This window comes from Mytilus californianus, unplaced genomic scaffold, assembly GCF_021869535.1.
Source record: "Mytilus californianus isolate M0D057914Y unplaced genomic scaffold, xbMytCali1.0.p SCAF_2, whole genome shotgun sequence".
In the NCBI taxonomy this organism is placed as follows: Eukaryota; Metazoa; Mollusca; class Bivalvia; order Mytilida; family Mytilidae; genus Mytilus; species Mytilus californianus.
This window is the reverse complement of record NW_026262668.1, coordinates 47121526-47193614: the sequence shown is the minus strand read 5'-3', so window position 1 is coordinate 47193614 and position 72089 is coordinate 47121526. Positions and strand designations below refer to the sequence as shown.

General features: G+C 31.9%; 1 protein-coding gene across 1 annotated transcript; it reads left to right on the top strand.

Annotated features, from left to right (window-relative positions):
* Positions 1-23873: 23873 nt before the first annotated feature.
* On the top strand, positions 23874-64824 carry LOC127729900 (galanin receptor type 1-like). The gene is made up of 3 exons (XM_052237831.1): positions 23874-24699; positions 59257-59374; positions 63036-64824. Exons 1-3 carry the CDS (start codon positions 24366-24368, stop codon positions 63787-63789), a joined length of 1206 nt encoding a protein of 401 aa, XP_052093791.1. The 5' UTR covers positions 23874-24365; the 3' UTR covers positions 63790-64824.
* The last annotated feature ends 7265 nt before the right edge of the window (positions 64825-72089 follow it).

Here is a 72089-nt window from a genome sequence, read left to right as displayed (position 1 = left end):
TTTCATATGATGAAAACATAATCTTTTAATTAGTTTAATTGAGGTCTGGAGCTGGCATGTCAGTAACTGCTAGTAGTCCTTTGTTCATTTATGTATCATTGTCATTTTGCTTAGTTTCTTTTGTTACCTATTCTGACATCGGACTCGGACTTCTTTTAAACTGAGTTTTACTGTGCATATTGCTATGTGTTTCTTTATTCTACATTGCCTAGAGGTATATGGGGAGTTGAGATCTCGCAAAACATGTTTAACCCCGCCGCATTTTTGCGCCTGTCTCAAGTCAGGAGCCTCTAGCCTTTGAGAGTCTTGTATGTTTTTTAATTTTAGTTCGTTTATATGTTTTGGAGTTTAGTGTGACGTCCATTTTCACTGAACTAGTACACAATTTTATTTAGGGTCCAGCTGAGGATATCCTCCGGGTGTGGGATTTTCTCGCTGCGTTGCAGATCCATTGGTTGCCTTCGGCTGTTGTTGTCTCTTTGACATATTCCCTATTTCCATTCTTAATTTTATTTGATATTGGAAACTATTTTTTTTTTTCTTTTCATTTTTTGTTATTACTTGTGTTTTTTTTTTTTTTGTCTATTTTTACTTTATTTCAGGGTTCAGTGCTATTCGCATGCTAATTCATATTATATAGTCTTTTGATTCATTTCCCTAAGTGTTTATGGTCACTGGTTATTGAACCATAGAATATGGTCAATGACATACGGCAGATAGAAACATCAAATCATAAGGCATCTATATGCTGGATATGGATATTCCTTCCAAGATATGTACATTTATACAAAATTCTCACGCCGTTTGCGATAATGATAAGGATACGTGTGTGGTATGATTTCCAATTAGACAATAAACCCAATACCGTATCGTCAACTAAACGCGGCTCTGACATGAAAATAATGAGAAAAAATTCAAACGAGAAATCTAAGGCCTAATTTCTACAAAACAATTTACCAAAAATAATATGACAGAAATTTATCAACGACAACCACTGGATTTCAGGCTCCTGACTTCAGACAGGTACATAGATAATGACAATCTTGGTGTTAGGGTTCTTAGTCGGGCATGGTCGTGTAAAATAATTGCAACAATATTAAGAAAGCAATCTAACGAAATATAACTTAAAACTAAATAACATGGGCATGCATATAAGTTATGAACACCGTATTTCGAGATATTTCTGTTTATTCTCATCTAAGCGATTAACTGGTTGTATTTACATGAATTAAATTTAGAAAATGAAAAATACATCCAGAGTAATTTACAATCAGTCATTATAGTCTTTAATCACATACCAAAAGTGATTTTCTAGGTGGACACCTTCCAGACTGACATCAATGAGTTCATCTTCATCATTTGTTCATACTGTTCTGTCTATTCTGTTGAAGCTGTAACCGACAAGTCTGCATGTATTCAGATCTCCCGTTTGTATCTTAGTTTCTTCATATTCACCAGAAATGTTTCATGCATCTTCAGTGGAAGCAATCGGGGTTTTTACGTTCTGTTCCAGTGCAAAATCTCAAAATGTCACAATCAAATTTACTAGTAGATTCTCTCTCTTGAATAAAAAATCTCATTTTGGATCCTGAAAATTCGTCGTATTCCATGATTTGGCCCAATATCCCCTCATTTTTTGAAGATGTTTTGAAAGTCTGGATCGATGGAAGTACAATAGACATAAGAGCGTAGGTAAATAACTTTCTGTATATATTATGATAAATACGCATGAAGACTGTGGTATAATGTTTTGACCAGACTTAACATCCGCTTTGTTTTATATACCTAATTTGATATAAAAGTGATAATTATATTGACATTTTGTTTCTGTTTTTGTAATATTACATCAGTAGTAACATTTGCATAACTTCGATGTGTTTTCACCAAGGTTGAAGTATCCAATTGGAACTTTATCAGCGCGTGTGATGGCACCAATAAATCGTTCCAAATAAAGACTGATATTTTGTTTTATTGTCGAATTGCTGAATGGAAGTAACACTTTTATAAATATGGTGTGTCCGAAGCGGACTCAGCAATCTACAAAAATATTTTAAATGGCAATTACAGTCCTTGGATGGTGTAAACTTCCCATTAACACCATACACCATTACACAATTCACCATACACCATTACACCATACACCCTGTGCCATTACACCATACACGTAACAACATTGCACCATACACCTTACACATTACACCATAATGCAATTTAATTTCAAAGAAAGCGTGCGACTACAAAATTATTTATTTATTTAAAAAAACGAATTTTGATCACAATTTTGTAAATTAATGTATAAGATTAAAGATCAATTCTTATCAATATTTTGCATAGTTTTAAATGTCGTACACCATTCATCCACACCATTCCCGATCGCACTTTACACCATTACACCATTCCCCTTACACCATTCACCATAGCACCATACACATTCTACCATTGCACCATATGCCATACACCATTACACCATACATGTTTTTTTTGGAAGTTACACTATCCAAGGGCTGTATTAAAGAACTGAATAGTTGAGGAGCTATTCGTCCTAAAGAAACATAAAAAGTGGAGCTTACTTCATCTAAGGTCAATTTGGCAACTTATCAATTGAGATTGGTTCATATGAAAAAAAATATTCCAGCTAATCAAGGGCAATGGCATCATTTGAAAAAAATACCGATAAAGGTATTCTGCAAATTAAAAAACTTAATCCATATATATTATTGTGTTTAACAGTAAGAATCAAATCTTAATTAATCATCACCTAAAAGAGATAAATTTGTGTATATTTGATAGTAACCTGACTATGTTTGACGGAAAGAGCTTATTTGCATTACCTTAAAAACATATTTTAATTTTGTTTATTTGTTTACAAAAAAAGTATTATGTTTTGTTTGTTTTGATTAAATCATACGAAATATTAAATGCACATTTTGAATGCTTTATTTTGTCATTATAGTACACTTTTGAGCAGTACATGACAACATAAATAGTATTCTTTTTATTTTCCTTTTATAAATTTAAAAATTATTCTCAAAAAAGAGATGTTATTTGTCGAAATGTGCATATAGTGCCATAAAATTGGTACCGTTAATGCTATAAATATTACTTGGTCGATACCTCTACTGGTGTTCTGTTAGTCGCCGCAGATATCACCAGCCCAGTAACCAGTCCTTCAGTGTCATAAATCAGTACTTGCTTGAAAATACGGATATTGTCATATTTTAATTTGCTGTTGTAAGATTTAGAAATCACATTAAAGTTAGGGAATACATATCCCTCATGCATAGCTCTGATTCCATTGCGGGTTTGGCGTTCGTGAAGTACCTTTTGGTTATATCAGCTTTTCAACGTTTGTATTGTTTTTGTACAATATCTTGAGTATCACTGAAGAGTCATTCCTTGTCGGAATGCGCATCTGGTGCAACAAAATGTTACCATTAAAAGTTATTAATTCCACTGGATCGATACCTCCTCCGCTGGTGGACTGTTAGTCCCCGAGGGTATCATCGGTCCAGTAGCCAGGTCTTCAGTACCAGAATAAGTTATGGATATTGTAATACTATATTTGCTATTGAAAAACGTGGAAATGATTTTAATTTAAGAAATGTATTCTGCAGTCATAGTTCTCATTCCTTGTTCTTGTTCAATGTTAAGTTTGGTTTTATCTGGTTGTATCAGCTCTTAAACGTTCGTATTGTGTATTTACTTTGAAATATGTTGGCCTAGAGTATCACAGAAAAGACATTGATGCCAATTTGGTGCAATGAAATTTGTATCGTTAATGTTATAAGAATCTAAGGTTCAAACTCCCTCAGGCCATATATCGATTTATTAGCAACTCTGTTTGGGTTACTTTTTGGTACTACATCTCCTCAGGTATTCAAGCATTCATACTTAGTTCAGATCTATGATTGATTTGAAAAGTCACTAGTGATTGGTCCTATAGCTTCTCACATATTCAAGAACTCAAACACCCAAGGCTTTTAAATTGTTGGGTTTGAAAAGTTAAACCCAAATGGGGCGCTGAAGGCGCCAAATTAAAAACATATATATATAATCATTATTAACTATTGAAATGTTAATTTCGTATTGATATCATATTCTTTTCCCAAAACCAACAAATAGCAGTATTTGAAGTATAGCGATATAAAATTAATATATAGTTTGAACAGAATTTTCAAGGACACTATAAAAATAATCGTGTGTTCTCACGGTGCTAATGACGTCAAACAATACTTTCAATTATCGAACTTTAATAAATTGGATAATTTTTTCTATAATACTTTTTTCTGACGTAAAATTTACCTAGCATGCACTTCTGTCTGACTCCGAGAAATAATACCAATTTGACGGATGAAATTAAATGCTACGCCATGGATAGATATATAGATCTTTGGTGTTCGTTTTCACGTAACTATGTATAACCTTGAATGAATTATAAGCGTTAATAATGATAATAATAGTAATGATAATAATAATAATAAAGGTTATAAAATGAATATTAATAAAAAAGACAAAAAACTTCTGAAAGGCTGTCGTTCTTTATTATATGATAAAAGAATTTTACCGCTTACTTTGAATATACCATTAATATTGCTCTCAAAAGAGGAAGGGATTTAGTTTCAAGACTATATCTTATTGCATTTCAAGGACAGGTTATGATATTAACGTTAGTTTAAACAATATTTATTGCGATAAATCATCACAAAACAATATCATACTCTTGAAATGAATAATTAGGATTCGGAAACAAGCAACGTTGCTTTTATATATGTCTCCTAGTATATTAATAATGATATCGTGCTTTTTTCAGACTGTTTATGCCGTGTTTACGCCTAATCCATTAGATATGTACTGATTGATACTTAAGTCTGGCAAGTCATGATTTATCTATTTATTAATTATTTTCGAACTAGCTTCCATTAAATACGAGTACTCTTATCTTGGTACTTTGTGTGTATTGAATTAATGTTCGTTGGTTTGTTTGTGCTTCGTACCGATCTATTGAGTTAAGCCATATGCAACTAGTGTTTTATTTTTTGTTCTTATGTTTTGCTCTTAAACCAATGATCCAGGTTAGGGGAGGGTTGAGAGCTCGCAAACATGTCTAATCCTACCACATTTAAAATTTGGCTCATTAATTAAAAAATTTACAAGTTATAGAAAATCTCAAAGTGAATTTATTTTTTAATAAAGTTACAAATTTGTAAACTCATTTTTCTCATAGGTACCTATGGTTTATCTGATGATTTTGCACGGAACTTATACGATCTACAACATATTTGAAAATCACAATAATGACAATACAAGATGAAACTGTATCGGCTCCACTTCAGTACTAGTGTGGAATATGTTTACTTAGGTTAGTCTTGATGAATGCTTGAATTCATTTCGACATATTGATTTCTACGAAAGCCCAAAAGAATCATTCATATTTCAAAACTTAAAATTCTAAATACAAAATTCAGAAATCTTACATTAAGACACATATGATCTATGTTTCCCTACGCTTACGAAAGCCAAAATATAACGCTCTTTGCTAGCTATAAACCCAGGTTTAATCAACCATTTTCTACATAAGGAAATGCCTGTACCAAGTCGGGAATATGACAGTTGTTTTCCATTCGTTAGATGTGTTTGAGCTTTTGATTTTGCCATTTTTTAAAGGACTTCCCGTTTTGAATTTCCCTTGGAGTTCGGTATTTTTGTTATTTTACTTTTTTTATACACTCTTCCGAAAGCCATGTTATAAATATTGTTAAGAACACGGACCCCTTCAAAAGTTGCAGGCGAGGATCCTTAAAACTTTCGAATGAAGACTTCAATTTTTCCATTCGAAATCCTTGATACAGCAGCTTCCTTGCAAGCAGCAATCCTCTATAAGGAAATTGGATAGGCAATCCAAGACCAGGACTATCGTATCGTATCATATATATATTGAATATGTAGGAGCTTCACAGAAATAGAAAAGTTCACAATGGGAACATTGAAAGAATCACTTTTTTGTAAAGTCATTCAAAACATTGACAGACTTAAATGCACCTGTGGTATATTTATTACAATATAAAAATAAAGAGATGTGATATGATTGTCAATGAGACTACTATCCACCAACGTTCAAATGAAGTGGATGTAAGCAGTTATAGGCAACAGTACGACTTCCAAAAATGAAAAAAAAAAAAAACATACCGTATTGTCGGCAATAAAAGCCACCCCCCGACATAAAAAATATGACAATTTAAGAAAAACAAATATGACAGACATAAACCAACGACAACCACTGAACTACAGGCTCCTGACTTGGGACAGGCACATAAAGCATGTACATGTAGCGGGGTTAAACACATTTCTGAGTGCTCAACCCTCCCCCTAACCTGGGACAGTGGTGTTACAGCACAACATAAGAACAAACTATAAAAATCAGTTCATTGAGATAGATGTAAATAATATAAATCGACGAAAGTTGATTTATTCACCTATGTAGCGAATCACAAGTGAAGTTAAGATTAATAACAGCTAGTTTCATTTTACCTGAGATCGAAGCTTTTGTATGACGTCTGACTCATTATATTATAGTTCTACACCCCAAGGGTCGACATGTGTATAGACATATGGTCATCCCTTTGTCTTCTTCCGATCGGTAATCAAACGCTTGTGAAATGGGGCGTTCGTTTGGCTATGCGTGACGTAAAAATTCGCTGCTACATCCGGTCATCATGGAGCATTTAAATCGAGGCCCTAAAATAGAGAATGCCACGCTTGCTGCACGTTAAACATCCTTGCAACAACTTTTTTATGAGTCCCTAGGTGGCCTGTTGCAAGGTCAAATTTATGTTCCTATCAAATATATCTTCATTTGACAGCGTCCTAAACATAAATTACGTATATGCCACTGGACGTTAAACTAACAATAATTAATCTCTTTATTTTAGCCAGGTATTTCAAAAGAAGATAAGAGTTATCAAAATAGAGATCTACGGCAGACAAGTTTTGTTCATCCTTTTTGATATGTTTTATATATGTCGACAAAATTTGAGTGACGATTTTCAACTTTGTTGTTTATATATATATTTGGAAGTCACGATCTGTAACGGAACGAAAATGATACTTTTGTGATTTTCAATAATACATTCATTCGTGTTCAAGGCCGTGCTTTGACCTATAATGGTTTACTTTTACAAATTGTGACTTGGATGGAGAGTTGTCTCATTGGTACTCATACCACATCTTCTTATATCTATATAAAGTTTAATGATTTTAAAAGATAAAATGAAAACAAACAAAAAAATAACATTTTACAATATAGTCTTGGGGTATTCCAGAATCGAGGAATATTATAGAAAAGTCTAAACAAAGAACAAAATCCATATAAAGTAATTTCATAATACTAACACTAGAAAACGTCACAAAAAACAACACTGTTCCAAGATAGATGCAAACAATATACACTACTAATACGCGCAGATCAGTCGAAAATAATCAGTCGTCAATAAGATGGCTAGTGAGGTGTTTCTGTATGGTATACTAGTACTAGAAATCATAAATACATGTACATGATATATAAGAAAATTTGAACACAATTCACCAATAGCAATCAACAATAATAAAATGTTATAAAGTTTGTAAATTCTCCCTTATGGGCACTCTTATGACCGGCACACAGTCCGCAAACTCCTCAAGGGCTACTTACAAATGTATCATGATTACATTTTAAATAAATAGTATATATTTACTAGAATAACCAATTCATGCAAGTGCATTCCACATTTCTGAATTACGTATTTTATTTACAATAGTTTTCCTATATAAAGGTAATGTTGAACACACGACAGTTGTAAATCGTATTTCTCTTTTGTTTTTCAAACAATGACCTAAATTTAGTAAATTTAGTACCGCATTCATTACTGATGCTGAAAATGTTACCCTTAACATGTTAAAGATAATGTCGTTTTAATAAATGTTTTTAAATAACAAATGTGTTAAATGTTAAAAATAAACAGAACTTCTTGTAACATATGAGCTGCATCGGATAGAAATCGACCTTTTGCAAATAAATATCAATACATCTGTTAACCTATATCGGGTTGAAAACATCTCTACGGAAAGTCTGTAACTGTTTGAAAATTGAGATGTTTTAAGACCCCTACAAAACACACCAAAATTTATCTTTTATTTCGTATTTGAATGTTTTAAAATCAAACAAAGTCTTATACATGTACATGTATACGTGCACTTGCATAAGGTCGATTTCTATTCGACGTAGCTCATATATCAAATGTGTTAAAAGAAACTAATTAACGTTTTCAAATTTTAAAATAATAGAATTTAATCAAAATTTGCTTTCCTTTTTTTAGGTGCTTTTCTCATAATTCCGAAGATCTCCAATACGATAGGCGTGGGTCGCTAATGCGCTTTATACCTTATTTTCCATAAGTATACACAAATAGACTGTCGATTATTAAAATTTCATTATGCTTTCTGAGCATGTGTTTTTCTGTATATGCCCACTAAGTGTCATAATTTGGTATTATAAAGTAATTCGTTGTGAATTTTACACTGTTATACGAAGTATGGGGCAAGGAGCCACAGTAAATATAATGCATCAGTTCATGTGTACATAGGGGTATTACACGGGGTAATTGATACCCGATCAATGACTGATTTTGCATCTCTGGTTAACATTGCTATATGTCACATTATTCTAGATCTAAATGACACGTAAAATGTTGCATTTTATTTATATGACAGTCAAAGTCCGATGACTCTGGTATGACATATCTGAAATTTAAAAAAGAACGAACGGTGTCTTAATGTCACTAATTCCAACAACAGTTGAAGTTTCCGATAAATTAACATACTCAATTTATGTTACAACATGTGAAACATTTACTTCAGTCTGACGGGCATTTAATACAACATTTATTTTTATAAACACAAAGGAGATAAATAACCCCATCATCATACTTACAAAACCACATCTTACTTAAAATTATGATACTGCTAAACACTCCAAAACTTATTCACTTAAAGATTCACTGAGTGACTTAGTGTATTCTACGGAAAAAAAGATATAAACATAATGATCGAGTCTAAATTTACGAAATGAGGAAAATATGACACACTCGAAAAATATTTAAGTGACACCAAATCTCCGCCTCTCCTGCAGGTGATAACACGAAATAAAATTTAATTACTTGAAAAACTTGATGTTGCCTGACATAATATCAGCACATATCCATTCAATCTTTTCGTTATTTGTCTGTGCATGCACAATCATATTATTAATCGGCTGTATATTATACATGATAGATTAATGTTTACAATTAACAATTGAGATTCAGGAGTCAAGAGTTAAGATATTTAAAAAAGGGATGTCTCAAAAGTATGATTTTTATTAATGAATTATTCAGTACATCAATAGCTTTTATAATATTGCTATTAATAATGTAAAATATAACTGTTTTATCAAATAACTACGGTGGCCGGTTAAGGCCATTTCGCGTTTTCGCGTTTTCGCCCTTCATATTCTCTAGAGCGAAAACGTGAAGTCGAAAACGCGAAATCGGAAAGAAAAAATATTTCGCGTTTTCGACTTCGCGTTTTCGGGTTTCGATTTTGCGTTTTCGCCCTATAGATTATGAAGGGCGAAAACGCGAAATGGCCTTAACCGGCCACCATAAATAACTGTTAAGCAAACAATCGGAAATGAAATTATATTTCAGATTTTCTGATATAAACATATTTTTGGTTGATTGATTGGTTGATTGGTTGATAAACAGCTTGTATAATATCTATGGACAAATTCTTCATATCTATGGGTGGGTTGGTTGGTCGGTAGGTGTAATGATTGATTGTTTGGCCATCTTGATTGGCGGATGGATTAATGGAATGACTTAATGATAAAAAAAATGCATAACGTAAAGAGATGTATATTTCATATTGAGTAATTCATTGATTGATTGTTTGTTTGACGTCCAGTGATGATTGTTTAACGTACTTTATGTGTTTAATGCACCCTCCCTTTTACAAAAGAGAAAGAACGTGGACGACTTTCTCGACTTACTACACGGGGACGGGTAAAAGAAAAAAAAATCGAGAGAATTTTCAGATTCACATAGATATGCTAAACAACAACAATAAAGAGTTCGGAATCACAATGAAAACAAAATGCATACAATAAAAAATACATAAAACAAAATTCCGAGAGTCCCTTAGAATAAGAGGAAATTCATAAAGGAAGATATGAGGATATTGTTTGAGGTGGTGTTAATCTTTACATGTTCCATTTGAAATTATATAGGAAAATATAAGGATTTGTTTTCGGTACGGGAGAAGTAGAGGGGTGTTTAATCCTGTATTCCATCGGCCTAGAAATATCATGACTTAAATACAAATAAACAATTTGCACTGAACTGGAAACATATAATTTAAGGGAATCTATGTCCTACACTTTTGTTCCGCTTGTTCATAGAAACCCTAACCCGTGTATGTTGTAATCGAGGAACTTGTTCCCGGCCTGTCCCTTTACTTGAAGACTTCGCATTTATCATCCCATAAGTAAAAAAAATTGCATTAAAATTTTTGACACTGGACGTATGCGTCATAGTAACAATCAATCAATGAATCAATCCATATGAAATAGCGGTCACTTTATGTAACTGGCAATTGATACATCATTCAATCAAGCTAACAAACCAAGCTAATCAATCGATTAATGAATGCGAAATTCGTCAAATTTGACAGTTTGCTAAATTTCAATCAAGCGATTAACAAATGTTTACACACAAAGCTTGTGCAATCCTTTTTGTGCATTTATGATTAATCGCGAATTTTATTTTTAGTTTTTAGATTTGAACTGCAATAGCGCGAGAAATATTGATTACCTCGCTTGAGTTTAGAGTTTTGAATTTTGAATTGTGAATTTTGAATTCTGAAATATGAATGACCCTTTTTGGCTTTCGAAGATGTACGTTAATTTATTTGGTTTGGGATATCTTTGAAATTCATAACAGACTTAAACATGTTAAAACGTTCATTTTAGAAAAAGAACAAAGAATTGTTAGGAAAATAAGATCGATAAGATAAACTTACGTAATGAATTCAGAAGTAATATTTTTTAGAATCAACAATGTTGATCCAATTAAAAGTTCTATAACTGAAGTTAAGGCAAGTTACTCCAGAGATTTCTATTAAAAACTTAAGTTCTGGAATGATTAAGTTTAATCAACATCCGTAAATGCCAAGGAAAAGATTTCTGTTTTACAACTCATTTGTATATATCCTGTTACACTACTAGCCAAGGTATGTTCGAGGGTTGACATGTCTTACCTCGCCATATTTTATCTGTGTCTGTCAGTTGTCTGAAATTTAGTAGTTGTCGTTGGTTGCTGGCTTTTGTATATTTTTATTTATTGTTTTATCATAAATCAGGTCTTTGGTTTTTAATTTGAATTGTTTAACATTTTGTAATGTCAGGGCATTATAAAGCGTACTATACGATATGGATGTTGCTCATCCTTGAGGACAGTGCTATAACCTATAGTTGCTTACATCCATGTCATTTTGGTCTCTGGTAGTTAGTTGTCTTGTTGATTTCCCTACCACATTTCCTTATTTCTATTTCAGCGAGAGTTGGTCATGCATGAGTTTGAAACTAAGCCAGTCTTACTAACATCCTGAGAATGATAGCAAATATGCCACAGCTGTTAAATTGTTCGTCAAGGTAACGGAATATTTGCACAAAAAGTTGGTTTAAAAGGGTATTAGATACAATTAAGACAACAAATCAAAATATGATAAATTTTGTTAAATAAGCTAAAAAAAAACAATGTTTGATGTATTATTGGCTTGCAAGTCAATGATGCAACCTCATTTGAACCCATATTCATGCTATCTTCAATATCTTCTTTAGCTGGAGATGGGTTGCGCACGTCCAGTTGTTAAAAAGGAATGAATGTCAACATTGAAAAGTGAAACAAGGGAGCCACCAAGAATAACTATTTCGTTGACTGATTCGGCCTACTAAAATCATTCTTATGCAGGTGAAACGATGATTTACACATTTTTTTTTATTTTTAAATCTATGACATGAAATCAAACTGGCCTAGTAAAACTGTCGTTATATAAGTGCACGTGCTTGTCTATTTATGTTTATATTTATGTTTATATCTAGTCGTATGACTATCGGCATTCTTCGGAGGTATATATAATATTATAGTTCTGAATGATTTTTACGTGTTATTAATGTGTATATTTGTGTACAGAGAATATGGTAAAATGTACTATTACTTTAGGAAGTAACTGACATCATTATGTATATATTTCTTTCTTTCTTGTTCACCATTGTAAAATATTATTTGTATCATTTGTCTGCCCCTAGTTATAGTGACAGTGTAAACTGTCTTGAGTGTTAATAAAAGCTGATATAAAACTAAAATACTTCTTTTAATACCAATTGGTCTTACAACTCAAAAGAAATACTTTCTAGTGTTTGAATATTCAGGTGAGATTGGAAAGGAATGGTATAAAGCGAACACGGGAAATATTTCTGCATGCTTTTATACGTAATTTCAATGAAAAAATATTCCTAAAAGTGTTATGCGTTCGTATATAGTCAGCTAAAAAAATCTACAAAAATCCATTTGATTTGACTTTTACAAGTTCTGTGTCATTATATACAAAAAAAAAGGTCTTGAACTTTTTAGTTCCTTTCATTAAAGATCATAATTATGAAATTGATAATGTGGATCGTAATATGTTAAAAATCTATATAAGCGAGACCGAAAATTAAAAATAAACTTTATAATTTGAATCTAATTTGAATCGTACAATCCTGCCTTTTGCAACAAATTACTCATATTTAACAAGTCATGAATTCGCTTGTAAACATTTATGAATGTACATATGTAATTAATGTTAAAATTTGATTGTTCTTAAAATAAAACAAAATTAAAATCAGGGTTACAACGAGAGGTCTTTATTTTTCGAATTAATCTAATTTTCATTGGGACCGTAAATCTAATATTGGTAAAGTGGATCGTATTTTACTAAATTCTTTAGTTTTCTTTGTAGAATATGTGTACTGTTTGTCTTTTCGTCGTTTTCTATTTTTTTTTTTTTTTGCCATGACATTGTCAGATTGTTTTCGAGTTATGAGTTTGAATATTCCTTTGGTATCTTTCGCCTCTCTTTTATTTGCCAGATCAAAAATAAAGTATTTTTATTCTAGATTAAATAATCCTTACCTCTGGCAGTTTTGCAGCAAATTTCTCGAATTTAGCATAAAACAGTACAACAAAATACCAAACTCCAAGTATCAATGTAACATCTTGTAAAAGTATGTAATTATGTAACATAATATAAATAAGAAGATGTGGTATGAGTGCCAATGAGACAACTCTCCATTCAAGTCACAATGTGTAAAAAGTAAACAATTATAGGTCAAAGTACGGCCTCCAACACTGAGCCTTGGCTCACACCGAACAGCAAGCTTTAAAGGGCCCCATAAATACTGGTGTAAAACAATTCAAACAGGAAAACCAACGGCCTAATCTATATAAAAAACGAGAAACGAGAAACACTACTAAACCACACCAACAACGACAACCACTGGATAACAGGCTCCTGACTTAGGACAGGTGCATAGAAATGCATCGGGTTTAAACGTTTTAACAAGCATTACAACATTAAAAGACACAAAATAAAATATCAAGTGTAATGGCTTAACTCGATCAAATAGACAATACACAAAAACAAGTAAATATACACTGAACGAATAAGTTTGATCTATAACACAATATAAATAAAAAAGATGTTTCAATGTCAATGTCAAAAAATTTCAATGTCAAAAAGACAACATTAACCTGGGATAAAAATGGCGTTAAATAAATTAAGTACACAGGTAAATCTAACTATAATAAAATTTGTTGTTAGGAGTACAGAAACATTTTTTACAAAATAAATTTGTCATTCATAGTACGAGTACAGAAGTGAAATTTTTTCGTCATACTAAATACTAATCAAAGGTGGTACACATAAAAAATTGTAAGACGAGAACTAACACAAAATAAGTAAATATTGAAAAACAGAAATGCATTACAAATTGTTTCAACAGATCAAATTAACACGAAAATACGATTTGAGAGTACTCGCAGCTACTGAAAGCTTGTTAAAATCCAAAAACAGTTAACAATAAAAAATCATGCATCAGAGACTAAATTTAATTAAAACACATCCAAGGCAGGGATTTAGTGTTTAAACGCCATGGACAGTCAAAGAAAGACATGACTTATGCAATGCCAAAATAAAAGTAACGACAGGCAGTAGGATAGTTACGATTTGACCTTATAATTATAATAAATATGTATGATGTTATGTATAGATAAAACAATTTCTAAATAGAAAATAAACGTGGATGTGTATATGTTGTGTACAAGATGTAAGTTTGTACAAATTATAATTTGTACAGGGTTTTTGTACAAGTTATAAGTTTTTTGACACATACCTTCTTGCACCAGGTGATAAAAGTTTATCTTCTAAAATGTATCAGTTTAATGTCTTAAATTCAAATTTATATTCTTCAACCTAACATTTAGTGCTATTCTCTTTGTCCTCAAACTGGAAATGAGCACACCTGAATGGTTTAAATTCTAATTTTATTTTTCTCCTTATACCAAAATTATATCCATAAAAATTCTTTTTGTGTTCTTATAATATTTTTGTATCAATGCTCAGTTTTAGACTGTATCATGTAGTTGTGGAAATATGACAGAAATATGCGAAACAAAGGCCTGTGTGCTTGCATCATTCATTTGTGTTTAGCGGTTCATAAAACACTGATAACTTGTACAAAAAATCTGTACAAATTATAATTTGTACAACATTACAACTTGTACACAACATATATATACATCCCAAAAAAAACATTCGAAAAGAATACAAATTTAGTTATGTTTTAATTTGTTGATGACAAAATCTATGTTAGTGCCAAAGAAAACAATATTCAAAGATCTCATTACAACATTCATAAGATAACCTTTACTAATAAGTGTCTGTAAAGGTTCGATAAGTTTACAATGATCACATAGTGATTTCCGCGCGTTTAGTACAATATTACCGTAAAATTTAGGATGTGAAATACCATTTTTTAATAAATTTTCTACAGGTACAGCCAAATTTACTAATCATATCTTTGTATCTATGAAAGAATTTAGTAAATGTTTTAAGTGATTTATGGTAACGAAATCCCTGACTTAATAATTTATCAGTGATACATGGATTACGTTCGTTAAAATCTATGACATCACTACACACTACACACACATGCATAGCTAACGAGTTGGGATATATAAACACCGTATGATGGTGCCAAAGGAACATCGCCGTCTAAAAAAGGAAAATTAACAATAGGGAATGAAAAATCGTCTCTTTTGTTGTAAATTTTTGTATGGAGTTTCCCTTTTGAAATTGAAATATTTAAATCTAGAAAAGGACAACTACTGCTGTCTATGATAGATTTATTTAAAGTAAGTTCCTTTGGGTAAATTTCGGTAGTATATTTATAGAATTCTGGATTATGTATATTTGTAATTTTGAATGCAATTGTATTAACCTATCGAACTACAGAATTTTAAAAAGCAGGTAGAAACCGATATATTTTTTTCACTGGAAGTAGCAATAATTTGATGGTGCCTTACCAAAAGCATATGTTAAAAATGGTTTGGAATTTCCAAATGAGCGTAAGGGGTAACTCTTTCGGACACAATCTGTAAAATATGTTGTGTTCTCTTGTGAAAAGTAGAAATAGTTTTCAGCGGCAGCATTATATAGTATTTCCATTTAAGTATGTGTAAGGTTTATATCAAACCATTTTTTTTTTCATTGAAACACATATTTAAATGTATTTGTTTGTTAACTGGTGTCTCATTAACTAATTAATAACAGTATTTACCTTTCTTCATATATTGCTTTTCAAGTTTGTAAAAAGAAAAGCGATGCTCAAAACGATCTTTTATCAGAACGAGTTGGTGGCATAGGTTCAAAATATAAAGCTTAATTTTCTTGCATTTAATTTTCAAATAGAAATATTTATGAAAATAAACTTAACATGATTTTGATTGATTCATTGACACCAAATGTTTTAAATTATGAGGACATGTTTTCAAACAGACTCTTAACAGTATCTTTTAACTTTACGCTCCGATATAAAGATGATGGCCTCTCACTAAATAATTAAAAATTTGGTGACTATGTTGAATGCATCTATCCGCAAGAACTAGAAATGAAGGATACCACAGATCCAGTTAAATCTAGCTGTCGCCTCACCCAGTTTCGCTACTTTAGAAGTCTTTGATTTCCTCAGTTTTTGTGTGTAACCTTAAATTGTATCTGTGTAATCGATAAATGATATTTGAACATATTTTAGTTCATATCTTGAATCACATTTATAATTGCCAATGAGGGTCGAATAAAACTTTATAACAAAAGAGATGATTTCAGCTTTCCAATTGTGAACTTTCCATTTCTATGTAGCAACATTCCAGCAGCGCCTGCATACGGAGTATATATCTCCCAATTGATACGATATTCCCGGGCTTGTGTTTCCTATCATGATTTCCTTGATAGAGGATTGCTGCTCACAAGGAAGCTATTAAACCAAGAGTTCCAAATGGTGAAGTTGAAATCATTCCATCGTAAAATTTACGGACGCCATCACGAGTTGGTTGACCGTTATGGAATAACCGTTTCCCAGATGATATCGGATATGTTCCTTATGTCGTAACTACAATACCCTTCCATTTTTCACGAATGTGACTTACCGAATTAGACTATTTACCGGATTTGTAATAACATAAGCAATACGACGGGTGCCACATGTGGAGCAGGATCTGCTTACCCTTCCGGAGCACCTGAGATCCCCCCAGTTTTTGGTGGGGTTCGTGTTCCTTAGTCTTTAGTTTTCTATGTTGTGTCATCTGTACTATTATTTGTCTGTTTGTCTTTTTATTTTTGGCCATGGCGTTGTCAGTTTGTTTTCGATCTATGAGTTTGACTGTCCCTCTGGTATCTTTCGTCCCTCTTTTACATTTCCTGTCATGATTTCTTTGAAAGTAGGTGACTGCTTACTTGGAAGGAGTTGAACTAATGGTACACGGTAGTGAAGTTGGAATCATCCCTTCAAAAGCTTTTAGCCGCAATTATGATTAGGTTGACCCTTACGAAATATCTGTTTTACAGATGACAGCGAAATATATTCCAACTGTCGTAATTCCTACCTTTTTTCTTTGGTTTTGACATCTCCCCGAATGACACTCATTACCGATGTGTATTTTTCATGAGGAATACGACGGTGCCACGTGTTGATCAGGATCTGCTTACCATTTAAGTGCAATTGAGATCACCCCGGCTCTAGATAGGATTCCTCTTGCTCAGTCTTCTTTGAGAAAATCTTTGTCCTTTCGTTCTCTTTCGGTTTTTGCTATGATGTTATCGGTTTTTCTTCGACTTCAGAGTTTTGATTGTCCTTTTAGTGTGTTTCTCCTCTTTTCCATGAAGTAGCCTAAGTGTACGTTTAATTCCATCTACATTGAATGAAGGATGTAAATATGTTTTGTCTTTCTACTAAAAAGTTAATGGTATTAAGTAGCTAAACATGACAGAAAAAAATGTCACGTTATACGAAGATATAATCAACATATAAAAGAAGCATTGATTATATTGCTGACGTTGCTGGAAGATCTTCAGCAACGAACTTAAACCATTATACTCGCAGCAAAGTTAAGTTGGACCACATCATCGATTTAATAGGTGCTCATTCCTATTTATTAATTTCGATTAAGCCCTTGTTGTCCTCTGACTTCGACTGTTAATACACATTGAATGAACATTTGCTGCAGTATAATCATTATATTACATTAAAAATTGATAAAACAAAACAAATTGATAATTGCCTGCTGGAAAACAATTTTCATAACAACTCCAAACAAAAAGACAGTAGCAAAGAATCAATTTGTTAAGTAGTAAAACTGTCGTGTTGGTTATTAATGTCGTTAGGTTGTTGTCTCATTAGCGTATACCGTACAAAAATGGTTAATGAGTTCCAAATAAAAAGATTTAAACTTTTTTAAAGTCCTCAGTTCTGATTAATATTGATATTTTTCATCTCAGTCACGGTATACAAAGCTTTTAACTCCGAGCAAAATCTTACATCACACTCCAAATTCAGACCGGAAGCGGAATTTTTCACAACATTCCGGTAATACTGAACTTGTGCATTGAATACCACAGGTGCGGATTACATATCTGTACATTAGAGACTAAAATGGACATACAAATTGACATCTTTATGTCAAATCTCACTTGCAACACATATATTTTTTCAAGGAATCACTTTCTCAAAAACAAATAAGGTGACCTATATTTTTTTAAAGAGAGAATTCAAAATATTGCATTAGTTTTTTGAACAAATCTTTTAATTCTTTCATATGATCAGGGGAAGTCAAATTAACTGCTCAAATAAGTATTTTCCCTATATATATATATGTAAGCCTCAATCTATGTTTAGCCTCAAATCTATGTCCTTTCCGCAAATCTATGTCCTTTTTAATATTGCGTCATAGACGTTCCAAATTTATGTCCTTTATTGTCCCAAATCTATGTCTTTTATTGTCTCAAATCTATGTCCTGTATTGTCAAATCTATGTCCTTTATTAACTCAAATCTATGGCCATTTTTGTCTCAGCTATATGGACGAGAGACAAAATGAAGTATGTTGATGTTGCAAAAAAAATTTTAGTCTTTACTGTTTTTTTAGTGAAAAAATATGTGTAGTTTCATTCGTGAAGGCATATTAATAAAGTAACATGTATGCTCGTTATGCCAATAATATGTACACTGAATTATGTTGTGGTTGTTGAATGTTGATGTCATGGTACACAATGGATTTTAAAAAAATACATAGATTCGAAACTGGAATAGTTTCACCAGAAAAAAAAAACTTTTTTAATAAGATAGTGGCACAAAATGTCGTTGTTAAACACAATAAATTATACCCTAAACATTTTTATGTGGTACCTATACATTGAAACATTGAACAAAACGTTTGTAAATAGGTGTATGTGTTTATAGTTACGATACAGAATATGTTTAATTCATTGTTGAAGGCCGTACATGTATCTTTAGTTGCTTGTATACAGATGTGATTTTGTCTCTGGTTGTTTATTAACTTATATTTCGTATTTCTTATCAAGACGTAACGAGTAAAGTGAAGTAACGATAATTACTACAGAACAATTAAACACGGGATCAAGAAAAGCAAACAATTTGAAAATGTTGTATTTTTACAATAAAATGTAAATCATTATCATACAATAATTACACAGGCATGTAAAATTTTTAAGAACACACATGGAGAACACATCCCAACTTAACATTGAATTATGGGAAATGACTTAATAAAACAAAAATCCTATAAGGCCGTACTTATTAGACGGGCATAAATTTGCGCATGGCGAAACAAACTGGAAAAAGATTTAAGAAAAGGACACAGATTTGAGGCCGTATATTTTTAACGGACATAGATTTGCGAATGCAGTCACGATTGAAAACAAATTTGAAAATAGGACACATATTTGAGTCCGTATCTTTTTAACGGACAAAGATTAGCGATTGACGTCACGATGGGGCACAGATTTGAGAAACGGCCACAGATTTGAGGCCGTACATAGATCTGAGGTTTACATATATATGTAAGATTAGTAACCGCGATGGTACTCCAAACCGCGATGGTAACGCTGAAGTGAGAAAGTCCACGCTGAAGTACGATGGTGACATTGTGACGCTAACTTGTAGATATCTACGTTGAAGTGCGATGGTCTGACTGTGACATCGAGTAAAAAGCAAAATGTACATGAGCTGTTCAAATGAAATAACATCATTAAGATTTGACTAAAGTTGGTGCTAGCATCGCATTTTGAAGATCGTTTAATTTCTGTTCAGGTTAAACCAAAGACTCATATTCTAAATTTGTCAATTCTCCGATTAGCACGCAGAAGTATTGAGTCAGAAAATAGACTGGATGGCTCATAATGGGTTGAGTGGAAGAAAATGTCTTTTTGTGGAGTGTTCAAGGGCGATTAAGAAAGGTTAAGCGTGTAGGTCTATATATAGTACTAAGCAGGGTCCATCTCTTTTTATCAAATATAACTTGTTCACGTCATGACAAAACTTAGAAATTGGTCACAACAATCACTTATCCATTTATCTGATGTCACGTATTCCACCAAAAACTTTAAAACAAAAGAACAGAATTCCAATGTCCCCTGCGTTGCACATATTTTATATTTCCAAGGGGTATCACTCTTTTTAGAAAAATTGATCGGCCAATATAATAGAACTTGTCCGAGATATTGCTGATATTAACTTATAGTATAAGTTTTATAAAAATCTGGCAAGAATTGTACCCGTGAGAGCGCTAACGAGGCCATTTTCAATAAATTTAATATTTCCAAGGGACATAACTCTTTAAAAAAAGTCGATCGGCCACCATGATAGAACTTGTCCGAGATATTGCTGATATTAAACTATAGCATAAGTTTTATAAAAATCTGACAAGAATTGTACCCGTGAGAGCGCTAACGAGGCCATTTTCCGTAAATTTGATATTTCCAAGGGGCATATCATTTTTTTTTTTTAAAAAGTCGATCGGCCACCATGATAAAACTTGTCCGAGATATTGCTGATATTAACTTATAGTATAAGTTTTATAAAAATCTGGCAAGAATTGTACCCCTGAGAGCGCTCACGAGGCCATTTTCAATAAACTTTATATTTGCAAGAGGCATAACTCTTTTTGAAAAGTCGATCGACCAATATGATAGAACTTGTCCGAGATATTACTAATATAAACCTATAGTATAAGTTTTTTAAAGATCTGGCAAGAATTGTACCCGTGAGAGCACTAACAAGGCCATTTTCCATAAATTTGATATTTCCAAGGGGCATAACACTTTTAAAAAAAAATTCGATCGGCCACCATGATAAAACATGTCCGAGATATTGCTGATATTAACTTATAGTGTAAGTTTTATAAAAATCTGGCAAGAATTGTACCCCTGAGAGCGCTAACAAGACGAGACGGACGGACGCACGCACGCACGGACGCACGGACACATGGACGCACGGACGGACGCCCGGTATTTCCATGTCCACCGCAACGCGTTACGCGGGGGACAATTAGCTGCTTCTCTGCTGAGGAGGAGCAATTGAGAAGTAGACGTAGGGACTAGTCAGGTTTATTTCGGCCTAATTTGTTGTAAAAGATTAACACTGTAACTACAATGAAATTAGGCTAGAGTACCGGTGTTCTTGCAAAGCAGGATTCATCTACGGCAATAAAACAACATTATATATATCAACTTGATATAGAAAAAACATTGCTTGTAGTTAATTTTATTATTAAATTGTCCGCATAAAATCACGTGACGCATACTTGAAGAGAAGTCAAAATCATTTTTTTAGATCAATATATTTTATTTATTGTGCAAAAAAAATGCGGTAAACTTCCGAACACTGGTTATCCCATTTGCTGACCAAGTTCATATTGTAGCCTCTTTGCTTCCCATTATTTGCTGCCTGACATGGTTTAACATATTTTTGTAACCTCCCTTTGTACTGCTCAAAACTGTTCGGGACTTGAATCGTTCTTTACTTTCTTTTTCCATTCCTTTGTTTTGTTAGCATGAAACCTTCATCTTCAAAACCTTTTCCTCCTGCCTGCGAATCCATGTTGTATTTAAAGTAACGTTGTATTTGAAAACGTCACAGTATTCAAGCGTAATGCCAAACCATCGCACTTCAGTGAAAGGACCATCGGACTTTGGCATCTCATTAATTAAAATTCATACTTTGAATTATGACATTACCATTTTTACATGTTTTAAGCAGCAGTTCCTTGAATCACTTTAATTAAATCTTGTAATATTGTTCGATAATTAACAATCGCCTCGATCATTTCTAATTTTCATAAACATGATGCTTCACAAATTATTTATGTTTTTTTCCCTTCATTATTTGCAAACATGAAAGAAAAAAATACATGATCGAATCATCAATACAATAATTGGTTTTAATTGACTAACGCTTGTATCTATACAATTCCAGCTATAATGTCCTCGAACCATTAACATGTATCCATGTATCTTATAAAGGAACAGTCTCGTCATACATGTTGATGTATTATCATGTACACCGACGACATTTTTATGAAAATAAGTAAAATCATTGTTAATAAGCTGCCTATTTTAGCCAAATGTTTTTTTTTCTTTTTTTTTTTTTTGTTAAGAATTTATTGGACTTGAAATAAAGGATACTACTGTAATTTGAAGATCTGCTTCATATTATGATCTTTTTCTTGATATGACACGACTTCAAACTAAGATCTATGACAAACGTGATGATATCAGCTTTCCCATTGTTAACTTCTCATTTCTCAACGATAGCAAACCCTCTGACCAACAGTATGACGTTCAATTATCTCAACTAATTCGTTTCACGATGGCATGTTCATACTATACGGACTTCATTAACAGAGTTACGATCCTGATACAAAAGCGTCCCTAGCAAAGGTTTGATGAAAAACGATACTGAAATCAATGCTAAACAAATTTTCTATGTTCCCATTATAAACTGGTTGACCGAAACGATTGCGATGTGTCTGTGTCCAAGCTTAAAAGTGGCATGTTTCGCGATCTTTGAATACCAGAGTAGGCATATGATCTGTAGAATACCTGATTGTTTCCTATTCCTTATTGTGATATTTTGTTAGGCAACTATTCATTTAGACCTTAGGAAAGTATGTGAACAATTATAAATCACCGTACGATAATGCGTCAACAATGATAAACAAACATATCTTTTATATACTTAGCTAAAAAAAATCCCTGGGAAAACAAACAATTTAATTCTAAGTCAAACAATTCAAAAAAGAAAACCAACAGTCTTATTTTATACTACAACAGTAAATGAAAAATAAATATGACAGACGCAACCAACGAAAACCACTTGATATTAGACGCATCAATATATTAATGAATTTTTACGTTCAGAAGACATACATGTGGTTTCAACAATAGAAAGGAATAATGTTTATACAATTTATCCAACTCAACTTCTTAAACTTCCGACTTTACATAAAACATATGTAACTTATATAAATATATAAGTTAACTCATCATATATACCAGGATTAAAATTGGGTACGCCAGACGCGCTTTTTGTCTACAAAAGACTCATCAGTGACGCTCAAATCAAAAAAGTTAAAAAGGTCAAATAAAGTACGAAGTTGAATAAGAAAGCCTTTGGTGAATGTTCTGACTTAAACATGTGGCTAGCTTGAACAAATGTTTAGACGCTTTCCCTCTCAATTTCGATCAGTGGATAAAAAAGAACACAAAAAAAACAGAAAACAAAAAATCAGTAGAGAAAAGCACTTTACCATATAATAACAATATGATAAAAAACAAACATACAAATACGTCAAGCAAAATAATATCAAATACAACTTTATCAAAGAATGCCTTGCAGTCACTGAAAGCAAGCTAAACTACTCAGCCTTATTAATCGTTATTCATATTTGCCTCTACTTACAATCTTTTATTTTATAGTGAGGGTAATAGATATCATTACGTCAAATGACATTGTATTTCACTTCAAATCATTACGTCAGAGAAAAAATAAATAGAAAGGTACATTTTGTAAGTATCTAATTTAAATTGATAATTATATGTGTTTGTATTTTACATGAATTATTAATTGACTTAGTTTGAAAAGGTAGACATAGCCTCTCCGACGTAAGTAAAAAAAGATAATGCTAAAACCCCTACATATTAGAGTCAATTGACACGTAACTATGAGTGCATGTGTAAAATAAACGTCTTTGTCGGATAAAAATCAGACAACTGTATATTATTGAACTTTAAAATTACAAATAATGTCTTATACAACGGCTTTATTCAGCGGTCATTAACATGTTTGTTTTGGAATATGGCCATTTTCGTGAACCGTAAAAAAAATGAATATGTTCGACACAATTACAATTTATAAATTCGCAATGATACAAATAACTGACTTAAATTCTAATCAAAATGATTTCCACTATGCTCGGAGAATTGCAGTTAATCACGACAATATAGATTGTGGTGCACATGTCGACCAACGACGGATTTCAATAATGTCACTAAATACCCAAATACGATTAATATGACAAATTTAGCATCGAATAAAATTATACCATGAAATCTTCACGTGATTAGATTCGTCAATGGAATAAAAAGATCAAACGATGATAATTATTCAGACACAAGTAGACAATCATGGAAATAAATACTGATGACAATATTTCAAGTTCTGAATATATTCTTGTATATGTAGAAGATTTAAACATAAGTGTTGCAGAAGCATTGGTTGATACTCCAGAATGGGAATACAGATTTGCAGTTCCAGCTATTTTCTTGATTTTTATGATAACAGGAATGTTGGGCAACGGACTTGTGGTTTTAGTTTTCATAAAAAATAAAACTTTCCGAACTATAACCAATATGTTTCTGCTAAATTTAGCGGTCACTGATCTAATGTACTTATCGTTCTGTGTTCCATTTGGTGCCACGCGCTATTATAAAGGGTACTGGATATTTGGGAACACATTATGTGAGTATGATTGATCATTTATTTTTCATATTTATCTGTAAGTTTTTGAATTTTAACATTTCGATATCGCCCAGCAGCAAATATTTCATGCAAAATCAGGACAAGAACAAAATTAACAATGAATAATATCTCAAAATTGTGTCGTCCAGGATGAAGGGCGGGAATGTGGACTGTAACTGAAAAATAAGGGTATATATCAACAGGCTACCTACTGACCAATTAATCCAAAGGAGAATAACTTAATATCCGTCGTATAAAATACACATTTCTATCTTTTGTCTTAACATCAACAACGAAATCATGAAACAGAAATGGAATCGTTGGGCTGAATTTTAGGTATGACTTCAACTTTAACCACTTTATGTAATTTTTGTTATTGACAGAATGAATATTTAAAAAAGGATAAATTCAAATTAAAGTTTTTTATACATTCTCACTGTGTGAATAAAGGAAACAGTATTTTTTTTTATGTTTAAATCTCACAAATCGATTTAAAAACCGAACTAAGGTAACAAACAAAAAACTGAGGGAATCTTATTATGTACAAAAGAGATAGTTCGGACGCATCGATAGTGCATCTGTACTAATAAAACAGGATAAACATTAAAAAATGGTTCTCTCCTCACACTATTATACGATTAAATACAATACATAAAGATAGTATTTATATAATTGTAAACTCATAAAAAGCAATTTTTAAGAAGGGCTGAAGATTGAAAACTATTGTATATATAAGCTAAGCCAACAGCATGAAATGATCGCACAGAAATTGCTATTATACTGTTTCAATGGTCTGCAATTTTCCCGATTTTTCATGAATTCTGCTAAGCCCATTAAATGAATTGAAATATATTCATATGAGCATATATGTCAATCAACAGCATACATGTTTTGTCGTACTCTAGGTTATTTAGGTACAACTGTACTTCGCCGTCGGACTGCCGGCAGTCAGTATAATTTTGTAAACACATGATAAAAATTAATATAAAATTTTTGGCATATGTTATTAAAGAATAAGGTATTATGCATTATGCGCATAAGCGCGAGGTAAAATTACTGTGACAATACATTTTATACAATTGGTCGCTTTAACTTATGTATACAAAAGCTTTTTTCAATTTGGCATTTCACCAAACAAGTCACGATACTGTTACACAATTGATCTGTAGACCATATAAAACAGGTTATAAATATAAATAAATTATATAAATGAATTTGTTTTTAGTTTGTTTTATAAAATAGGCCAGTGAAAAATTTCTTGAGTAACAATTGTCAATACTAATAATTATGTGTATTATACAATACATTTCACCTGGTGTGGCAATGCACAAATGACACTTCTTTTAAGGAGAGTTAGCACAAGTATTTATCATATTAGTACATGCGTGTTTATGGTGATTAAAATACGATCATTGTAAAAAGTATCATCATCAACTAATTTTTTGAAAAGAATCGTTCTTTGATTGAGTAGTCGTGTAAACCACGACTTATCAGCATAATGTTAATTGATGAAAATAGATTTTGAAACGACGGTAAACGTGAACAACACCAAATTGAATGATAATTTGTGGAATATAAAAGAATGGATAGCGCATTAATTCATGGCATAAAATACCTACATTGTACATACACTTGACCGAACCCAAAAAGAAGCAGCGCATGTATTGCTTTTTCTCATCCCACAGTCACTTTCAATATGAATATGAGTATCATAACTGTTTGATATAGCTTTACAACTAAATACTTTAATGTCCGTAATAATAACATATTATAGTAGAAAAACGAAATATGGTGTATTCCGATCAAGACAAATAATATCTACACGGACTTGAAAAAAAAGGGGGAACGGGGATTGTGTTGCCGTTTGTCATTTTTAAGTGACAGTGATTTATACACACGTACGATACGACTCATCAATGTATTTTAACAGGCGAGACATAAACAGTGCCACTAATGGAACAGAAACTGCTGAGTCTTCAAGAGAACAATTCTGCTAGTTAATTGATGGATTTTGTGTTACTCAACCTTTATTTTCTGTGTACTGTTTTGTGGACCGCTGTTTATCTTTTTATCTATTTGTCGCCATGGTGTTGTCTGCTTTTATTCCAATTGTGGTTTTCAAATGTCCGCTTTTTATCTTCTCCCTCTTTTTGGTATTATGGTAAATGCTCTACAAAAAAGATATAACGGAATGATTACTGGTTGAACTGTCCTCATAACATATTAATTATACATATTTAACAAAACTGAATAGTTTATTGGCAATACATTTTGGCATGGGTTAAGTTCATCCAATATATTTGGAATACGTTTGTCAAAGAAGTAATATTCAGTCAGAAAAAGCGTATGTTCATTCGCTTGCATTGTTTGTATTAAAAATTTGACAAAAGGCAGATAAGATGCTCTCTGAATTTTACATATATTTTGTAGACGATTACCCTAGTCAAAACTATAGAGAAATAACACTGACTTAACTAAATTTTGCAAGGATGCATATCTTACATGTATGAAAATAAAAGTGGGGATTATTCATGTTTATCGTCTATTTTTTTCCTGTTGTTATGAAATATGTCTGAGTCCTATGATCTCAAAATATTGAATTCATAAAACACCCATGTCCTGCGAACATCTTTTTAAAAATAGAAATGAAACCTTTACGGAATACTCATGGAAAACGACTTTTAAAACAGTATTCTGGATCATTCTAAATCCAACACTTTCATCATCTGAATAGATAACGCAGACACATGAAAAGTCACGTCTAGATGATAACACCATTATTGATGGAAAAGGTCACGTCAAGATGATCACAACAATTAAAACTAACTCAATCTTGATTTGTATGTTCTTAAATTTATAGAAAGTGTCACATGCATAGTAATGTTTACTAGCATAATCATTAATATTGGTATAAACATCCATCATTTATTATTTAGAATCTACAAAATTACCTATTTTGACACCATCTAAATTCGATTACTTAACTAGTGGTCGAAAAACCAATAGTAGAGACGTTTCAGAATAATACATATTTATGTGATTGTTGATATGACTATTCCACAAAAAATATTTCTTATATCTTAATTCAAGTATCTTTTAAGATGTGATCTAAAATGAAAGGAATTTAAATTTTGGTTTATAACATTTTCTTTCGTTACTACTTCTTTAAAAATAACAATTGCCAAGCATATTGAGCTGCGTCCGGAATGAAAAATGTTTTCAATTGTTTGTTGGGAGTTGAAACAGAAAATAACGAATGTTTTTACTAAAAAAGGGTTTCTATTTTATCAAGAGGGGGTTTGAACGATTTTTCAGATACAATGTACTTCTATTTGGATACACTTATTTTTTTTTACAAGGTCTGGTGAGGCCTGCAGCTGTAACAAAATAAAAATTATATATTACTAGAAATTTTTAATCACAATGAAAAAATCAATTTCAAAAGACTGGCAGCGATGCTTAAAAGCTATTGATTTCGAAATGTAACCAAAACACGTGTTTGTCATGGAATAAAGTGGTTGAAGAGAATAAGGTGACACACACATCTCCAAGATTTGTCAGTGGTTTTTTAAAATAAATTAAAATGTCATTATTACAAAGTTTTGGTCCCATTCAGGCAGATTTGCCTTTTCGAATTTTGCCTTAGGGTTATAAGATCATATTTAACTTAGTCTTAATAACTGTTTTGGAGACTCATTGTAATCGTTTGCGCTAATGGCCTGAACCAATCCCCAAAACAGGCCGAACAATCTACGACTAATGTACATGTACTATATGGATGGTTATTTTCACAACAGGAACACTTTTCTTGACACACTTGGATATAATTTCAAGAGTAGTTGCCTTCGAGATGAGATATTGTGGGTATTTCTCTGTCAAAAAATAACCTATGATGTTGTCTTTTGACATAGAAGGTCAAAAATTTTAGAAGTCGGATTATTACAGCCATATTTTTCGCTTCAACGATGACTTAGCTAAAGAAATTCAGTTTTTACATTACATTTTTGGAGGATTAATGATGATAGGAGCTATATACTGTAAACCAACTTATTTTTGCGGATATTTTATTTCGCGTTAAACCCTTTCTATCCCTTTTCACGGCGATTTGATTTCGCTATTTTCAAATTTACTTGAAGTAGTTGAATAAGGAATTATCTAAGTTATACACATTCGCGACGATTTATATTCGCGTTATTTTTCTACTGCAAAAGTCGCGAAAATAAGTTGGTTTACAGTAATCTAGGTAACGGTTGGTCTTGTTTTTCAAAAAAAATTCGAGTTTATTCAAATATTTTTGAAGTTTTAGTGTTATTCAATATTTGAATATTAAAAGCTGAAACAGTAAAGAAAATTTGTTTTTACAAGCATGTGTCATCGTTATATTGTCAAAGAACTCTTATACCTTCCCTCATTATTAGGACAAACTTATGCTTTAGCTATTATACAAAATAGTAATTTAACACAATATCAATGAAAGTATGACATAAATCTTCGGAAAGAATGACATTCATATCACGGGTTATTAAAATCGAAAAGAATTTGCAATTACCATAGGTTGCATTTTTCAGTCATTAATTCAGACGTAATTTATTTCAAATTATTGATATATTGTTCGTTATAGTTGCTTGAAGTACTCAAATTACTGTATTAATAGGTATAAGGAACATCAGAAAACTATTAACTTAACGATTGATAAAAAATATAGGCAACAGTAGTTTACCGATGTTAAAATCTCAAAAATCGATTAAGAAAATACAAATCAAGGTAACAAACAAAGATTAAAGGAATCGCATGAACTACAAATTTACCTAGATCGGTTCGCCGACAGGGTAAGCGTCTCCATACTTAGGTATTGACATGAATATCAATTATACGGTCATTGTTATAATATTTCCTGTTGACAAAACTTTGAATTTTTCGAAAAACTAAGGATTTTCTTATCCCAGGAATAGATAACCTTAGCCGTATTTGGCAAAACTTTTTGGTCCTCAATGCTCTTCAACTTTGTACTTGTTTGGCTTCATAACTTTTTTGATCTGAGCGTCACTGATGAGTCTTATGTAGAGGAAACGCGCGTCTGGCGTATTGAATTATAATCCTGGTACCTTTGATAACTAATTAGTCACAATATCGAAATTTGGAATACGACACTATCGGTAAAATTACAGATCAGATGATTATTTTGGTATCTTATGACCCAAATCGCAAAAAACGTGTCACTAGTTCGTTTAGACACACACATATTGTATAAGCCAACCAATTGCTGAATGTATCCGTATCACGAATGTAGTGTCAACATCAGTCGTTCTTCCTCGTACTCTGTTGGGCCGCTAAACATTGTTATCACAACAGTGCCTCATCCTTTTTCTCCACAATACATCAATGTATCATTTGAACATCAATTTATGAATCGAGCGACCCTGATGAGTCTTTTGTAGACGAAACACGAATCTGACGTTCAAAATTTTAAGCCTGGTATCTATTATGAGTTTATAGAACAAGGTTAATAACATAAAAAAAAACATGACAACGTTACGTCCGGAATATGATGACCATGATCTTTTATAGTTTAATGCGCTTTTTGAACGCGTGGAGGTTGAAACAATGATTCTAATTTGACGTGCTTCTTTCGCTTTGTAAACAACACCGTTATAAAATTCTCGATATATCTATACTTAGCGCAGACTCAGAGATATACATAATAATGGATCTTACAGTATACCTCCCTCGTAAATCCACATGTATTGGAACCTATTTGCAAACGCTATGCCGATTTTATTGTTTTAAAAGTTGCAATTGAAAAAAGACTACAAAACTTTTATTCTTATTCGGATGCATAACAAAACAAATTAATGCACAAGAGCTCGGAGAAATCTACAAAATCAAAATAAAATAAAATTCCGCGAAAGTCCATTAATGCTTCTCGCGCATTTAAGTCATTTCAAAATATGACGTCATACAAATGAAAACGCTAAAGCAGAAGGTTTTTCCGTTACGTGAACCATCGAAATTCGTATAATATTACATTAAAATGGATTTTTGATGTAGGTGTTGTTTTTTTTTCTATTTTATTGCATTATTCGCATATTTACGGATTTCAGCAAGTCAACATGGCGGCTCCTTAGTTACGAAATGTCAACTTTGGATTTGACGGTGGCTTACGAGAAAAACATGTAAATTAAAAATGGCAAATGTTGGTTTTGAGAATTAAAAGAATTAAGCACATTTTTTCTAGCGGTTGTTTACGAAATAATTCATGCAAGCTACAGATTTATTAGAATGTTTTAGCTTTTTCTAACAGGAAGTAAAAAAGAACAGCCAAACACACGGCATACCCACCCTCGCTTCAGTTTTTTAATGACCGTATTTGTCCTATCAGAATCGAAATAATTCATGGAAGCCATAGATTTGTTGGAAATTTACACATGGCCTGGGCCGTGATATTCGAATTTTATCCTGAGCGTTAGCGAGGCATAAAAATTAACGAATATCACGGCCCAGGCCATGTGTAAATTTCCAACAAATCTATGGCTTTCATGAATTATTTCTTAAATAATGTATATAGAATTTCTATAACCATTCCGAAACATTTACAAATATATGAAAACACTACTTAAAAGAAGTTTTCGAACCGTTAACAAGAAGTATGAAAACAGTATTAAAGTGTAATCAAAACAATTACAAGCAGTATGAAAACACTTAGGAATTTTTCGAAACATGTACAAGCAGTATGAAAACACTAAGGAATTTTCCGAAACATTTACAAGCAGTATGAAAACAGTACTAAAGTTTTCAAAACATGTACAGTCATTTAAAGCCATATTTTCTTTATTTGTTCTTATTCATTTTTGGTATTTCAGTTTGTTTTGTTACATTTCTTCGATATATGGATTCAGACAATATATAAACACGTGCTGTAACTACTACAAATACACATGTATTGTCACTTGTTGTCTAATCAAAAAATCCCCTTACATGAAGTTCTATATTTTTTTTTATTATTATTTTATTAACGTCCAGTAAATGCAAATTATCACTGATATGTTCATAATTATAAATTAACTGTTTTAAAAACTTTGAATTTTTCGAAATACTATGGATTTTCTAACCCAGCAATAAATTACCTTATCTGTATTTGGCAAAACCTTTTGGAATTTGGGTCCTAAATGCTCTTCAACTCAATACTTTATTTGGCCTTTTTAACTATTTTTTAATCGAGTGTCACAGATGAGTCTTTTGTAAACGAAACGCGCGTCTGGAGTATCAAATCTTTGTCCTGGTATTTATGAGATGAGTTTATTCATTCAGATATAGTGACGCAAATCATTCTTAAAGCTATATATGATGTAATTGCAATATATATTACATCTAAGCAAATTATAATCTCCTAACACTCAAACTAAATTTGAATAAAATAAGAACGTGATTTTCCGATATAGTCAACGCCTTACATTTTGTACTTTAAGTAGTGTTTTAATTCATAAATCAAATGGCTGACAAATAAAATTATGTAGAACGAATAGGCATGACTATAATCTTGTCACATCCAATTATGATATTATTGATAAGATGGCAAATGCTCAACTAAATTAAAAACATATTGAATAATGACGCACCGAATTGAAATGATTTATTATTGTGTCATCAGTTCATACAGAGAAGTATTGTAATTTGAAAAAATCTTTAAGAATAAATTTGTTCATTTTATTATGATTTTTTTGCCTTGCATTCTGTGGCAAATATGCGTACCCAAATAAAAAGGATGATATTAATTTGAACGGGTATTATGTAGATGTAAAATCTTTATGTATAAATACATCCAGCAAAACCAACAGGATGTCCCCCTTTTTTTAAATTTTTTTTATACGACCGTTTACGGGGTGTATTATGGTATACCGTTGTCCGTCCGTCTGTCCGTCCGTCCGTCGTCAAAATGTCGGACAATAACTCAAAAATGCTTTAACCAATTGGCATGAAACTTTGGTGAATTGTTCATATATATTGACGTGAGCTCCATTTTGTTTTTTATAAATTTTCGATTTAAAGTTTCCGAGTTACGGGTTTTTTTTCATTAAAAAAAGGGGGGTTTTCCAGTTTTCGTACAATAACTCAAAAACACGTTCACCAATTCTCAAGAAACTTTGGTGAATTGTTAATATCTATTGGCATTAGCTCCCTTTTGATTTTTATAAATTTTAGATTTTATGTGTCCGAGTTATGGGGTTTTATTCATTAAAAAAAGGATGATTTTCCAGTTTTCGGACAATAACTCAAAAATGCTTTCAGCAGTTTTCATGAAACTTTGGTGAATTGTTTATATCTATTGTCGTAAGCTCCTTTTTCAATTTTTATAAATTTTAGATATTACGTTTCCGAGTTGTGGGATTTTATTCATAAAAAGGGGTGATTTTCCAGTTTTCGGACAATATCTTCTAAGTGCTTTGAGTAGTTTTTACGAAACATTGGTGACTGGTTTATATCTATTTAGATAACCTCCCTCTAGTTTTTCATGAATTTCTGATATGACATTTTTTTATTGAACTTTATTCTTTGAAAAAGCAACGGGCGTATCATGCACTCGTGGCGCAGCTGTTTATTTTATTTTTTTTTCAAATATTTTTTTTAACCGTAATATTGAAATAATCTTTCGCTATTAGCAGTCAGTTTTGTTAAACTTTGTCAAAATAAGCTCAAAAACATCGCTGATTATCAATGGTTGAAAGGTAACATCCATTCAACCTGATTTGAATATTCTCTTTGAAACAACTGAGCCAATTAGAACCAAATGTGTCCATAATCATATAAAGATCCTTGCGGTATGCAGTTATAAAAATGCGCACCTTGATTCTGATTGCTAAACCAAATGGCTGCGAAGGCTTGAAATAGAACATAGAAGTAAAATGGAATTATTTTAAAAATCGTTTAAAGATAAAAATGTCTGACAGAGACAAAAATGTTCAGAATGTCAAGATTTACTTTGTCTATTTGATCGAAATTGTCATACAATTCTTTATTAGTGTAGCCTAAGGAGTGTTTGACCATAAATGACGATTGTTACAAGTTTGTTTTGGTTTTTGACGATTATCTTGGTAACCATCATAGATAGACGGAAACATTACTGTGACTTGACTATAGGTGTTGCTGTTTACCTTAACCTATTGTTCAACCAGATTGTAAATTTGACATACAATTGGGACATTTAATTTGACCAGTTGGTATTATTAGAGTTGATGAATAGATGATAACTCAAACACTTAGAGTCTACCTGTATGCTGTCCTTTCACTTCACCTGATCAATTATTAATGTTGTAGTGTAACTTGGATAGGTCTTTCAAAAGTTATCCATGTGGCATTCAGGCTTCAATTTTTGTCTTTGTTAAATAACATAACATGCATACAGTATAAATTAGCATAGATGGTATGAATAAAGCTAGTGTGTGACCACAAGATGCAAACTTATTTCATGTTCTAATATTTGTTAAATACTGCAGATTTTTTTTTATTCATCTACTAATGCTTTTCATTAGAGAATCCTAAAACAAGAAAAGGAAATTTAATTACAGTCTTTTTATCATTGAATTGAATGTATTCCTTTAAGTAATTGACCAAACAATTGCCAAAGGAACATAAAATCTAGTGTTATTTCAATTTGAGGAGTAAGAAGCTAGAACAAGAATGTATATGTTTTTTTTTCTTGTCGGGTATTTAATTGCATGTCATGTAATGCACTACATTTTTTTCGGGTATTTAATTGCATGTCATGCAATGCACTACATTTCCTCTTAGTGTTTTAAAAACCAAATACTATGAGTGCTTGGATTTCCTTTACATTGTTGAAAGGACCTCTTTTATCACTTTTGCTTTTTCTGAAGGGAAATAACTCAAAATATTTTTTTTTTTTAACTCTGGTGGAAATCTTAATTATTTCATTATTTCCATAAGTTTCCAGGATTAATGACTACCAGAACAAATGTGTGCATTCCTTCATATAGACATTTGTTCAATACTTATTAACATGAGCCTTGTACAAAGTGTTTATGCATAGTGAAAATAAAAAATAATAGGTATGAATAAACTTTTATTTATTGACACTGATATTTGATATCCCATCCAGTATTCCAGTTTCACTATTTGAAATGATTTCTAACATTTTTCACTATATCACTGCTTTTTTTTCTATATCTACAGTATTCTGTTTAATTTACCGTGATATATTTCCCAATTAAACAGGTACTGAGTCTTTATATTAGATCCAGAAATTAGTAATTTTTGTTTATTTCCAATATCATATTAATTATCCTGACCTTACAAATTCTTTGAAATATTTTTCTTCACTACATCACTTGATTTTATTATATCCACATTAGTCAGTCTTTATTTCATTTCCCGTGATATATGTCCAAATTAAAGAATATAAGATCCAGAATTTTATAATGATTATTTCCAATATCACATTCAAATTTGTTATCCTCAAAATATGAATTTTTTGGAATATTTTACTTTTATTTTTCACATTATCACTATATTTGACTATATCTACCGTATTCACATTTTATTTCATTTTCTATGATATATATCACATTTAGACAGGTTAATCATCTTCATATTATATCCAGAATTTTATAATGATTATTTTCAAAATCACATTACAAGCCACAGAAACACGTAGAAACTTATTTCTCCTACTTGCATTTCAGTTTTGAATTTTTTTACCTTTTAGATTAACTAAATCTCATCTTATAAAAAGGGAATTCCCTTGAGTGAACACAGTATGCACAAAAATCCTAATTAATTTCAAAGATAAACACTGCAAGGTATACTCCAAAATTATTTCAAATTTTACAGGTACATCATTGTGTATAAGCCACACAAAACATTTTGAATGAATTATTTCCTCCTTGATACATTCATGACATTCCATTCTTGTAAAAAAACAAATCACATTTTAAGAAGCAAAATTATATGGCATCTAAGAAGTAAATTCAAATAAAATAAATCCCAATATGTTATGCACATTGATTCCAATAGATTTTAAACACTTTGAATAATATTCCAAATGAAAAATTTGAATGGATTTATGAAGAAATGCAAGGCATATCCATCTGAAAACTGAAACTGAAAACACCTGAATAGCTATTTCTTGTTTCACTGACAACTGGACAATACTATGTACAAGGGTTAAAAATTTAAAGATTCACCCTAGGTGAAAAAAAAACCTCAGGAAAACAGTTTTAATTTTCATACATGTTAACATGCAGTTAAGAAATATTTTACTGACTTAGATGTTTAGGTCAAAATTAGATAAATCATCTTTGTTGGGGATTTAAAACAATAAAAACCATTAATACTTTCTTACCTATCAATTTTATAATAGAATAACCCTAGGTGAAAAAAAAAACTTCAGGAAAAAAGCATGCTGTAAGGTTGGGTTAGGTGAATAAAAAACAGTACAGATAGCATCAAGGTAGACTCAATTCTAACCATACCAACTGGTCAATTTAAATGTCCCAATTGAATTTTCAATTTTTTTTTCAATTTTACAATCTGGTTGAACAATAGGGTAAAGGTAAACAGCAACACCTATAGTCAGGTAACAGTAAATGGAAATATGATCAGTTAGACAAGATCTGTAAATAAGTCAATGACCAAAATCGTCAGTTGACTCCTTGGAGGAGGTATTGCCATAAATGATGATTTTTATCTACCTCTTTTTTTTTTGCCTTATATATTGAAAACTATAATAGATAAAGAACCTTTAAACAGTAAAAGTTTTCAGTAAGACAAGATCTATACATAAGTTAACATAGCCAAAATTGTCAGTCGGTTTCTTATAAGAGTTATTGTCCTTTAGTAATGAGTTTTACGTAATTTGGGCATTTAGAGCAAAAACTCTAGAAGAAAGCAAGAAACTGTAAAAAACGAAATTGATTAGCAAGACTTGATCTAAAAATAGGTCAACGATGGTCCTTTATTCTGTTGACTGTTTTTACTTATATTTTAGCATTGCACCTCATAATATTTATGATGTTTTTACGCAAATGCTGTTGGAAGTGTACTGATCGAAACTTAAGTCTGGGAAAAAATGATTTATCATTAATTGTAATTCGCTTTTAACTAGTTTTCAGTAACTGCGAGTTCTGTGCGTCTTTAGTTTTCATTTTAACTGTTTTGTTTTGTCTGTTTTTTGCTTCGTACCAATCTGTTGAGCTTAGCAATTTCCAACTGGTTTAATAGTCTGCTCTTATGTTTTGCTGTTAATCCAATGTTAACAGTAACTGAAGAATTGATCGCCAACCACCATTTTAACCCTGTCACTTTCTGTATATGCCTGTCCCAAGTAAGGTGCCAGTTATTTAGTTGTTGTCGTTTGTTGCTGTCTGTAATATTTTTTTTTTTTTTGTAAATTCTTTTGTCATAAATCAGGTCGTTAGTTTTCTATTTTGAATTGTTTCACATTTTGATTTTATAGCTGATTATAAGGAAAGGGGTTTGAGCATGTAAAATTTTATTCTGCAAAGCAATCCATACTTTTTTGGAAAGGTCAAATGTGTGTACTTCATTAACTGTACTGCTGGATGTGCGAAAAGTTGTTTATGTGTTGATCTACATTTTTTACGTAGTTTACATTTAAAGATTGGTGATTACATCTCTTACTTGAATGAAGCTTTAACTCTGTATCTGATTCTCAGTGGTTTGTGGTTTGATGCAACTAAACGGATAGCGCAATTGGTCGCGGTTGTGCCCCTTTGAAACATTTTGATGTTTGTGCTGTGACAATTTTGTATTCTAAAATGATCCAGCTACAGTTGTTCTGTTGAGAATGCAGTTAGTTTGACGGATGATTGTCGTATTTTACAGTTTGAATATTCATTCAAGATTGCCTTGTCACTCTACTTGTTGATACACAATCTTCAAGTTTTTTTTGTTCAAATTTGGTGTCTGATTGTGCAGAGGTACATTAATTTGCTTAAGTAATTTTTTCGTTTCAGGTCACATTTATAAACAATTGAAGGGTAAAAATAGTAATTGATGACTAAATCCTTTCTTATATTTTTTAAAATATATTTTTTTCTTAAATTAAAAATACAATTCAAATGTATTTTAAACCCAAATCACCAAAGACACTTTATTTCATTTTAATGATAACAAGCTGTACACTACCGTATCAAAACAGTATTCCAGTTACTAAAATTAAGTTCAAACTATAAAGATAAATGTTTCAGAAATATTTCAGAATTTTAAAAACCTTATTTGGTATCTTCTCTAAGATATCATGCCAACAGAGAAATTAATGAAGACTAGGTTATCCAAATTCTATCTGGCCTGTTCAAACAGCATTATTTGTTAAAAATGTAAAAAAAAAATGAAAATTACAAATCTTTAAGAAAAAAAGGTAAGACTGCCTTATTTGAAATATGGATGAGCGACTGAAAAAAGAAGAAATAACTGGGTAAGTTCTTTTTCTAAAGGTAAGAAGGACATGCTTAAAGTCTAAGCTTTTGAGAATTTACATTTTTGGAAATTATTCCTAATTCTGGAATCAGAAAATATCATGCAAAGCTCTGATTCCTTGTCCGGATTTTGCTCTTCTTTATGTCTTTTTTTTTTGTTTGATAAGTTCTTCAACGTTCGTATTATTTTTTTTTATTTTTTTTGTATTAAGTTTTGTATTTTCAAATATTTTCGCATCGAGCATCACTGAAGACACATTAATTGTCGAAATACGCATCAGTAAAATGTGTTCCGTTTATGTTGTTATATTGAACGACGTGCATGCTTTACCGAAAATAAATTTTTCACTAAAGATTACTAGTACAATTTGCTATACAAGCGTCAATCAAAAGATAAAATATAATTTCAACGTTTACCATTCGTGACTTGATATACCTATAACTGGTATCGTGTATATCATAACAAAATATTCTCATTTTTGCCGCTTCCAAAAATATATTGCATTTATATTCATATAAAGATGGAGAGATATGACAACTTTCCACCAGAAAACAAAAGACAAAGATGTAAACAACTAAAGGTCATCACAAGGTCTTCAACAATGAGTAAAACCAACACCGAATAGTAAGCTATAAAAGGCCCAGCGAGAAAAAAATGAAACAATTCAAAAGAGAAAACCAACGGCCTGATTAATACTAAAAACTTTAAACGAAAAATAAATATGTCAGGGAGCAAAAACGACAACCACTGATATCTTTCAATATGAGGATCAGGAAAAAACAACGAATTACCATTTAATCTTCTTTTTTTCTAACTATTGCAGAATAAGAGCAAAGAAAGAAATCTTATTCGATTCATTTGTTTCAAATTTATCGTTTCACTTTTTCCGCAAAAAGGGTCAAATCATAGTTCGAAAACCACTCTGGTTGATTTCATTATTAAAAGACGCATACAACTGTTCTAACAGCATTTTAAGAACTGTCGTTTTTACCAATTAGAACATCGATTTAGATCGCAAACTTTTTTAGTTATTATGGGTATCCTTATGTATATTTAATATTTATTTCATATTCTACATACAAACTGTCTTTATACTCGAGATAACTGAAAAGCAAATAAAGTGGCCTACAAAAACAAACAAAAATGATCGATCCATCGTCTCTTTAATAATTTTGTGTCTTCACATAATGGGATAGGTTTTGACGCATCATTGATCAATTGCGTAATAACATTGACAAGTCCATCGATGATACAAATAAACTTCAAGTTTGTGGTGATGATAATTGCAATAAACATTGAATTTCTTTGAAATATTTGGTTCTCAGTTCAGTTTGCTCCTAGACTTTAGCCTTAAGTGTGATCAGACGATAACGATTTTGTTGAAATTTTTAAATATTGTCTTAGAATATTTTATTTTGATTTTGGTATTGATCTTATTTAAGATAAACCAAAGTTCAGAAAATATATGGGATAGACTTTCTGACAAATCTGTCAGGAAAATTAAAATCATAAAAGAAACAAATTTCTACCACTTTACTTTTCTGAAATTGATGAATATCACAATCAACGCGGTGTCGTGTTAACTTGTAAATCTATATGAGTTGTGAATTAAATAACTAAAGAGGATAAGAGACGAAATTGACATGTTTAACAATATGTTACTTTATTTTGTTCTTCGCGCATTCAGTTATTTATGCATCCCTGACCAAATGTTTTTTTTTTTTGTTTGAACGTTCTAGATGAAGGTAAATCCCGAAATACGCTTCGGACCAAATGTATAAAGCGTTATTTTCGTTTTCCAGCACTGGGTCGATACTACTGCTGGTGGACATTAAATCGCCGATGTTATCATTAGCTCAGTAATCGGGGGTTCAGTACTTACATGATTTATAACGTACATATCTTAAATGCTATGCTCCGTTGATAAGTTCAGTTATAATTATTGTGAAGTTAATGTTCCAACTTCCTCATGCAAAGATTAACTGTGCCAATCACTCTACCATTCATTAAAACACTAACGAATACAAAAGAATACAATTTAAGAATCTTAGAAACATGAAAAATTTTGGAAAGTTGTGACTGATTTTTAATTAACACATGTTATCACTGTGACAGTTGATCAAACGAAGCACAACAATATTACTAATTGAAGTCCTAGATACTTTTAGTTTGGACCAAAAGTGTCTTTTCTTCTGACATTTGCTTAAACTCTACAATTCTGTTTTCTTAATTTTAATCACAATTTCATTTATCGCTTAAAAACAGTCAAAAATCATTAACAGACTGCCTATTTCAAAGTAGAGAACCGGTTCAAACCTTTCAATTCTTCTTCACAGCGCAATTATATTCTGTACAAAGAAACAGCTGATGCTCAAGTTAAAGACGACCTTGACAAATCATATTCAAATAAGAAATATTTATTTGTTTGTTATATTTTTGAAAAGTTATAACATATTACGTTAATGTATTCTTTGCAGTCTGAATAATAATCTTAATCTCTGACCTTAATCATTAATCAAAATCAATACTTGAAGAATAAAATTCAAGTAAACGTTCATTAGATTATCAATCATTTGTTCATGCTTCGCTTACATGGATCTGAAAACACAGAAAGTACACGACAGTGCTGTCATATCCTTGTTAGCAATCGTGGACACATGATGTGTAGTTTAATCAGATTGTCAAATTATAATGATAGTATTAAACCAAATAAAATAACACAGCAAAACAAAAGAGAACAAAACTAAAACAAACAAGAGCAAAAATAGTTACATAAAATATAAAGACGAAATTATCATTAATAATTATAATTAGATTCGTAAAGGGTTCCGCAGAACTCTGTATCTCGCCTGCGGCGGCCGATGTCTGTGTAAAGGTGTATAAGTAAAAAAGGAAATAAGAGAATTATCAAAATTTTCCACAGGATTTAATTTCTTTATTATGAAGAATCTTCTGTCCTAGATTTGTAATAATCAATTAAAGTTTGACAACGTTGAGTTAATCAAGTTTTAAAATCTCTAATCATCAGTGTTAACTAAAACAAATGATAACACGGCTGTCATTCGGTACATCGAGATCGCGAAAGAAGCAGTAAAGATGGTCAAATATTGCGAAAGGATCGTGAAAGTTCAGTTATTGGATCACGAAGCAAATCTTATCGACAAGATACTTGCAAGGTCAATAGATTATCTAATTTATTGAATAATAAGGACAAATTTTGAAAAAAATAAAACTGTCTGTCAGAATGGTTCAACATTATGATCAGTATCTCAAAAAAACAGAGTTCAAAATATTACCGTTTTAACAAAAGGCAGATTTCTCTTCAACATTTCAATTACATAAAAAATGTAAACAAACATGATTTTTTTTTCTTTATATGAATCGTTAAATCACTGTTCGTTCTATATTAATGTTTCAACTATCTCTCAAAATTATTTTGAAGTAGCTTAGTCAGAAAGTGGATCAAATTGAAATATTTGTATAAATTTTATATTAATGATCGTGACTGATCGGTTACACTTTATTGAGATCGTGAATAGAATCGTGAAAATTCTGAGGTCGCTCTTTTTTCATTACACAAATTATTGAAAGTGTTCCAATTCTTTTGTAATTATATGAAAATTTATTATGTAATTGGTACAGCAAACAACCGGACTTCCATGACTTTTTCCGGTTCTCTTTTTGTTAAGGAATAATCTGTTAGCCCTGTGGTCGTTCGGTGCCATTTGGTTTTATTTAATAAGACCATGCCGATTAGTTCGTGGTGTCATAAAGCAATTACTGTATGTCTGTTCGTCCGTCCAACATTGGTTTGTCGTTATCATAAGTCAAGAATGCGTCATCTGATATCAACAATGTTTATGAGCAGAAATTAAATCTATAAGAGGAAGATCCTTGTAGATTTTTTATTGAAAATAGGTATAACATATTTGCCAAAAGCCATATTTTTTGGTAAATAAAATCGCAAATTTGAGAACTATCTTTTTGAGCTAGAATTTCAATGAAAAAACGTTAATTGATTTCGGGGATTTCAAATTTCCGGCATGTGAAAATAGGGGGAAAGTATGGTGCAAAGCTAGTTTTTCTTTAAAAAAAATAATGAATTATGGTTTTCATCTTTGTGTGCTAGGATTTGAACAACAATTTATATTTAGGTATATTATGGAATTCCAGATTGATTCCCAGAGTCAAATTTTCCATTAGAAATTGTAAGGATGCAATTGTCCATATGATTAATATTTCCAAGGGCATTACTTCATTTAAAATTGTTGATCGACACTAATTTTCGAAATGGTCATTGAAAGCTCTGATATAAGATTGATAAAAATCTGGCAAGAATTGTACACGTGGAGCACTAACATTATAATTTTTCAAATAATTGATATTTCCTAGAGGCATATTTACTCTTTTAAAAAATGTTTATCAGCACTGATTTTAGATCTTGTCCGAGACATTGCTGATATAAACCTCTGATATATTAAGTTTGATAAAAAGCTGGCAAAAAGTGTACACGTGAGAGCGCTTACAATGCAATTCTTCATAAAGTTGATTTTTCCGCGGAGCATAATAGCTCTTTTCAAAATAGTTGGTTGGCACTGATTTTCGAGCTTGTCCGTGACATTGCTGATGCAAACATCTGATTTTAAAAAAATGTAATTCTAATGAGAATCTGGCAAGAATTATGCACATGGGAGCGCTTACAAGACAGGATGAACGGACGGAGAGGTGTAAAGCCGGACGAACGCACAGACACACAGACACACAGACGGACGGACGGACAGGGGTACAAACGCACGAACTGATGGACTCCCGGTAATTCTATGTCCCCTACAACGATTCGCGCAAGGAACAAACAAAATTTGATCTCTGACAGTATCTAAATGATAATTGCAAAAACAAATATCAGTAAATAGGGAAATTCTCTCTGAATAGTGTTTGTTCTTTCAGTAGTATCGTTTTGAAAATTTTAGTAATGTGAATATTGTTAAATATGAGACACAGTTATTTTGAATACAACTGATGAATGCCCCGTGTGTAAATCTTGCAAATAAAACATGTTTGGGTCAAATAAGGCCGTTTAATTAACGCTACTTGCTCCTTTTGCATAATAGAAAAAATAAATACAACAGAAATGAAAATGTGGACCATAGCTATTGAAATGATCAGTTGAAAGATGACTCCGGAAAAGTATTATTTTGACATAACCTCATTGTCATTTTTCAATGAGTTAGAGCTAAAATATGAGACATAACTCTTATAACAACTCACTCCTACATTGTGTCAGCTATTTTTAAAATCATAATTCTAAATGTCAAACCGTGAGTATTTAACTTGTTTCACTTGCGTGCTTCAAATGCAATGATGAAAATAACTATTACAAACGCACTTATTTAAGAATCATCTACCTTAACAAAGGTGAAAAACCATTGTATTGTTTATTAATACAATTTGTATGGTTTTAACAGCAGTGCGTATAATACCTTTCAACTTATTGCATGTTGATATACTTTTGTTTATGGGCGCACGCGGTCCCAATACTTAAAAAGATAATAAATGAGGATTATGTATTTGTTCTGCTTAAAAGCGATTAATATCTTTACAAGAGAGGCGAAAGATACCAAATGGACATTCAAACGTATAAGTCGAAAATAAACTGACAAAAATGGCATGTAGGTGTGAAGGTAATTATAAGATAAGATAAGATAAGATAAGATATTTTATTTCCAATTATGGGCCCCAAAGGGCATAAACATTACAACATCGATAATTTTTCATAATACAATACAAACAATGAGATAAAAAAAAAAAAAAAAAGTTAAACGAGAACTATTTAAGTTCTTAAAGAATACGTAGATAAAGAATCTATAGTATGTTTTTTTTTTTAATACTAATGCATTTTATTGCAAGTGTGGTTGATATAGATAACAAACAAGCAGCCCAAAAAGAAAAAAGAAAAAATAGATATCCACATATGTATAGTACACAAAAAGTTGGATCAATTAAATATATAATAATTAGCCAAAAAGAAAGTAGAAATTAAGCATGTCCATGACTCATCCTGTGTCAGCAGCAAATAGGAAAGCATTATGGTTTCCTAAAGGCAGCTGACACCAGGGGGCGATACCTTATGGGCCATAGGCATGTAAAATGTGTGTAAATGTCTCTTTCCTACCTGTATCAAAAGCAAACAAGGAAGCATCATAGGTAACTTGAATGCAGTTGATACCAGGGGACGATGCCTCAAGGATATAAGAGAACATTTGAATAAATAATATATCTTAACAATCATTTTTTTTTTTTTTAATCGGCTAGTATGTTTGTGATATTCAGATGAATATAATTTTCTATGTCCAATCAAATGTATATACACACATAGATTTCCTTTAACTAATCTTCACTAAGGAAGATGTTTGTATATAAAATTACATATTATTTTAAGTAACTCAACATTTTCTACACTAAATAACCAGATAATTTTGCTTTGACTGCTCATATGATTAAAATAAGAATTATATTTTGCAATACTAGCTAACATACAATTTCTATCATCCTCAAATTTGTTACAATCAAATAGAAAATGAGCCTCATCTTCGACAGTATTGGAAGAACATTTATTACATATTCTGTTAATTCGTGGAATACCCTGATATCTACCTAATTCTATTTGTAATCTATGAGAAGATACACGTAATTTAGTAAAACTTCTTCTAAGTTCAAAATTCTTGATCAATGTTAGATATTTTTCAAAACCAAAATTTGTTTTATATAAAAGGTAGGTTTTCAGTTTACTGTCTGAAAATTTATCTATTTGTTTTTTCCAACAGCTAATAAACAATATTGATAGCTTGGTTTGTATATATTTCTTAAATTTGTATAAGGATTCACAAAATGGAGCATTTATGGCATTTGTATAGTCAATACCAAGTATTTTAAAAACAACATTTATTGAACCATACCATGATGTTATATTCATGTGATGTAGTGTCTTTGATTGTGTATATGCCTCTTTTAATAGAGGAAAATTATTACCTAAATTCTCTAATCTATACCAGTACAATAACATTCCTTTTATAATATTAAAATATATTGGAAATCTTCCAAGTTCAGATAACACTGCAGCATTTGTTGTTTTCTTGTGTACCCCAAGTATAAATTTACAAAATTTTATATGAAGTTTCTCACAGGGTAAACCTGAATATAATTTTTCAAAAGATATATCTTCCTTCTTACATTTAGAGGAAAGAGAATTAAACATCCCCCATATTTCGCTACCATATAATAAAATAGGTTTTACAGTGTGGTCAAAAACATGAATACTTGTTTTTACATCAGGATTAAGTGATAAAAGATCTTTCCTTAATTTGAAATGAGCTTTCAGGGATTTTTTGTATAGTTCATTTTGAGCATAACTGAATGAACCAGATGAGCTTAAATATAAACCTAGGTATTTGTATTTTGAAACACATTCCAGATTTATATTCTGAAATGTGAATATCTGTTTTACATGTCTGCCTGCCTTGTTGAAAATCAGCACCTTTGTCTTATTAGTATTCACATTGAGACACCAATCTTTGCAAAATTTATCAAGCATTCCCAGCTTTTCTCGTAGTCCTTCAGCTGATGTAGATAATAAAACAATATCATCAGCATACATTAAACAATGTAGATCTTTGTCATTGACATTAACTGGGTCTCTAGTATCTGACAAATATCTGGGCAAATCATTTATGAATATCTTGAATAAATCCGGACTGAGGTTGTCACCTTGTTTGACTCCAATATCTAATGGGAAAAAATCACTTACTTGATTTTGAATTTTGACACACGATTTGCTAATTTCATACATACTTTTAATAATGTTATAAAAATAAGACCCAGCCCCAATATCTAGTAGTTTGATCTTGATCCCTGTATGTATAACAGTATCAAAAGCCTTCTGAAAATCAACAAAACAGGCAAACAGTCTACCTTCTTTTGAATTACAGTATTTGTTAATAAGACAGTTTAAAATAAACATATGATCTGCAGTTCTGGCTTTCCTTGTGAATCCAATTTGACTATCATGTATAATATTATGTTCCTGAAGAAATTTGTCCAGTCTTAGACTTAATATTCTATTAAAAAGCTTTCCAATTGCACTTGTTATTGTTATTCCTCTATAATTGTTAGGGTCACTTGTATCGTTGCTTTTAAAAATTGGTGTAATATAACCTTCAGCCCAAGATGTTGGGTATATACCTGAAGACAGACAAGTATTAAACATCTGTTGAAAACTTTTTAAAAGGAAAGTCTGTCCATTCTTTATCATATTATTACTAATGTTATCCAAGCCTGATGATTTATTGCATTTTAAGTGTGAAATGGCTTTGGATATTTCAGACTCAGTGATAACGGAGTCCAACTCGTTGAAACATTTTGAGTTTTCTAACTGTTTCAGTTTTTCACATAGCTTCTTATAAAACATTATATGTTTTATAAAAATTAAAGTTTCTTTCTACTAGGCAAATCTATAAATTTCAATGTAAGCTATAAAAATCAATGGTTGGAAAATAAGTTGCTTAAGCAGTGATACATTATAAGAAATTCATCTGAGATAATCAGGATATGATGCTGTGCATGTACCATCATTATTAAAGTAATGTTCTTCCTACTTAATAAATATCTATTGGTTTTCACCAGAACATTCACTGTCTGTAAAAATTAGATGACAAGTTGATGTACAGCTTACTGATACATATTAATGATTTCGTTTTAAATTACATCTATATTCCATGTCATAATTGTTTATTAATAAGAAATTATAACGGAGAATATTTTTAGTAACACGTAATTATTACATGATTACAGGACATGCATTATAATCTTACTTAAAGGCGGTATTGGTATAAATACATAAAACATTAAGAAAGGTTTCCTAACGTTATTGAAGATACTTGAAACAAAACAGGTTTATAATTTGTTATTATTATACGTTTAAACAAATATGTCGGGTTTTCTTCCATTAAACAACACTTAAAACGGCATGAGTTATTATCTTGCAAAAATATGACCGGGAGATGAAACCATTTTGTCTGACTTATTTCACACAAGAGCCATTTCAATAAGTTGTTTAATCGTTAGTTAAATTTACAGTACCTCTGTGTGTGTACTTTATTGTTAAACATTGCTATGGAACAACATAATGAGGTATACATTGCAATGTTGATGGACGTATGCAAACTTTGAACATTTATTCAATAAAGGAATAAAGAAAGACAATACACCAAAACCAACATTTTATCCAAGGTATTGTTATTTTCTTTTTTTTTTTTTTTTTATTTATTTAATCTTAACATATCTAAAAATAACATGTAAAACTTGCAATTTGGTACCCTTTCAGTATACTAGAACCATACTAACGCATTTTAAGAAGATAAGGATTAAGCCATTATCTAAACGATTATCATACATACATGTAATGCATGTTATTGTCTAATAAAGAGTATTTTACTGTTTTATTAATATTTCTATATTATTTGCTATTTTTCTGCCATTTTTTGTTCCATGGTCTATTGCACTGTAAATTATCGTTCTATTGCACCTGTGTGCAGTCTTTTGCACTGACCTGTTATGACCTCTTATTCTGAAATCTGATTATTTCCCTCGGTATGAAGATCAGCTCATTGTTCTACTGCCCTCAGCCGTTGGCTTCGGGCAATAGAACAATGAGCTGATCTTCATACCTCGGGAAATATATTTTGATCTATTGCATAGTTACATATTAAATAACTGTATATTAGTTTGTGTAGATTGATTGATTTTTTATGTTTAACGCCACTTTCAGTACTATTGGCTATTTTGTGGCTGTCCGTTTTTATTGGTGGAGAAAGCTCGAGTACCCGGAGAAAACCACCGACCTTTGGCTGGAAAACTTTCTATGATCCTAGTCAATTAAGATTGGAGTTGAACACACCTGCCACGTGCGGGGATCGAACTCGCAGCCTCAGTGTTGACAGGCTAGTGATATAGATTGTGTGGGAGAACTTTAGAGGGCGATATACATTATATAACAATATACAAGTGTCTATACAATATATCAAGATCTAAATTGTTCCAAGTCTAGTTTATAAATTGTGAATAAAGTTAACAGAAAAAATCAAAGATCTGCGCATTACCATCTAATACTCAAAATAACAAAAAATAAAACTAAACTAAAGATGATTATAACATTGGACAATTGCTGATGGGGTTTCTGACTTGGGACAGACACATGAAGTGGTTAAACTTGTCTTTTGAGATCTCGACCTTCCCCTTTTTTGATTTCTATCAGCAGATTAACAAAACGTACATAAAAGAATATGCGTCTATCTTAAAAATCACTTTACTCTGAATTAAAAGAAAGGCGAAGATACCAAAGAGATATCCAAACTCAAAAGTCGAATATAAACTGACATCGTCATTGCAAAAACCGAAAAAAAAGACTGAAAGACAAATTACAGTATACAAAAGACAACTTAAAAAATATAAGACTGAGCAACACGAACCCATTACAACCAAAAACCGGGGGTGATCTAAGGTTCTCCGGAAGGGTAAGCAGATCCTGTTTCACAGATGACACCCCTAATGAATGGTTTAACAAAATACGAAATGAATAACAAATGATACCGTTTTCAAGAATGCTTGCAGTTACCGAAAGTTCTTATCCCGTCTTGTACTTTGTAAATGATTTAAACGTCATAAGCAGAACAGAAGGACATGCGCCTTCAAACTAGGTTAACCCCGCCACATTCTGTATGTGTTTGTCCCAAGTCACGAGCCTGTAATTTAGTGGTTGTCGTTTGTTGCTGTGTAGCATATTTGTTTTTCGTTCATTATTTTGTACCTAAATTAGGCCGTTAGTTTTCTCGTTTGAATGGTTTCACATTTGTCATTTCGGGGCCTTTTATAGCTGACTATGCGGTATTGGTTTAGCTCGTTGTTGAAGACCGTACGGTGACCTATACATGCTATAGTTGTTAATTTCTGTGTCATTTGGTCTCTTGTGGATAGTTATCTCATTGGCAATCATACTACATCTTTTGATTTTTATATTTAACGAGAGACAAAGGAAACATTTTTTAGTATAATTGCTTTAATGTATAAATTAGCGAATTGAAATTACAAAAATACGAGACCCAGTCATTGAACAACAACTGTATAATAACAACCTTATCAATAAGTCTACAAAAAAAGGAGACAGTCATCAACTTCTATAAATAGCTTTATAATCAGTGTTACAGTCATAAGATGAATGCGAAATACTTCCTGCACGTTGAATTATACTTCCAGAATAAATCTGTAAGTGTTTCCCTTTGAGCTATTTTACTGATGTTTTGTTTTAAATTAAAATCTAAAAAGAGTAAGTTATGTGATAAAAGTACAAAGGTTTGTGACATCCAGGTTTGATTTCATGTTTGTTTTGATCGACAATTGCTATATTCGTATCACAAGTACCTATATAACTGCTTTTTCTTTAAAAAATCTAAAAATAAAAAATGCCCTGAAAATACAAACTCTTCCAATCAATAGTAGTTTTACGAGATATATTGTCCTTCAATTTTTTTCATCATGTCTTTAATTTTTTATACGTCTGGCTTGAAAAAAGCAGTACTATATTGTGTATCTGATTTTAACATCTTTAAACAAATAGTATTATGTGAATAGTCACTAACGTTCATTTTGTTCGCTACCTTAATGTATATTCGTATGAAATAACATTGACGGTACCAATTTTTCAGTACACGATGACTTTTTTTTTAGACAATAAATGTCTCTTCAGTGATGTTCGAGGCCACAATATTTAAAAGTCCAAAAGATAATACAAACGTAGAAGACCTGATAAAAGCAAAAACAAAAAAAACTAAAGTAAGGTCAAACGAGGACATCAAATCAGAGCAATGCACTAGGCAGACACATTTCTTAATTTAAGATTTCCATTTTTTTTACAGCAAATTTTGATAAAACAATATCCGTAATATCATGCCAGTGCGGAAGTACTGGCTACTGGGCTGGTGATACCATCGGGGACTAAATTTTTTCATCTCTGTAAGGTTAAATGTAAGTTTCAAGCGTAAAACACGTGATTTTGTGATAGTAAGGAATTCCAGTGCTAACTGAATTGAGGATAATGAAGTGACTGAAATGATTTTTCATGACAACATGCAACAAAACGATAGACTTAAGGGTGTTCTTTATATGTCACAAAATGACAGTAGTAACACTTTTGTATTTAATCTTGAAATGATTATCCCCTTTTGTCAAGTCTTTTAAAATTTGACATCAATTGAAAACAAAATGTAAGTTTTGAAACATATTTGTTCAATTTGACTGGATATACGTAAATCAAAATTGAGAAAAAACAGTATGTTGTAAATCTTTAAGTTTTTTTGTCTGATTTTTAAAAGTTTGGATATTAAGTAATGTTCACAGCATTCAGCAATACAACTGTCATTCTTGTGGTTTTTTCAAATAAGTATAGATCATCATAATCGTCATCGAGTTTATTGCCTTGGAAATACTTCATTTTTTAAACCTTCACGATGAGAACCAAAGATGTATTGTAAATACACGAGGATATTTACTACAAAAACATAATGTTATCAATATAGAATTAACTTGAATGTATGAGTACGAAAACATCATTGTTATTTTCGAAGTTTTGACATCAGCAAAATATTCGCATTAAATGAAATTGACTAAATGCAACGAGTAACTTCTTCAAAGGGACCATTAAACCTACAACCCATTTAAAAGTATTACGTAGTAATTAAATACCAAATGAATTGCCTGTGGTTAAGGTGATTGTCGTGTTAGTTCGCTATATGTCTAGAAGAAAAATGGCATGAATAATTTGAAACATAATTTGAATCATTTCAAAAGAAAATGCATGACTTTTTTTGTAAAGGGGAAGGTATGTGATAACGGTTCATGTCTTCCTCATTTTTGATTTTTTAGGTGTGTAAAAGCGTTGACCGAAGCACATTTTGTTTGAAGCGTTTGCTTCCGCACTTCATACTGAAAATGTTCACACGATTAACGAATTTAAAGCCCTATAAAAAGGGAGCATTCAATTCTTATAATTACATTTTTATGCTACAACCTTTAAACTACGAGTTATGTCAAGGTTTTCGTTTGTTGCGTATGCATTGTTGTGACGTTTTCATATGATGCACGCGTAAATATGAATGTTGAATTTTCATTGTAAATAAAATACAATTTTTGAATGCCTCGTGATTGCGAATTGTTGTCTTACAAACAAAATTACGGATTCTTATGAAACATACATGTAATGTATCTATAAAATTATAATGGAACAAGTTTGAACCAATGCACAATGCATGTATATATATAATAAACTAAGTCATCTGTGCACGTTTGTTTTTACATCATCTACGAATCCATAACGTATAATCACGAAAGTATTTCATTCGGTGAGTGTGGACCCAAAAAACTTTGGCTGCTTAATAAATTTCAGAATTTGGTGACGAAGTTTATCTTTCGTGACTATGATAAACAATAACCTTCTACGAAATTTTGTCTCTGGCGGAGAGTTGTCTCGTTGGCAATCCTACCACATCTTTTTATTTTCAAATAAACACAGAACGTTAGAGCACATGTGTACTAAGTGAGATGATGGAGCTAGGTTTAGTTGTTTTTTTTTTTATATTTTGCAAGCGTTCCCATTTGATCAAACCTTGTCCAAATGTCTAACAAGAGGTGACACGCTTAAAGGATTCTTCATCTGGAAAACCTGTCGGCAAATTAGAGTACTACGTAAGGACAACCATCCAATAGCAGTACATTTCTGAAGACGTAGATAAAGTATAGGAGTTTCCTTCGAAAGAAAGTCTATGTACAATTGTTTTATAGTAAAACTAAGCTTTCTATCATACAAAACATATTCACCTTGATAAATTCGAAAGATCGTATGACTTTAATTCAATATACATGGGGAATAATAAACAAATTTGTAATTTAAGGTGCAACGTAATGGATTTTAGTATAGTCTGCATTTCACACACAGAAATCAATGACATAACTGGTTATTCTTAAGTGTTTTGGCTCTTTGATTTTAACGATAGCAATTTATTGTACATAGATTGTAAAAGTTTCAAATACCAGAAATCAAAGTTACAATGATTAAGTTTTGAAATTACGTCAGGAAGACAATAAAAGTCATGATGGACAAATTAATTGCATAAAAGTTCTTTATGAAAAGCGAAATATTGTGATGTATAATTGACTGCCCAAGGGACAGTAGTATTAACTGAAACACGGCTAGGGGGGCATTATCAAATGTTGCAGTCAGTACTATTTTTCCATGGGTCACTTATTATATATCGATAACGATAATGCCCTCTTCATAAGTATTGAAATAATCAAGTATTTGTAGACAAATATTTGCTCTGAAAATAATTGACAATAGAAAATTCGTTGCAGAAATGTTGACAACAGGCATATATATCATTGAGTTTTTGCACATTGAAATCGTAAAATATCAACCGCGAGCCACAATAAGAACTTTTTTGGTGAGTGAGTATTGACGTACATGTATATGTATCTCTACATCTACTATTCGTATTGGTGTATGTCATTGACGTACATGTATCTGTACATCTCCTTTTCATATTGGTATATGTCAATAATGTACATGTATCTCTACATCTATTCGTATTGGTGTATGTCATTGACGTACATGTATCTCTACATCTCCTTTTCATATTGGTATATGTCAATAACGTACATGTATCTCTACATCTCTTCTACAAGTCAGTGATATGACAGTTGTTTTTCATTCGTTTTATGTGTTTGAGCTTTTGATTTTGCCATTTGTTAAGGGACTTTCCGTTTTGAATTTTTCTTGGAGTTCGGTATTTTTGTTATTTTACTTTTTTCGTATTGGTATATGTCATTGACCGTCATGTATCTCTACATATCCTTTTCATTTTGGTATATGTCATTGACGTACATGTATCTCTACATCTCCTTTTCATATTGGTATATGTCATTGACGTACATGTATCTCTACATCTCCTTTTCGTCTTGGTATATGTCATTGACCGTCATGTATCTCTACATCTCCTTTTCTTATTGGTATATGTCATTGACCGTCATGTATCTTTACATCTCCTTTTCGTATTGGTATATGTCATTGACGTACATGTATGCTCTAAATTTCCTTCTGTTCGTATTGGTATATGACATTGACGTACATGTATTCTGTACATCTTCTTTTCTTATTAGTATGTCATTGACGTACATGTATTCTGTACATCTCCTTTTCTTATTGGTATATGTCATTGACGTACATGTATCTCTACATCTCCTTTTCATATTTGTATATATTATTGACGTACATGTATCTCCACATCTCCTTTTCGTATTGGTATATATCATTGACGTACATGTATCTCTACATCTCCTTTTTATATTGGTATACTAGTATATCGTTGACGTACATGTATCTCTACATCTCCTTTTCGTATTGGTATATATCGTTGACGTACATCTATCTCTACATCTTCTTTTCGTATTGGTACATGTCATTTACGTACATGTATTTTCTACATCTTCTTTTGTTCATACTGGCATATGCCATTGACGTACATGCATGCTCTACATCTCCTTTTGTTCGTATTGGTATCTGTAATTTACGGACACATATGCTGTACATCTCCAGTTTGTATAGGTATCCGTCATTGACGGACACGTATGCACATTTTATTCTGTTCGTATTGGTACTTGTCGTTGATGGACACGCATGCTTTACATCTCCTGTTCGTATGTGTATCTGTCATTGACGGATACGCATGCACATTTCCTTCTGTTCGTATTGGTATCTGTCATTTGCGGACATGCATGCTCTACATCTCATTCTGTTCGTATTGGTATCTGTCATTGACGTACATGCATGCTTTACATCTCCTTCTGTTCGTATTAGTATCTGTCATTGACGACCATGCATGCTCTACATCTTCTTCTGCTCCTATTGGTTTGTGTCAATAACGGACACGCATGCTCTCCGTCACTTTCTGTTCGTATTGATATCTGTCATTGACGTACATGTATCTCTACATCTCCTTTTCATATTTGTATATAGTATTGACGTACATGTATCCCCACATCTCCTTTTCGTATTGGTATATATCATTGACGTACATGTATCTCTACATCTCTTTTTTATATTGGTATATATCGTTGACGTACATGTATCTCTACATCTCCTTTTCGTATTGGTATATATCGTTGACGTACATCTATCTCTACATCTTCTTTTCGTATTGGTACATGTCATTTACGTACATGTATTCTCTACATCTTCTTTTGTTCATACTGGCATATGCCATTGACGTACATGCATGCTCTACATCTCCTTTTGTTCGTAATGGTATCTGTAATTTACGGACACGCATGCTGTACATCTCCAGTTTGTATAGGTATCCGTCATTGACGGACACGTATGCACATTTTATTCTGTTCGTATTGGTACTTGTCGTTGATGGACACGCATGCTTTACATCTCCTGTTCGTATGTGTATCTGTCATTGACGGATACGCATGCACATTTCCTTCTGTTCGTATTGGTATCTGTCATTTGCGAACATGCATGCTCTACATCTCATTCTGTTCGTATTGGTATCTGTCATTGACGTACATGCATGCTTTACATCTCCTTCTGTTCGTATTAGTATCTGTCATTGACGACCATGCATGCTCTACATCTTCTTCTGCTCCTATTGGTTTGTGCCAATAACGGACACGCATGCTCTCCGTCACTTTCTGTTCGTATTGGTATCTGTCATTGACGGACACGCATGCTCTACATGTTCTTCTTTTTGTACTTGTCACTGTCATCGACGTACATGTATCTCTACATCTCATTCTGCTCGTATTGGTATCTGTCATTAACGTACACGTATGTTCTACATCTCATTCTGTTTATATTTATATCTGTCATTGACGGACTTGCATGATTTACATCTCCTTCTGTTTATATTCGTATCTGTCACTCAGTCTGACTTGCATGTTTGCACTACATCTCATTCTGTTTGTACTAGTTTCTGTCATTGACTTACATGTATGCTCTACATTTCCTTCTTTTGTAATAGTATATGACATTGAAGTACACGTATGCTCTACATCTCCTTCTGTTCATATTGTTACACGTCATTGACTTAGATGAATGCTCTATTTGACCTGCTTTGATACGATAACTGCACTTGAATTTTTACTAGATAACATTTTTGTTCGCTATGGAGATTCCGTATATCGTCAAGTTATCGGAATTCCAATGGGGACTAACTGTGCACCACTTATTGCGGACCTGTTTCTGTATTGTTACGAGTTACAATTAATGATTAAAATCAGCAAAGACCCATCGAAACAAAATCTGATACAAAAATTTAGTAACACTTTTAGATATTTGGATGAAATATTAGGTCTCAATAATGACGACTTCAGTATGTACACTAAAGAGATTTATCCTACTGAACTGACTTTAAATGAAGCTAATACTAACAATGAACACTGTCCTCTCCTGGATCTTGATATCTATATCTTTAACGGGAAGCTGGAAACCAAAATTTACGATAAAAGAGATGATTTTTCATTTCCTATTGTTAATAACTATTATCCATTTTTTAGATGGTGACGTTACCTTGTCCCCATCTTATGGTGTTTATATATCTCAACTTGTTCGATTCGCGCGTGTATGTAACATCGTATTTGATTTTAACGAAAGAAAATTATTATACCAGGGTTTTCGATCTTAGAAACTTGTCAAAACATTTACTAAATTTTATTATCGGTACAAGGACATCATCTTAAATATAAATCAACATGCAGACATCTTATACGTTTGGGTATTTCACATCCAATCTTTTATGGTAATATTCTATACAAAGCACAAAAATGTCGTCATTTACCTCAAAAGCTAACCAAACCTTTAAACAGACTTATTCAGAAGGAATATAGATACGATACTGTTGTCAGGTCATTAAAGATTGCATTTTTTGGAATAAATATCGATTCACTCAGAAGGTTATTGTAAAACCAGTTGTTGGCATGATACGCGTTACGTTCTTCTCGTATAATTTATGATGGTACGAAACCGCTAACAAGAGGGATTGTGCTTGATGTTCATATGATGAAGACATAATCTTTCAATCAGTTTGGAATGGAGCTGGCATGTCAGTAACTGCTAGTAGTCCTTTGTTCATTTATGTATCATTGTCATTTTTGCTTAGTTTCTTATGTTACCTATTCTAACATTGGACTCGGACTTCTTTTAAACTGAGTTTTACTGTGCGTATTGCTGTGTATTTGATTATTCTACATTGGCTAGAGTTTTAGGTTAGGGTTGAGATCTCACAAAACATAATTAACGCCGTCGCATGTTTGCGCCTGTCCCAAGTCAAGAGCCTCTGGCCTTTGTTAGTCTTGTAGGTTTTTTTTTAATTTTGGTTCATTTATATGTTTCGGAGTTTAGTGTGACGTCCATTTTCGCTGAACTAGTACACATTTTTGTTTAGGCGGGATTTTCTCGCTGTGTTGAAGACCCATTGATGGCCTTGGGCTGTTTTCTGCTCTTTGGTCGGGTTTTTGTCTCTTTGGCACATTCCCCGTTTCCATTTTCAATTTTATCTACATCTCCTTCTGTTCATATTGTTACATGTCATTGACATACATGTATGCTCTACATCTCCTTCTGTTCATAGTGTTACATGTCACTGACGTATATGTATGCTCTACATCTCCTTCTGTTCATAGTGTTACATGTCACTAACGTACATGTATGCTCTAAATCTCCATCTGTTTATAGTGTTACATGTCACTGACGTACATGTATGCTCTACATCTCCTTCTTTTCATAGTGTTTCATGTCACTGACGTACATGTATGCTCTACATCCCCTTCTGTTCATATTGTTACATGTCACTGACGTACGCGTACATGTATGCTCTACATCTCCTACTGTTCATAGTGTTTCATGTCACTGACGTACATGTATGCTCTACATCTCCCTTTGTTTGTATTAATATATGCCATTGACGTACACGTACTCTATACATCTCCTTCTGTTCATAGTGTATCTGTATGTCTATGCATTTTATTATTGGTTTATATCATTCAGACATCTTAAGTTTGATTTTACACAGTGCATTTGTGATGAAGATAATCCAAAGAAGATTGCCTTTTCTTTAACTTCTAGTCGATCTAGATATCTAATTTTATTCCATGTAATCGCATCAATATAATATTTTGTAGTTTCGTGTAGATATGCCAAGTTGGTATGACATTTAAAACTGATCTATATGCAAATGTTTTATCTTAGAACAATTGATGATTATGTTATAGAATTTGAATTATTATAAAAAAAATTAAAAGCTTGCTGTTTTAGCAGTCCAACGAAGAGTAGGCTAGGCACTGCAAATTCATATTAAATGTTTCGTTGATGGGAAAAATTCAACTAGGTCCAGACCACAATATCTTAAGCTGGACTTTTTCATTCGAGTTATTATTTGTGGCTGCTGGGCTAGGCCAGATATGTGACCCCCTTTACCTATTTTTTAATGGATTGCAAGGGTGATTTGAATTCAATATTGTGGTTTAAGAAGCTAAAATCAATTCTTTAATAATAGCAAACAAAAACTTTTTTGATTTTGATACCGTGGCATATTTATTTCTTGCAGTATTATTGGTAAAATTCAGTCTGCGCGTTAAACGTTTAGATATCTACATAGATATAAGATGTGGTATGAGTGCCATAAGACAACTCTCCATCCAAGTCACAATTTGTAAAAGTAAACCATTATAGGTCAAAGTACATGCCTTTTTGTATATGTTGCTTCAGATGTAAATCTTTAACAAAATTTCTATTTATCAAGCAGAATTTCTGCATTAAGACTCTGGTATTAGGATAATTGCTAGAAATGTACTCTTGTGACTACTACAAACTACATGATACTTAAGTTTGTAATAGTTTAAACTAAAGTTGACCTGATTGCAATTTTCAGTCTCCTTGAAGAATTTGATGTCAAGTTTTCGCCCACACAATAATGAATATTGAGCAATTTTGTTTTCTCTCGTTTTGAAATAATTACAAATGCGGTAATGGAACTGTATTTCCGACATTTGACAAATGAACAGGATATTAAAACACTTTAGGCTTCTTTTCAATAACTTCTACTTGTACTGTTATAGGTACACCTTATCAATCGCATGACATAGAACCTGTAAATTATTAAATATCTTGGTTTTCATATTTCTTTTCATTTCATATTTCATTTGCTAACATTAAATGAACATCAGTGATTAATATTCTTGAAGTCAACACAATATATCACCATCCGCACAAAATTACATCCTTTAAACTTTAAATGATTAAATAAGAAAACAATGATACTATTTTAGAAACAAAGAGATTTTTACATTCTAGTTTAATAATCTTTCTTCTCTAAAATACAAGCATAATTACTAATACTACTGTGGATTCATTTATTTTTGTGGGTATCAGTTTTTTTTTTAAATTTGTTTGGGCTGTTGAGAGGGAGTGGGTACTTGATTCCATGGTTTTAACGAATACAGATACCATTATGAAAATACAAGCCAATCAGGGATATGTATTTCTGCATACAAGCCTATAAGAGATATGTATTTCTGCATACAAGCCTATAAGAGATATGTGTTTCTGCATACAAGCCTGTAAGAGATATGTATTTCTGCATACAAGCCTATACGAGATATGTATTTCTGCATACACGCCTATAAGAGATATGTATTTCTGCATACACGCCTATAAGAGATATGTATTTCTGCATACAAGCCTATAAAAATATGTAATTCTGCATACAAGCCTATAAGAGATAGTGGCCTTACCATCTTTTTTGCAAACTAGGAACGATGTATACTGCAATTTTCGTTCTTTGGTTAGTGTCAATATGTTTAAAATATAATAGATAAAGGTAAATATTTATTTGTGAAATTCCTGACTTTCAATCCGAACATTAATCTTATGCTACATTTCATTTTCAGGTACACATTGCCTGTAAATTGATTCACGAAAGACTAGTAACTTTTTAATTATAGGTAAATTTGTACAGTATATGATGACGGTATGTTTATCCCTACATGTCCTGACTCTAACAGCGGTTGGAATAGATAGGTACCTAGCTATTGTTCATCCTATAATAGCGTTATCAATTAGGTATGTACTTTAATATAAAAATAAGGAGATGTGGTATGATTGCCAATGAGACAACAACCCACCAAAGTCCAAATATAGTGGATGTAAGCAATTATAGGCAACCGTGCGGTCTTCAACAATGAGAAAAACCCATACCGTATAGTTGGCTATAAAAGGCCTCGATATGAAATATGTGAAACAATTTAACTGAAAATACTAGCAGCCTGATTTATGACAAAACAATTAACGAAAAAAACCAAATATGACAAACATGAACCAACGACAACTACTGAACTACATGCTCTTGACTTGAGAAAGGCACATATAGAATGTGGCGTGTTTGTAACGGTTCAGTATCTAAATAAAAATTGTGACCTTACAATGTACCTGGTCATAAAAACATTGGGCAAATGAAATATTTATTTTTTTGAGGGACCTAAAAAATATCTGTTTTAGCGCAGATGAAAATTCTGGCTGATACCTTAGATTTACCCGATTTCCATCTGAACAGTTTTTAGTGTCTACACCCAATATTTCTGAAAGAGGTCAGCATAACATTATGCAGTCAAAGTGTATTATTTTATGAAAATGTGAGATAATTGGTAAATAAATAAATCACTTTGATTCGGATTGAAGCAAATAAAAAAAAAGATACAAATCAATAGCTTTGGATGTTATACTAAAGGGTTTGACAAGAATCTTTCTCATTTGATTACCAGGTCATCTGCAAGGACATCCAGTACACCAATCATTTTTTGAGCTTAATTGTTTATTACTGATCGTCATTTCAGGCTGCGTATTGCATTTCTGCCAATTTGAAAGGAAAAATCAGAATGTTCATCTGCGCCAAAACAGATATTTCTTCCCCTAAACGATTACCTCAGTTTTTATGTAAGTCTAGAGTTCAAACAAGCAAATAAGATGTATGATCAATTCTGTACGTCAAACGTTCTTCACGAAATTGTCGTTGCAAGAAATCAACGTAAGTAAATCTAGTATCAAAAACTGGTTTAGTTAAGCGATTGACATGGTTAGGTTAAGTGTCTAAAAATGTGTCATTGTTTATATCAAATGTGTGGTTTATATCAAATTTGTAAGGCCTTATATCAAATTTGTTACATGTAGGTCTAAATCTATGAATACTCGTTTCATGTCAATATTGATGACAATATGTTAACAATAACACCAAAGTAACTTAAAAGATTAATTCGTTATAAAAAGAAAATACCTAAACGCGACTGGCAAAATAAAAAAAACCCAAAGGAACAGCGCTTTGATTGCTGTCTTAATCTACACGTCACCGTGAGGACTTGCAAAACAACGAGTAAAAACTCGCACCTCACAACAAGTTCAAAGTGGCTTATGTACCTTTTTGAGTTGAATTCTTCGCTAAATATACACTTCTGCATTGAAGACGGTATTGTTAACAAATTACAACCTATAAAGGACAAAGAAGTCTTACAAATACTGTTTTGATTTGGTTGACAGTGTTGCCGATTTTACGAAATGCAAAACGTTTTAAACTCCTTTCAAATCCTACTTTGCTGCGGAAATAGTTATTAAGTCAAAATTTTCTGACATTCAGGATCTTGATTATTTAATGTTTCAACGTTCATCGCACTTAGGGTTTAATTTTATTTTTTAAGCTAGACTATCCATGAACTGTAGCATTTGTAGAGTTCTTTAACTCAATATTTAGTTGTCCTTGAAGCGTTTTGTGGACACTTGTTATTTTTGTCTATTGTTCATGGTATTTATAAAAATAATTAGATGTGATTATAAGAATAGAATGTTTTTTTTTTTTATAATTTTAAATTGGTGTAAAAGCGTTGATCGTGTGCACATATTTAATATGAAGTATTGAAGCGCTTCATACAAAATGTGCTGCAGTCAACGTTTTTCAAATTATAAAAAGAAGCATTCAATTCTTTAATGTTTATTTTATTACATTTTGTTCTCTTTTTATTATGTTCGCTGCTAAGATCTATTTTGATTCAGTCCATTTATTGCGTTTAAACCAAATCAAGTTTAATCTCATTTACCTCGAATGCAAGGTAGAACACCTAAATACTTTGAATTCGAATACTGAAATTACCAACCATTATTAATATTGATAGACATTTTCATGCTACGTTAAATCAATTCAATCCGACATCGGATTTTGATCACGTCTTTTGTATTGCATTCCTTTATACTGGAATGATGAACCTAAAAATAGTAGACTCTGGTTTAATATTCTATATCAGTTAAGTGAGGTCGTTGTTTTGCAATATGATTTTACATAATTTAATTATATATTACATAATTCACTGCATATCAATTGAAGAGAATTAGAGAGTTCATATTTATGAGGATGTGAGTAATAAAATGCTTTGTGAATTGATTTCGAAACATTGTGCAATCGTAAAAAGTAATTGCTTTAATTTGTCAGCCTTTTTTTCCTTTTTTCAATTTTGGAAGTTTAAAGCTCTTTGACTATTAAGTTATTCCTGCATTTAACATGTTTAATTGCCTTTTTCTATAAGTACAATTGTTTTATAATTGAAAGGGACGCAAAACATAAAATTACGCAAAAGCTGAGCTATAAATTATAGCTATCTTCACGTATTACACGTGTGATTTAGGAGATAACTGTATTGTATTTTAAGCTCCGACGGCATCAATTGGTGATTTGATGGTCGCAAATACCGTTTACTGGCTCCGCGTATTTTAAGCTCCGACGGCATCAATTGGTGATTTTATGGTCGCAAACTAAGTTTACTGGCGACGCGTTAGCGGAGCCAGTTAAACGGTATTTGCGACCATCAAATCACCAATTGATGCCGTCGGAGCTTAAAATACAATATTGTTATCTCCATTCTTGTGAAACTGACAGAAAACAACGTCAAATCATACATTTAAAATCTGTCATACTTCGTTTGCGCATGCGCGTACGTTTTCATAGCATCAGCTGTGGATTGATGCCATGAGAATTGGTGACGTTATCAAATCAAAATGAACGTTACAAACGATATTGCATTAGAATGTGTGATAATAACGTCCACTTTGTTCTTGATTGATTGTTATTTGCTTCACGTCCAATGTTACTGCTGAGAAACGGGAAGTTGACAATAGGAAGTTGAAATCATAACGTTTGTCATAGATTCTAGTCGTCCATCTGTGACAATATCGAGGAAAAGATCAACAAATGAAGCCGTGAGACCTTCTACTTTCGGTATTAAAACATTTAAAAGAACTACAAGTGCAAATGAAATAATTGAGAATGTTGGATAGGGTAGAAGTTTTGCCTTGCAACTTACAAACGACCTACTGACCCCTAAAATAGTTCCTGGAAGGTTTATCAACTTGAGGAGAACGTGGAAATCTGATAAAGTAAACTCATTGCATGAGTTAAAACAAAACTCACACTGTTTGTCACATAAGATATTATTCACGACCATTGCACTGGGAGTAAATTGCAATCAGACCACATCGCCTTATTTTATACATATATATTTTGTGTATTGTGTAATACCTCGCCAATACTGAAGTCAATATAACTTCCACATAACGGGAAAAAGTGTTTAGTTGGTGAAAAACCGCGCGTACTGGGTTTTATAGTGAATGATGTATGGTGGGGTTGCATTAGGTGTTTCGACATTTAACATTAATATTAAAATCTTACATTTTTTGTCTTTTTCAGGACAAAAAAACGTTGTATTTTTGTGATATTCTGCATATGGTTTTTATCGCTTTCTTCATTTATGCCTGTTATATTCATCAACAGAGAATTTAAAGCTTCACAGTTCATGGCTTTTTGCTTAGAAGAGCTATCTGAAACAGACAGCAAAATATATGCCATCGCGATGTTGGTTTTATTTTATGTGATACCACAATGCATTCTGGGATTTTGTTATTTACAAATTGCTAGACGTATGAAGGAAACAATGACCAAGTCACGTCTTGCGCCTGTTACACTTGTATCAATGAAACGAAGAGGTAGATTAGTTAGACTTGTTGCTATAGTAGCACTGGCCTTCGCCATTTCCTGGCTTCCGTTACATATGGCGGCAATTATATCGGTTAGTTCTGACAATTCAAATTCCGCTTTCATATATCATCTACAAAACGTTGCACCATGTTTTTCGTATGCTAATTCTGTTGTTAACCCTTTCATCTATTCTTTCATGAGTAAGACATTTAGAAAATTTTTCAAAGCTACATTCAAATGTAGGTCAATAAATATAACGTCATCATTGTTGGTTGATGACGCCGACGCCGTAGTAAGTACACACGACAGACGACATCGAGGACTCGAGCTCAGATCAGTTCGTAATAGAGCCACACAAACACCGCGATCAGCTAAAACCTGGAAACGTGAACGGAAACCAGTTCCTAAACCCGTGGAAACACCAGAGGAAACAGTGACATTACCGCTTGTAGAGAGTTTGTTGTAAATATACATGTGTATAAGTGCAAGAGTTTAAGATGATGTAATAAACAAAAGAATAATGCAAAAAGTGTGTTTGATTGGTACATTCTACAAAATAGTAAAATCACAAAAATACTGAACTCCGAGGAAAATTCAAAAAGGAAAGTACATAATGAAATGGCAAAATCAAAAGCTCAAACACATCAAACGAATGGATAACAACTGTCATATTCCTGACTTGGTACAGGCATTTTCTTATGTAGAAAATGGTGGAATGAACCTGGTTTTATAGCTAGCTAAACCTCTCACTTGTATGACAGTCGCATCAAATTCTATTATATTGACAACGATGCGTGAACAAAAACAAACAGACACAATAGGTAAAAATGTCAAAAATAGGGGTACAGCAGTCAACATTGTGTTATCATCTTAATCACTATAAAAACAAACATAGTGAGCTGAATAAAATTTTCGAATGAGTACAGAAATAGTCATGACTTCTCTATTGTTGATAAATAAATTTAAAATCATTATGACATTTATTCTATATAACTTAATTTGATGAGTGCTAACAAAATAGGAGTGTCATTAAAAGACCCAATTTCTAGTGGCCTGGTTTTCGAAAATATCCTTAGATATGTCCCAAGATGTACTTTATGACAGACTTAAATACTATGACAGGACAAGCCTATGATACGGCATAGACTGTAAATCAATGCTGTCATAAAATAGCCCCTATATAATAAGCTATATTTAAATTCAATGTAAAACACTCTTTTTTTTCTACATTTCAATATCTATATTTCTAATTTACTAAACTAGTTATACACGATTATTATAGATATGATGATATTTATTTATATAACGATAATAACGATAAATGACTCCGAACAAGTTGAAACAATAAAGAAAAGCTAGTCATAATTAATATGTTGATTAAATGCTATTTTCGTAGTAAGATAAATGTATTTAAGATGTATATATAATTATATATTGTAGTTATATCATGTTGGAAGTTTTTTGTTACAGTTATATGCAATAAATTATGATTAAAAAGATATCGAGGCTCTTAGAATTATAAATTACAAGACAAAACTTTGTTGCACCTCGTAAATATGCAGTTGTGTAGGGAAATAAATACATCAATGCATGTGCTCTCTTCGTGCCAATAAAATTGAATAGTAACATTCCGTCTTGAACCGTTACGTGAATTCGGTTAGACAGGTTTTAAATGTATGCCTTACACTTCAATAACTGTTCATGGGAGTATGTTCTACGGACAATACATATTTCTTAAGTTACAGTTTATTTGACTTCAATCTTTATTTGTATTACAATATCTAGTCTAATGACTTATAGGTACATAGCATAGAATGTAATCTTACGTAATATAAGAAAGAAGTTAACATATATATTTTCCTGGATTGTGACATCGCCGAATGAAACATATATCATCGAATTTATACTTGCTAAGATCAACGTTAACACGCTAGGTGCCACATGTGGATCAGGATCGAGATTACTCCCGGTTTTGGTGGGGTTTGTTGTTCAGTCTGTCTGTTCGTCGTTTTCATTTTGTGCTATGAATTGTCGTTTTGTTTACTACTTATGAATGTTGATTATCTATTTTGTATCCTCCGTCTCTTGTTTATACCCTTTATGATGCATTTTGGGGTGGGGTTTTTTGTGCATTTAAACCGTTTCTCATAAATCAAATATTTTTTATAAGTCACAATAATAATTAACGTGGCAAGCAAAACATTTTGAAATTTGAAAATTTCAATATCTCGAAAAGATAAATAGTTTAACAAACGAGTATTATGAGGGAGGGTTGAGCGCTCACAAACATTTTTAATACCGCTACATTTTATACTTAACTGTCCAAAGTCATGAGCCTTAGTTTGTTGCTGTCTCATGATATTTCTTTTTCTTTTAATGTTTTAGGCCGTTGGTTATTGTTTAGATGATTTTTTTAAACTTTGTCACGTTAGGGCTTTTTATAGCTTACTATACGGAAATTTGCTCATTTTTGAAAGTCGTACGGTGTCTTGTAGTTGTCTGTTGACCACCATACCTCTACCTCCTCCTAATTCTAAAAATGTGAAATAATCTATGATATTGATATCAGTATTTAACAAAACTGAAAACAATATAATCCATTCAATTCAAAAACTTAATATGTTAACAAACTCTAATATTTACTGTAAATGTTTACGATGTAAAACAGTTTATTTTCTATAAACCATTAGAATGTGAATGATGGATTACATTATCGTTCAAGATTCTATACATCAATTGCTATTTGATATCGAATCTATGATGAATGTTTTGTTTCTTTTGATGTGCAGTATACATGCTACGCATTTAAAGTTCAATTAAGCTACTCAACAAATCAAATGATAGAAAACTACAGGAAAGCGGATTGTGTTTATTTAAGAAACGAGTTGTCGCAGGTGTTGGAATAGACTGTGCTCAACATGTTTACTTTCTTAGAAATGAAGAATCTATTAAAGTTGTAATATCCTATTGAACGGATGTAATGACCATTTAATAATATCAAATTTACTAAGTTAACATAAATATATTTTGAAATATGCTATTGATGTTCAGAAAAAAAAATTACATATGACATCAAACATGAATGTTTAAAAATATTTATATTGTATATTTCATAATGTTTATGTTTGCTTTTCTTATGAAATTCAATTCAGAAAATTGCTGCAGACGTGCGAAATGTATTAGGTATTATTTGCATTATGGGACCAAATGAGGTTTTTTATTAACCCCTCCTGTACTAACAATTTATGAACTATAAGTTATAAACGTATAACATGTATAAACCGAGACCTGAAAATCTTCCAGAAAAGAAATACCATATGGATGCTTATTACAATGAACAATAAAGTACATGTACATTTATTGTTATAAGTATCCAAAATATATCTTTATACTATGGAAATGTTCCTTTTATAATGCAAAGAACAGGGTTTGCATTCTTTACAATTGATAAAACAATGTTAAATGTCAAAAGTTGGAAACATAACTTTCTTTAAACTATAAATACAAAATACAAAAAAAAAACGAGAAGTCAATGCGTTGTATATCCTTTTAATTTGGGATAAGAATAAAGTTGTAGCAGAGCACATTACTATAAGGTTTAGAAAAACAAAATAATATTCATGAATCAAACGATATATTGCTTCATGCACCGCCATTAGAATTACAATTGAAAGTGCCACTCGTTCTCACAATTTGATTTAGAGAATAAAAATACGAAATGAAAAACAACAATTAATCAAAAGAAATATACTGAAAACTAACGATTGAGCAACATGAATCTAACCACTGACCAAAAGATGATTAAGTTAGTTGACCTTCAAAAACATAATACACTTCCAATGGTATCTTTAAACGCAATTTAGTTTTCAATAACACCAACTAGTGTCCTTTCACAATATTAAAGGGGCAAGGTTCCATAATTTAATGGTTCTGTCGGTTTGAGGTTTTGCCAACAAAAAATTTTGGAATTAAATTATAGATTTAAGTATATCCCACGTATAGATTGAATACTAATCTTTTGCTCTATTTTCATCATTCTACTTTGTCAAAATTATCTCTCCTATTTTTTTTAATCGTGAAAATGATCGCCGTTGTAGGGATGACGCGCTGTCAATTTAGCTCTTGAAATCTGATAAATGTATTCCCATTGCATCATTACGATCCGTAAATGACAGTTTTATATTAAAAGACAAATGTATCTACTAGCTATTAAGCATCTTCTAATGTACTTTTAGGCCTTTTGTCAACTTAAAACTATTGTCTGATCGGTTGTTAGGGAAAATTTTCGAAAGTACGTAAAGTTTAAATTAAATATTTTGTGGAAGGGCAGACTAAAAAAAATTACAGGTTGAAGACTAATTATCCTAGATAACACACACACAAAATTTTTTTTTTGAGTTATGCACAAAAAGGTTCATAAGCAAAGTCTGTCGTTTGGTGTTTTTAGTAAAAAAAAATGTTATTCAAACACACCTACTCTGTTGTTATGACTCTTTACACTTGGCACATATATTTCATTTTTTGGTACTGTGATCTCTTAATGTTATTTTATCAATCTGTAGCCTAAATATATAAAATGATAGAATCTGAAGCGAGATCAAGTATTTTTGCTTTGTACGTTTTTGAGACAAAACAGTCAACTCAAACACGCCTGTACATAAACAAGTGTTCCCGACTTTCTCTTTTTTATGAGATTATTGTCCATTTGGGGGATTTTTTCCAAAAAAAAAAATCTTTTATCTTTCTGTTGATTTTTTTTTTCTGCAGAATTTATGCTTATGCACAAAAAAGATCCAAATGTATTTGTACCAACCACAATCGACTGTCTTGTGAAAATTTGTACTTAATTTAAAAGTTTACAAATATCTCGAAGCTCCATACTATAATTTAAGTATCAATACGTATACAAGATGCATACAATCCTAAATTATGCACCTACATTAAACTTTTAAAACCCATAGACACAGATGTAAACAATTCAAATATACCAACTTGGCCATTTCTACCTTCTCTAATAAAGAGTTCCATTTCTTCTGTTTAATTTCAACTGGATATCAGCCTGTATTAATGTCTGTGTTATATTTCAGTCGCAATCGCTTCTTGATTGACATTTTCCAATTATAAATATGTTGGATCTTTCTTCTTGAAATATGCATTATATGAAACGAATGGATATATCTGTCAATTGGTCACGTGGTTTGATGGTTTAAGTTTAGGCACTAATATTCTATGCATATTAATATGTTCATTAAAAGTACAAGAAACACTAGCAGAAAGGATTGATAATTAATTGCGCAAGTTGTTTATGTTGCTTTTGCTTCCGTTTCAAGTATTGTTTGTAATCCTAAGTATTTTATTTTCAATTTCAAAATATTAACATGTTAGTCCGTTAGTTTTCACGTTTGAATTGTTGTACGAATGTCATTTCGCAGCATTTAATAGCTTGCTATGCGGTATGGGTTTTGCCCATTGTTGGAGACCGTAATATGGTTACATATAGTTGCTAACCTTCTACATCATTTTATCTCTGGTGGAAAGTTGTCGCATTGGCAATCATACCACATCGACTTATTTTTATATATGTGGTATGTTTGCCAATGAGACAACCATCCATAGAGATCAAAGGTCAAAGATGTGGACAATTATATGTCACGATATGGTCTTCAACATATACCATATAGTGAAAAATATAAAGTCTCCTGTTCAACAAAATGAGAAAGATTTAAAACAGAAAACCACCGACGACAACACTTATACTACAACAACTAACTAAAAACAAATATGGCTGACAGCAAACAACGACAATCAGTGAATTACAGGTTTCTGGTAATCCGACTAATTCAGTCGTTCTACTCCGACTCATTATCGATAGCTACATTAACGAGAGGATATTGACCGATAGATGGCACAGACTCGTTACAGTTAGGTTTCTGGCTTTGGCCAGGCATATATATATAAAGAACGTGTTTGGATTTAACATGTTTGTGAGCGCTCACCCCCCTTGCTCTCACAAACATGACACTGTCTGTGGTGTAACAAACCAGTATAAGAACAAACTGTTCAAATTTATACATTTACCATATTTTACCCTTAATCTCTGTGTTGTTTCTACCGGTAACAGCTTCAGTCTTGACTATCCTGTTTCATGGAGACCATTATTTTCATTTCAAAATTGAATATCCGATCAGTTTTCTTAAAGAAATTGCAGGACCGATGGTATATGAATTTGGTGGCGTCTTACAAAAAAAATAAATTTTAATACCAATCCGCTATTGTGTGATGTCTTATCACCGGATATCAATCAGCGACGTATTTTAACAGCAGTAACACGGCGGGTGTCACTAGTGGAGCAGGAAATGCTGACCCTTCCTGAGCAACTCAGTTTACCCCTGTTCTGTTGGGGCTGTGTTACATGTACACATCTGTTAATTCTAGGTAGTGTTAGGTTGACCGTTGTTTACATGTCTTTTAGTCGTTTTCTTTTTGACCATGATTTAGTTTTTAATCGACTTTTGGTTTTTGGTTGCCTGTTGGTATCTTCTCCTTCTTTCTAAAACAAATAACCAAAAACAAGGTCAGGAATTAGATGAAATATGGAAAATTACATGTTACTCTTCTCTTACTAGCTTATCCCCATTCGATAGCTTTTTTGCACAAGAAGGGAAACTATTAATCGTAATAATATGCATGTGGCGTATAGTTTTACCCCGTCTGCAACAAGCAAAGTAGAACGGATACTTTGAAAATAACAAAGTGTAATTATTCAGTTGAATTTAAGGAAATGGCAGGACAAAAGTGTACTGGATATTAATACTGTGTGACTGAAAAATTGTTACACCAGGGTTTTCGATATCGCGGACTTGTCAAGGCTTTTACTAGGTTTAATCATCGCTGCAGGGACATCGCTCGTGGATGTGAGTCAACGTGCAGACATCTTATACGTTCAGGTATTTCACATCTCATCTTATATTGTGAAATTATATACAGGGCACAGGACACGTGTCTTCGTTCGACTCAAGAGCTGACCAAACATTTAAACAGACTTATTCATAAGGGATATACTTACGATACTTTTGTCAATTGATTAAAGATGGCATTATATCGAATTGATATTGATTCACTCGTGGGAGTCTTGGCATCGGAAATAAACACATTTGTTCTAAAACCAGTTGTTAGCATAATACGAATTATGTTCTTCTCGTATAATTTATGATGGCATGATACTAAAGCAAGAATTATGCTTGATTTTCATATGATGAAAATATAATCTTTCAATCAGTTTAATTGAAGTCTGGAGCTGGCGTGTCAGTAACTACTAGTAGTCCGTTGTTAATTTATGTTCATCATTGTCATTGTTCATGGTTTCTTCAGTTACCTATTCTAAAAAGTTAGGACGCCTACCGTTTTTTTTTTATTATTGTACTACATGTATACAATTCTTAAAGCTGTTGACCGATATTAAAATTAAGGTGGTTTGACGGATCTCAAATATCGTATTTAATTGATAATGTTTATGTGTTTGTTCCAAATCAGGAACATCGTCGTCGGTGGTAGTCCTACATGCATGTTATACCTTAAAGGCATTTATTTGTTAGTTGGAATATTTGGTGTTTGTGAGACAGTTTTGATAGTCTGTTTAACTTATTAAAACTGGGGGCTGTTCAAAACTTGATATAATGTAGAGGCACCTGTCTATTATTAAACAATCTATGTAGATCTCTCGATTTTTATTTTTATTTTTTGTCGTTGGATTGCTGTCTCATTGATATAATATGCTTCATATCGCATCTTGTGCATATAAATATTTTCTATTAACTATTATAACAATGAATAAATGTTAATATACGATATGTTTATCTGACAATACGTTCATTCGTTGAGTTAGTTAAATGAAATTGAATCCGAAACTGAATTTTTTTGCGTTATACTAGGTCTGTTAGCTGTCATATTTATGTGCACCGATTTGACTCAAATTCTCATATTTTATCTTTAACGTACTAAAACGTATATCCAAATTACAAAAAAGTCCAAAAGAAACAATTAACAATGCATGGGCTCGTTATAAATCAGCATTCCGTGTGTATCTTAGACTAGACGCATCTAAGCATCCATCGAGATGACCTCCGAAGACTTCCAACGGTCATATAACCCTATAAACATGAATAACATATAAAAAGACCGGCACGAAATACCAATCGGATTTTTCTAGGTCTGTTTGATTTCATGTTATCATAGGTTAAAAAATATGTTCATAATCGTTGTATATGAACGACTTTTTGTCGGCCGGATCAGTCAGCGAAATGGTTATAACTGGTATCTCTCATATTTGACTTTTCAATGTTGACATTATTTTCTTTTTAATGAATGAACATGCTGACCACCACATGATGAACACATGCGCAACCATTTCCACTAAAGGTCAAATTAAAAAAGTTGCTTGAATACGGATTCAAATGAGTTGCAAGCCAATAGTAAATACATTCATTAGCATATTTTGACGACACTAAACCAAACCGACTGCTCATAGCGAAATATTATTTCTATATTCCGCTTTTATAAATGTTTGAAACAAAATTAAATCATATCTAATTGTTTTGTCTAATTTGTAGCTAATATCCTTTGACACAGTAGGTATAGTATCCGGCTGGGATCGTGTTTTATCGAGTGTGACCACGTTTTTTTCGAGTGAATATGATCAAAAATGTAAACAAACATACTTCATTTCTGGTAAGACGTAAAATAAAAAAGAGCCTAGTACTTTATATT

Excerpts from the sequence above, each read along its gene's own strand:
- LOC127729900 (XM_052237831.1), top strand. The coding sequence starts at position 24,366 with ATGGAAATAAATACTGATGACAATATTTCAAGTTCTGAATATATTCTT. Across the intron at positions 24,700-59,256 it reads GATATTTGGGAACACATTAT|GTAAATTTGTACAGTATATG; the intron begins GTGAGTATGATT and ends TTTTAATTATAG. Across the intron at positions 59,375-63,035 it reads ATAATAGCGTTATCAATTAG|GACAAAAAAACGTTGTATTT; the intron begins GTATGTACTTTA and ends TGTCTTTTTCAG.